Raw genomic sequence first — 72,089 nt, forward strand, 5'->3', positions numbered from 1 at the left:
GGGAGTTGTGGGCCTGCTTGATGTCGTGGAGGGAGGAGCGGATGAAGGTCAGGTATGCCTGGGATGACCATCTGCCTAGTAAGCGGACGGTGTGGTCCTGGAGGCCTCGGCTGGCAGCTGTGGAGGCGGCGCCGATGCGGAAGGAGTGGCCGGAAAAGTTTTCCGCGGGGTAGCCTGAGATGGTGAGGATTTGGCGGAGGTGGAGGAGGAACCAGCCGCGGGTGGCGACGGTTCCGTGTTCGTCGGTGAAGAGGGGGTCCGGGGGGAGAGCGTGCTGAGATTGTCTGAAGCGGACGTGGTTGGCCAGGGATTCGAAGGGACTGGTGGGAGAGTTGAGGCGGAAGAGGTAGATGGGAATTGGGCGATGCTGGGAGGTCTTGCTTCGTTTCAGGGTGAAGACCAGTGTGTCGTGGTCGTGGGAGGTTATGTCGGAGAGGCAGGGGTGGATTGCGGGGTCGAAGTTCCGGTTGGCGGCTGTGAACTCCGAGCAGCGGAGGAAGCCGTAGAAGGCGAGGAGGAACATGGATTCGAGGGTGGAGTTGAGGGTTTGGTTGGCGTAGCCGGATCTGATGGTGTGGATGCAGGAGGCCAGGATCTCTATGGTGAGGGGGAGGCGCCGTGGAGGGAGCCGTGGTTCACAGCGCTGTAATCCTTTGAGTTGGAGAAGGATTTGGGGGTGCTGAGTGAATGGATGGGGTGAACCGGTTAGGAGTTTGGTGAAGAAACTGATCCCGCAGAGGTAGACACGGATTGTGGAGGAACGGGTGGAGAGGGCAGAGGCGCAGTGGCTGATGTAGGCGGAGAGGGAAAGGAGATCAAGGGAAGGGAAGGGTAGGTTGTGGCGGAGGTGGAAGGACTGAAAGTTGTTCCATGCTGTCCGGTAGGATGAGAGGGTGGAGTCTGCTATGCTCAGCAGAATGGATTGCTGGGACTGGAGGATGAGGTGGTGGAGAGGGTGCTCTAAGGGAAGGTGATGTCGGAAAATGGAGGGACCGGGACCGGAAGGGGATCGGAGTGAGGGGCCAAGGTCTTGAATTTCTGAATGAGAAAGCGAGAAAGGGAGTCGGCAATGGCGTTGTGGTGGAGGAGAAACTGGTGGGTGACTGAGAGCCAGGTTAGGCGGCGCAGGAGGGACATGAAGGTGAGGCGGACGGCGAAAAGTAGGAGTCCTGCCAGAAAACCCCAAAAAAGTTTCAGCTGTCGGGGTGGAGGGGGAGGACTTTGAAGGCTGCGGTGATGTCGGCTTTGGCCAGCTGGGCGCCTTGGCCGGCGAGACGGATGAGACGGATGAGTATTTTCGGGTGGCGATGCCGAGGGGGCTGATGCGGTAGATGGGGAATGGTGGGGTGGAGAATGGGCCGATCATGAAACCGCTTGTGACTTCTTTTGCGAGCAGGGTGGTGACGGAGTCGGGGTCGGTGATGGCGGACTGGAGGTTTTGGCGGGTGTGGCTGTTGGTGGGGAGGATGATGAGGCCGGGGGAGAAGCCGAAGTTCAGCCTCCGAGGAGGAAGCAGGCGGTTGCGGGGTCTGGGTGGCGTGAAAGTGCGGCGGCCAGGGCTGGGATGTTGATGGGGGTGGAGAGGTGCCGGGATGGTCAGCTCTGTTTGGCAGGATTAGTGGGGTGTTGGGGGCAGGTGATGCGGGCATGGGCGCCCCCGCAGTGGGTGCAGACGTGGAGCATCTTGCAGGAAGAAACAGGGCATCCTTTGGAATTGAAGTTATTGCAGATGGCTTGTGTGCCGCAGTAGAGGACTGGGCGGCCCAACCTGTCGGTGGTTTGGTTGGAAGCTGGGTATTGGGGGGGTCGTTGCGGGGGCGGGCCGGCAGTGATGGCGAGGAGGGAGGGAACGCTGGAAGCTGGTCTGGTGGTGGGATTGGTGGTGGGTTTGGCGGCGGCGTGGACCTGCTGGCTGGCGGCTGAGTACTGGCTGGCGGCGGAGGTGCGTGGGGCTGCGTGGATGCACTGGCTGGCGGGGTGGGTGGGGTTGCCGCACAGATTGCAGGCGATGGCAAGCCTTCCTGCGAAAATACGGCAATAGAGTTCTAGGTCCAGTTGGCCCCAGTAGGTGGCGGTGTTAAGTTGATTGAGCCTTGCTGCGGCGGTGGCGGAGAATTGGCGGTGGTACTCTAGGAAGAGGGAGCCGCCGAACCTCACTGCAAGGTCGAAAATGATGGTGAGGTAGTCGTCCAGCTCCTGGCGCCGGGCTGGGTAGGTGGAACAAATTACGTCTCTGAAGAGGGAAAAAGCCAGGCCGAACTCGGCGACAGTGAGGATGGCGGAGCGTGAAGGGGTGGGGTTGCGGAGTTGGATGGCGATGTCTCCACATTCTATTATACGGGACTCGGAGTTGGTGGTGGAGGGGCGGAGGAGGGTGGCTAGGTCTATGTCGTTACCTAGAAGGATCTGGTTCCGGAGGGTGGTGCCGATGTTCTGGGGATTTCTTGCTGGGGCATTGGGCGGGATGGCTGCTGGGGTCGCTGTGGAGAGAGAGAAGTTGGGAGGACGGGGGGGGAGGGGGTAGGAGGGGTCGGAAAGGACGCTGGGAGGTATCAGCGTGGGGTGGTAGGTGGCCGGGAGGGGCGGGTAGGCGGGTGAGGCCTGTGGGAAGGCGAGAGAGGCCAGAGGAAGGGTGGGCGGAGCCTGGGGGAGGGTGGCCGGGAGGGGAGGGTAGGCGGTTGAGGCCTGTGGGATGGCGAGAGAGGCCAGAGGAAGGGTGGGCAGAGCCTGGGGAGGGGGGGCCGGGGAGGGCAGGTAGGCGGTTGAGGCCTGTGGGATGGCGAGAGAGGCCAGAGGAAGGGTGGGCAGAGCCTGGGGAGGGGGGGCCGGGGAGGGCGGGTAGGCGGTTGAGGCCTGTGGGAAGGCGAGAGAGGCCAGAGGGAGGTTGGGAGCCTCGGCGGAGGCCTGAATCAACGCAGCCACGAGAGCTGCGATGGATGGAGGGCTGGGAGGAATTTGAGTGGGGGGAGGGGGGGGGGATGGTGTGGCCTGCGCGGCGGCGGAGGTCAGGAGGGAAAGGAGGGACGTGAGGATGTGGGGGGCGGGCACAGGGGGGGTTTCACTGATTGGAGGAATTGTGATGGCGGGGGGGAGGGAGCTTGAGCTTGTTGGAATTGCGCCAACACTGGAGGTGGGGGGGGAGAGAGAGGTTGAGACGGCACGGGACCGCTTGGGCCGGCGGGTGACGTCATGGGTGGCGGCCGCGCTGGGAGCGCGCCTCGTGACGTCATCGGTGGGCGGGTTTGAGAGAGTTGAGGAAGTTGAGGGAGTTGTTGCGGTGTTGTTGTTGTCGTTGCTGTCCATGGTGCTGTCGCAGAAAAGTTTAAACAAGCCCGCCTTGTTGGTGGAGCGGATGAACGGGATGTTGAGCGTGCGTAGCTGTCTTTGGAGTCCTACGACGGTCCAGTCAGAGATGGAGGGTTGTGGCGGGCTTGGGTGGCTGGGTTGGTGCGAGGTGGCGGAGCTGCGAGCGGCGGTGTGTACGCGCCTGGAGCGCAGTGCCACCTGGGTGGGTGGAGGGAGGGTAGGTGCCGGTGGTTGGTGGCGAGACTCACGGCTCTTCCTTTTCTCGGAGCGGATTTTTCGGATTCGGTTCCGAATCCGGCTCCGGATCAGGCTGAGCCTGGATGGCTGGGAGGCGGCGGCCTCGGGAGCGGTGGTAGGACAGCTGTCATCGTTGCTGGATGAGGCAGTGTCGGGGATGGGCGTCGGATAGACCTCGGGGAGGTCGTCGTCCGAGGTGGAGTAGTCCATGGCAAGGTGAGCCGATGGTTGCTGGTTGCTGGTTTTGCTTGTTTGCTGTTTGCTTGTTCCTGCTTGTCTGTGTACGTGCGTTTTCGTGTGCGCGCATACGAGAAGCATAGAGGATGCTGGGTTGTCTGGGGCGGGTATAAGTAGGCTCAGGTAGATTGTCATGGAGGGCGGAGGATGGCGTGAAAGTATGGTCATGGTGTGTTAACTCCGCCTCCTGAACATCAGTTGTTCCAACTCCATTTAAAAATGCAAATTCATGTAAGAGTTGTCCTATCCAAAAAATAATTTCATATTTGAATTCTCCAGAAAAAAACACACAAAATAGACACCCAAGCATTTTGATTTTCAAAAATAAAAAAAGTATGACCCGCCCTAAGTGTGTGTATATATATATATATATATATATATATATATATACTTGATCAGGTTTATACCAATATGTTATGTAGAGTAGACAGCACTATAATTGCATTGTATGTAGTCATAGCACGTCATAGTACATATGTATAGTTTATATGTATAGTTTCATTATATAGATATTCCACTGTTACTTTTTTAGCTTACGCATGTTTCATGATAAATGCTTTTTATGTGATGTATTCCCATGATTTTTTGTTCTTGCTTAATGTAAATCGCTCTGGATTAAGAGCGTCTGTTAAATGCCTAAATTGTAATTGTAACATAGCCCAGGTGTACCCCCATCTAGGTCTCTCTGATCATGTTTCGCTCTTCCTGCACCCTTTGGTACACACCAAAAATCAGATCTAGTAGGCCCAAAGTCAGGTCTGTCAGGACGTGGCACCACAGACTGGGATATTTGTAGTGGCCCGGCAGCGCTGAGGCGTGAGTCTCTGAAATAATTTCACAGACTCAGTGCTGGATTATATACACTAGCCCTTACCCGTTGTGAGATATTTGCCCCCCCCCCCACGCGGGGGGTACTGCGCCCGGGTGCGTTTTTGCATTTTTAATTCACTAATGAATTCATTATTAATCATTAATGTGTCAAATTGAAAAAAGGGCTTCGTTAAGACCTCCATATTTATTATGGTCAATGCCTGTGTGAAAAGTCTGCCTGTATAGTCACAGGCCTGTGACATTGGGTTTCTTGGGAACAGGGACTTGTCGCTGCCTTGAGACGTGCGGGGACCCAGCATGAGCCCAGAGACAGTGCTAGTTCAGCTGCACAGTCCTTGAGCATGCACCCATCCCTGGATTCTGTCTGGACCCGTACATACAGTATGTACATGTATACATGTATACATGTATGTAATCAATGCCAGAGTGTAATTGGTTTTCGATGGTGACGTAATGATGATATGTTTTAGTGTCGGGAGGATTAAAGGTAATGCTCCTATGTATACATGTATGTAAGCAGAAGCAGCCTCAGTGGTGGTCTTTTGGTGACACTTGAGGGAAAATTAGAGGAACCAGGCCAGTTTCAGTTCCTCATTTAGGTATCATTTAGGCCCATGGGTTCCAATGTGTTAAGAGTATAAATCCAGTGGGCCTCTCTGCATAGCACTTTATTGATAATGTCTCCACCTCGTGAAGAGGCAGAGATCTTTTCTATACCCCAGAAGCGTAATGATGCTGGGGAGCCCTGGTTGGCTTGTATGTAGTAGCCATGGCATATTCTAGGTTACCAGTGCATATTGCTGTTTTGTGTTCCCCAATTCTGATTTCATGTGTAGAGTTACAATTGATGAAGGATTTAATTTTGCCAGTGCGGGGAATCGGGGATGTGTGATATATTTGGTGTTAGAGGTGTTGGAACATTGGGCGCAGTTCCCGCACTTGTAGAAACCCTGGGGGGGGGGGGGGGGGGTGAGGTCAGAGTGCACCAGACGGTCTCTCAGGCTGCGACTGCATCTGAAACAGAAAAGAGGGGGGTCAATACAGATATTGGACACTTGTGGATCACTTTGAAGGACATGCCAATGTTTTAAAATGATATTTTTAATAGAGCCTGCTGCTGGTGTATATTGAGTGGAGAAACAGAGTCTGTTAGATGACTTCTTAGGTTTCTTTTGTAAAAGGGTCTCACGGTCAGTGCGTATAGCTCTGTTATATGCCGAGTCAATGTCTGTTGTGGCATAACCTCTCTCTCTAGAAAACGATTAGTGAGCTCTGTGGCTTTGTTTACGAAGTCTGGAGTAGAGATAAAACTTTGGCCTACAGGGATGTTGCTTGTGAGCCGTTTAGGGTGGTTACTGTCGGCTATAAGGAGGGTGTTCCTACTGAGGGGTTTTCTATAGTTTTCCATCATCCCCTTTGAAGATGGTGAGGTCTAGAAATGTATTTTGATGGAGATCATGTTCCATAGTGAACGACAGGTAATCAGTGGTGGAATTGGCATATGTAAAGAAGATATTTAATTCATCTTGGCTACCTGTGTAGATCTGTGTTTGTAGATCTATGTCAGTTTTATTTCATATTTTTGAAAGTTTTAAATTATTATTAGGCTATAGAAGAATCTGTCACGCTTTGTGCATAGAGCGTGCCATGCCTGGGTCGCCTTCCTTTTCAGAGTTTTCCGCTTGGTTTTTCTGTCATGTTTCCCTTCCCCCCTGCTGTGTGTGAGAGCACATGTGACGTCATTTCTCATCCTACCCAGTTTAGTTTATTCTCTACTGCCTGCCATTCTAATGTGTCTCTATAATCTAGTATATGAGAAAGCACTTTGCTGGTGGCACTGGTAGCTATTATAACTACAAAAAGTACCAAGCAGTGTACAGTATGTGTCGTGTGTATCACACTGAGACAGCGAGAGTGAGCGTGCATGCAGTGCAGGGCTCTATACTGCTCTCTTCTCTCCGTTCTCACATGCACTCTGAAAAGTCTGACCACTGGCAAAGTTCTCTTGAACCCTGTTGGGACCTGTTGGGTAAGTAGTGTGTTATGGTGCTCAGCTGTGCCACGCATCAAATGCCAATTTGGAGTCAGCACAAACATATCATTCACAGCAGGGCAACCACATGGTCAGCAGCGTCCCTGAATGAGTGCATTTGGACTGGGGCTTGAGGGCTTCTGACACTTTGAATGTGCCAGGGCCTTTAGTGTTTCTTTTCATGGGGATTTGTTGTATGTCTATGTGCAACATTGTGGTTGTGTAGCATATCTCTGCTATCGGGGAAGAAACCACCTAACTCCAAAATGGTCATTTTTCAGGAAATTAAGAAAACCTTATATTTTGAACACAAAGCAATACTGCCTCATCGATGTTGGTTGTGTGGCTTTATATATTCCAAATGATGTGCATGAGAGGGGGAGAGGTGGTGGAGTTAGCTGTTTTCGCTCTTTACTGAGCCGAGACATGGAGTGAGACCAAATGAACTGTGCTGAACATACACACGTGCACGCACACACACACGCAAGCTCACTGCATGTGGAACACAACACACCACACCGATACTAATACTAAAAGTATACGGTCAGAAATGTGCTCTGTTGCTGTCTCATCACAAACCTGTTTAGAAAAAAATGTTTACTTTAAACCTGAAGAAAAAAACCCTAAAATAAACCGCACAGGGAGTGCTGATCGACGCAGTTACTGCCTCTGTGGTGTGTGTGCGTGTGTGTGTGTGTGTGTGTGTGTGTGTGTGTGTGTGTGTGTGTGTGTGTGTGTGTGTGTGTGTGTGTGTGCGTGCTCTCTACCAGTCTAATGGAAGGCGTGAAGCACTTATCTTGTCTTCTGATCTTCACAGCTCGAGCAGCGTGTGGTGGTCTCTTCATGCTCATCTGGGTTTGGCTGCATGCTTAGTGCAGGTAGTGACACTTTACTATAATGGAGACTGTATGAACACAAACAGTGGGGCATCTTGAAATAAGTCTGCTTAAAACTATATGAACACAACAAGAATGTAAAAGTCCTGCTAGGGACGTGCTGTTACTAACCCCAAATAACTTCTACATCATTTCAGTTACATTCTAAAAATCATTATACGAGAAAAGATGTAAAGACTAATGGTTGTACAAATACATTAGGAAATCAACATAGTTAACAATAAGAGACAAAAGTCACCAGGTCCTGCTCTCATGACATATAAGAGTGGAAAAATACATATAATATAAACCAAATTCACTCAACGAGGCAAGAAGTTCTGAATTAAAGTGCTTATATATTTTACGTATTAGTAAATAGCGTATAGAGGGACACATTTAGTAACAGTTCATCATTGAGCCCCTTTGGGTGAAGGGTATGGATCCAATATGCTTCACGTTGTTTGAGTAACAGGTCATGGTTTCCGCCTCTGTTGGGCAGGCGAACTTGTTCTATACCCATAAGACGAAAAGAAGAAATGTCATGTTTAGAGTCATTAAAATGGACAGCAATAGCGTAATCATGGTCGTTTCTCCGAATGGAGCTCTTATGTTCACGAATTCGTTGCTTGAGCGGTCTAGTGGTTTTGCCCACATAGGCCAATCCACATGGGCAACGGATCATATAGACCACATGGAAATACAAGTGATTATACTCTGAATTTTGAACTTCTTGCCTGTATGGGGATGAGTGAAAAAAGCAGCCTTAAAGGTATTGCTGCACTGAGCACAATTGCCACAGGGATAGTTTCCCCTAATAAGTGTCAATTTGGGGGTCCTTTCCTTGGCATGAACAAGTTTGGGAACTTTCTATAGTGAATGGTGGGAGACCCTGAAAAAGAAAAGTATAGGCCTATATGCAAAACAAAGTCATTTCAGAAAGAAACAGGAGGAAAAGGAACTGAGGGGAAAGCTATCAAGGGAAATTGAAAATGCTGGTAATAATATGAATTACAATGTTAAAACATATTTGAAAATAAAGCCTGCGTTAGATGAATATGAGAAAAACAAGTGTAGCCTATGCATGCAATTGTGAGGAGTAGGGCACAATATGCTGTAGAGTGTAGAGGGTGAAACATGTACTTCCTTCTTCCTATAGTGCTTGAACTAAGCAAAAGAGAAATTATATTCATTCAATAAAAATGGTGAAAAGGAAATATTATAAAATATATATTATATTCTATTCTAGAAACGGTAGAATCATTTTATAGGGACTTATTCGGGAAAAGTGACATTGACAATGAGTGTGTTGAGAATTGAGAATGCTTTGAACAAGGTGAAAATAAGTGAATCTGAGAAACAGCTACTGTATGTGAGAGCCCAGGGTCAGACTGGCTAACAGGGGACTTTTATAAAACCTTTTCAGAGGTGCTGGCACGGTGGCACCTAGGCTTTACAGGCATATGGAGGATGCAGCTGCTGTCACAATCCATGTCGACTGGTGTAATCACAATTTTGTATAAGAATAAGGGTAGAAAACTGAAAGTAGAGAACTACAGACCAATCAGTCTCTTGAACAATGACTTTATTGCTATAAGATTCTGGCAAATTAAAAAGGTATTGGGTAGCATTATATCTTCTACACAGGCATACAGAGATATAGAAGATATAATATGCACAATGTGAGATGTGATTCCCCATATGAATAATGATGGAGAAGGTGGTATAATCTTAAATATAAAATATAATATATTATATACTATAAAAGCACAAGCTGTGAAACAAGAACAAACAAATTCAATTCCAATTCAGCAATGCATTGATATAGAAAAATGTTATACCAATTATGAATTATTTGGTGATTTTTACTTTTCACCTGACTGGGCCTCACACTGCTGCAGCTGGAACAGAGCTCACTTATTAATTGAGATATATTAATGAATGCCTTTAAGACAACTGGATGGTGAATATTAGGTCATTCAGGTTGAAGGCTGGCCTGGTGGTGGTAGTGTGCTTCTGTGACGGAGGCTCACAGCGCGCCACAGAGAGACACTAAATCCTGATTGGACAGATCACATTTCTGAAAAAAGGTTAAACTATTCTCAACTTTTAAAAGAACTCTGCTCAGCCTGCAGGAAAAGTGCTCTGAGCAGTGTCTAACTGGTCAACTTTTGTTCATTTCTCAAAGGATTTAATGTTTAAATTACTATAATGTGGATGCTAAGTTTGTGTCACAGACTACATGACACCAAAGAGACATGAAAAAACCTCAGTACACTGACTAAACCTGCACTGCTTAAACAAATTAATGGACCTCAGTCAGTCTTTATAGACACTACAGCGGTGCCCGTTGGGCACTGGCCTACTTGGAACGATGCAAGTTGGAAATGGATGCCCCACCCATTATGTCTGCGTCCCTTTTCTGCCCAAATGTGGAGTCTTTGTGGCGGTTCTGGTCAACTGTGGGTAAGACCGACTCAAGGCCGGGTTTCGGTCGTTAGACCTTCATCAGGACGGAGTAAAGAGCAACATTTTTGTCACCAACTGTCACCAATTGGCCTTTAGATAAGATCTTCATTTATTTTTTAAGCCAATAGACTCATTCTAGATCAGAAGATAACATCTTCACTTTCAGGAAAACCCAAATGCTACACAGCAGATCTATGAGAAATGACGTCTCTAACTACATCCTGCGGTTGACAAGTTTCCATTTAAATGCTTTTCTCCAAGCATTATTTACTAATACTAACATTACTGTCAATCTCCAATGAATATAGCCTCGGGTTTGTCAAGACATTTGTTATTCAATCTTTTTTTCAGACTCTGGGTCCATATATCACAAACACAATGGCAATGATACAGTCCAGTCTACACTCTCTCTTCTGTAAAACACATCAGTGTCTATCCCTCTGTCCTCTTCCCTCAGTGTCAGACAGCCTGGCTGGTGTGCGTGCGTGCGTGCGTGTGTGTGTGTGCTGCGTGCCTGCGCGTGAATATGTGTGAATGTTTTTTTTTATTAATCAGATTTTAAGTCGACAAATAAAATATGTCAATCCATACCCATCATCTAGCGGCAGGGGATTTCAATCAAGCTGACTTAAAGACACTCTTTCCATCGTAATGTGAAATGTGCTACCAGAGGGAAGGCAGGCACACACACACACACACACACACACACACACACACACACACACACACACACACACACACACACCACTAACATGCACTATTGCTCATGTCTCATCAAAAACTTGTTTTCAAAAAGTGTTTACCTGAAAGGTTTAAACCACAGGATGTGCTTACAGTCTTTAAAAAAGATCCCATGCAGTCAAACCCCACTGTGCGCGCGTGCGTGCGCGCCAGTGGTCCTTGAAGGGGCTTCCAGGGGGTCCACACAGTTATTAACATGGCATCACAACCAGTATAACCACTTTGACCTCATGTTTTACTTGTTGTACATTTATACTTTTGTACAGCCATTTAAAAGTAAGCAATCATCAATACAAGCACAAGCTGTGAAATTAGAACAAAACTAATCTCAATTTCAATACAGCAATACATTGATATATAGGAAAAAGGTAGGCTATACCATTTTACTTTTCACCTGACTGGATTGTGAATTTGAAGTAATTCAGGTTGATAGTATTTTTGTGAGCCCAGTGGAGGTGGAGGGAGGCTGGCCTGGTGGTGGTACAGTGTGAGTGTGGCTGCTTCCGCTGACAGCACGGCACAGAGAGACACACCTGATTGGACAGATGATAAAAAAGCATTATATACGCATTATACTGAAAATGTTAAACTATTCTCAACTTTTAATAGAACTCTGATAAGAAAAAAGTGAAGATCCATGCAGGGGTGATCAGGTGTAATCAATTGGCTAATTTGGGCCCTGTCCAGAGCCTGCATAGGCGGCGGCCCTGTCCAGAGCCTGGGCAGAGCTAGCCTTTAGTGGCAGTTCTGGAAAACTGTGGGTCAGACCGACTCAAGGCCGGGCACTGCACTCCCCGTGGTGGAGTGGAGGAACGCGTGTGTCTAATTTGAAGCATTTATGGATAGATGGTCCACTTTTGACACATTGTTTGTTGCTCCTTATTAAGCGACGTTTCGCTCGTCAGACCTTCATCAGGACGGAGTAAAGAGCAACATTTCTGCCAAGTTTCCGAAAGTTTGCTTTTCTGCTTTTCAAAGATTCCCTAAATGCACTTTTGTCCTACGCAGTACACACCTGCAGTCAACAACCTTATGAGGTGTGCATTGGCCTTTATCTGTAGGATCCTATTTTTATTTTTAGGCCAACACACTCATTCTAAATCAGAAGATAACATCTTCACTTACAGGAAAACACAGCAGATCTATGAGAAATGACGTCTCTAACCACATCCTGCAGTTGACAAGTTTCCATTTTTCCAAAACTACTTTTTAGTTATTTACTAATACTAAGATTACTGTCAATCTCCAATGAACATAGCCTCGGGTTTGTCATTATAGGCAAGACATTTGTTATTCTATCTTTAGTACAGACTCAGGGTCCATATATCACACAATGGCGATACAGTCTAGTAGTCTACCCTCTCTCTTCTGTATAAGCCCTCTACTCAGTGTCTATCTCCCTCTCCTCTTCCCTCAGAGACAGCCTGGCCCCTCCCACTAATGTTACGAGTCAATTAAATGGTCACATCACCCCTGAGATCATGTGTAAGTATTTTGGTGGGGATTGAGCCCCCCAACGTATTGTTTTTTCAACAAACGGTGACATTTTTGGCATTTGTGGCGCCCCCATGGGTGAAAATGGAATTGCTTTTGGCGCTACATTGATTGAACCACTCTCGATATGTGATTGAAATTTTGTGTGGATTGAACGTTCCGTTAATTATTTGTGGCATTCTTTGTAAAATAGGCCCCTCCTACTAACTTCGGAAACCGATTACGGCCGAATGGTATGGACTATCAAACTTCTGCCAGTGTTCAAGTAATCGGATAGCGCCAGAGATGTTGTGTACCAATTTGTGTGAGATTAGGACAAAATCAGTTGGAGGTGGAGCAAATGTGGAGTCTATGTGGGGAGACCCGTCATGATCCAAGGAATCCATGGAAAAGGACATTTTGATTTTGTGGCTTACGGTTCAAGAGTTATAAGGAAAAACGTGAAGTGGGCTGTTATCACCTACAACATCCCACCGGAACATCCACCTCTCACAACAACAGGAGGCACTGGGCTGAAGGAAGTCAAGGACTTCAAGTACCTGGGCTCATGGGTCAACTCAACCGAGCAAGATCTGAAAGTGAGGAAGGCACTTGCATGGAGGGCCCTGAATGGCATGACCAGTGTATGGAACTCCAAACTCCCCCGACAAATCAAACTCAGCTTGTGGACTCAGTGGAGTCTGTTCTCCTATACGGCAGTGAATGCTGGACCCTGAAGCCAACCCTGCAGAAGTCCCTTGACGGCTGCTACACCAGAATGCTGCGTGCAGTACTTAACATCAGCAAGACTGTACATGTCACTAACAAGACTCTGTGTGAGGGATTACCAAGGGTGAGCCAGAAAATAGCAGCCAGGAGAATGAGACTAGCGGGACACTGCCAAAGAACTGCCAGCCAGCAAACTGGTGCTCTGGGAACCAACACACGGGCATCGATCACGAGGACGCCCCACGCTAACATACGTGGATGTACTCAAGAACGATGCAGAGTGCAAAGTACCAACGATCGAACTGGCCAGATGTATGGAGAATCGGGATGACTGGAAACGACGATGGAGGGCTCGTCTGAGGACGACCTAGAGAGAGATTATTATGAACCTCCCTCCTAAGGGCCGATTCATACTCCTGTTTCGGCGCTGTAGTGCCGAAATGATTTCGTCTCGTCAGAAAATTTCAGTAGCACCGAAGAGCCGACTTTAGGACGGTACCCGCCCCCCCGAACCTCAAATGACGTCAAATTGTAGGCTCTACAGCGCCGAATTCGGCTCTAAAATAGGAGTATGAATCGACCCTTAGTCTTGTAAATATGGCGCTTACCGTCTCCAAGGGAAAGAATACTTAAATTGGAGCCTTAATTACTCTTCGATCTTCCCATTATACGTCTATGGAGAACTAATTAATTAATATCAATTAAACTATACAACGGATCTCTTAGCAAAATGCAAGCACACCATTCCCCATGAAGCCGGTCGATTTGATATAGGGCCTATGGCTCGAGTGCGTGAGGCAGAAACTGTGGGAGGAGTAGCGAATCAAAGTATTCCAAAGTAGGGGAACAATAGTATGGTCGCCATAGGCAACCACACTAACTACAAAAAGTACCAAGCAGTGTACAGTATGTGGCGTGTGTATCACACTGAGACAGCGAGAGTGAGCGTGCATGCAGTGCAGGGCTCATTGCTCAATACTGCTCTCTTCTCTCCGTTCTCACATGCACTCTGAAAAGTCTGACCACTGGCAAAGTTCTCTTGAACCCTGTTGGGACCTGTTGGGTAAGTAGTGTGTTATGGTGCTCAGCTGTGCCACGCATCAAATGCCAATTGGCCTCAGCACAAACATATCATGCACAGTAGGGCAACCACATGGTCAGCAGCGTCCTTGAATGAGTGCATTTGGACTGGGGCTTGAGTGCTTCTGACACTTTGAATGTGCCAGGGCCTTTAGTGTTGCTTTTCATGGGGATTTGTTGTATGTCTATGTGCAACATTGTGGTTGTGTAGCATATCTCTGCTATCGGGGAAGAAACCACCTAACTCCAAAATGGTCATTTTTCAGGAAATTAAGAAAACCTTATATTTTGAAAACAAAGCAATACTGCCTCATCGATGTTGGTTGTGTGACTTTATATATTCTAAATGATGTGCATGAGAGGGGGAGAGGTGGTGGAGTTAGCTGTTTTCACTCTTTACTGAGCCGAGACATGGAGTGAGACAAAATGAACTGTGCTGAACATACACACGCGCGCGCACACACACACGCGCACGCACACACACACACACACACACACACACACACACACACACACACACACACACACACACACACACACGCAAGCTCACTGCATGTGGAACACAACACACAACACCGATACTAATACTAAAAGTATACGGTCAGAAATGTGCTCTGTTGCTGTCTCATCACAAACCTGTTTGGAAAAAAATGTTTACTTTAAACCTGAAGAAAAAAACCCTAAAATAAACCGCACAGGGAGTGCTGATCGACAGTTACTGCCTCTGTGGTGTGTGTGTGTGTGTGTGTGTGTGTGTGTGTGTGTGTGTGTGTGTGTGTGTGTGTGTGTGTGTGTGTGTGTGTGTGTGTGTGTGTGTGTGTGTGTGTGTGCTCTCTACCAGTCTAATGGAAGTCGTGAAGCACTTATCTTGTCTTCTGATCTTCACAGCTCGAGTAGCGTGTGGTCTCTTCATGCTCATCTGGATTTGGCTGGTTTGCCTGCACGGTTAGTGCAGGTAGTGACACTTTACTACAGTATATGGAGACTGTGCTACTGGCCTACCGGCGCCATTTTGACTGTGATGGCCTACATATAAATGCATCAAGTGTATAAAGTTGGTGTTTGAGTGTTTAGTCAGTGTACAGTGCTAGTGCTAGTTCAGTTCGCCAAAATGGGATTTATTAAGCCTACTTGAGTAGGCTACTTGTTGTGTGAAATACAATTAGTACGGAGTAAAGAGCAACATTTTTGTCACCAACTGTCACCAACCGTATGAGGTGTGCATTGGCCTTTATCTATAGGATCTTAATTTTATTTTTAAGCCAATACACTCATTGTAGATCAGAAGATAACATCTTCACTTTCAAGAAAACCCAAATGCTACACAGCAGATCTATGAGAAATGACGTCTCTATAACCACATCCTGCGGTTGACAAGTTTCCATTTAAATGCTTTTCTCCAAAACTACTTTTTAGTTATTTACTAATACTAACATTACTGTCAATCTCCAATGAATATAGCCTCGGGTTTGTCAAGACATTTGTTATTCAATATTTATTTCAGACTCGGGGTCCATATATCACACAACACAATGGCAATGATACAGTCCAGTCTACCCTCTCTCTTCTGTAAAACACCTCTATCAGTGTCTATCCCTCTGTCCTCTTCCCTCAGTGTCAGACAGCCTGGCTGGTGTGTGTGCGTGTTGTGGCGTCTCGGTCGAGGACCGCGCACCACGGGTTGGTAACCCCGGAGAGAGAGAGAGAGAGAGAGAGAGAGAGAGGGACGGCAGTCACGGCATGAGACGCTCCTTGCTGGGATTGGTGCAGGACGCGCGGCATCTCTTCAGTTATCATTATCAGACTAGCTGACACCTGCGTGCCGACACCCAGACAGCATAAAAGCCTCCTCTCTCCTCAGTCTAGTCGAGTCTCTCCCGGGGGACAAGCTGACCTACGGTGCTCGGTAAGACCAACCCATGTTCCCTCTCACCCTATTATGCCATGTATGATAGACACGATAGTAACTGTGATTCTCTCATCTCACAGGACTCTCCAGGCACCGAATGATACACCGTTGGGCTCGGAGGCTTGTGGCGAATCATTCCCCCTATCCCCTATACAAATGACTAAGTGTGACAGAGACTGTCACTATTGAATTGAGGACACGGCCCGCTATTCAGGAGCACCGTTTATTGGAACCCAGGGACGGAGAAGTCCCATAACCCCTAAGTTAACCGTTACTCACCTTTGTAGGGCTGGCTCCTCCTCCCGTCCTCTCCCTACACACCGTAGCATGAAAAGACTATGATATAATTTTGGGATGAATAAAACTGTGCCTAAATAGGCTTGATGTAACGCTGTCTCCTGTGTGTGTCCTTGACATGTAACCAGAGCCCCCACATGTGTGTGTATATAGCAACCTGATCAAGTATATATATATATATACTTGATCAGGTTTATACCAATATGTTATGTAGAGTAGACAGCACTATAATTGCATTGTATGTAGTCATAGCACGTCATAGTACATATGTATAGTTTATATGTATAGTTTCATTATATAGATATTCCACTGTTACTTTTTTAGCTTACGCATGTTTCATGATAAATGCTTTTTATGTGATGTATTCCCAGTGGTGGAAAAAGTACAAAAATATTTTACTTAAGTAGAAGTACTGATTCTCTACTTGAAAATTACTTAAGTAAAAGTACAAAGTACCCATTAAGAAAGTTACTTAAGTAAAAGTATAAAAGTACCTCAAATTAAATGTACTTAAGTACAAAAAGTACCCGGTGTAAAAATGTACTTAAGTATAAAAGTAAAAATTACAAAGTACAAGTAAAAAGTACAAGTAAAAAGTACAACATGCTTTTCAAAATGCCTACAAAGAAATGAAGTCCAAAAGTGGCTTTATTTCAACACTCGTCTCGAAACTGGCCATTCATTATCAATGGCATTTAATGTTTGTGTTGGAATAAACACTAGAAAAAGGCCATTCATTCATTATCAATGGCATTTAATGTTTGTGTTGGAATAAACACTATAAACTGGCCATTCATTCATTATCAATGGCATTTAATGTTTGTGTTGGGATAAACACTAGAAACTAAACTGGCCACTCATTATCATTACAAACATTACAAACAACTCAGGGTGCAAGCAAGCTCACACAAAAATATATTTCAGATTGGGGTCCACTTTAGGGGAGAATGGGGAGAGCCATTGCAATTTGCAAAACAGACATTATAATTATAATTAGCCCTTCACTAATTAAGCCCCACCCACTCCACTTTGCAGGGCAAACTGTCTCCCATTGAGATGCATGTAAATGATTTCTCCATAAAAATAATCGATCATTTCAGTAGCAAGAGCTTGAAAATGTCTTCTAAATAGAGTAAAAAAAGCCTACAGTAGGCTATAGGCCTATGCACAAATGTGGATTACATTAGGGATAAAGTTGAAACCGATATCAACTTTAACGACCATCCCGTTCGACGGACGTTTACATGCAATGCACGGTAAAGACTAGGCCTACAGTGATTATTATTGCAATCACCTGGTCCTGGATGGGTGAGTCGTGTAACGTTCCTGACGTTAAGATGTGTATGTGAGTCCCATACACATGCGCTGCATCTGCTGGTTATTGCAGTTCTGTTTTCGTCACATAATGTGACGAAAACAGAACTGCAATAACCAGCAGATGCAGCGCACGTCAGACACACACACACACACACACACACACACACACACACACACACACACACGCACACACACACAGCGCGGCTCGCTGTTATTTATTCACCGCACCAGAGAGAGACAGAGAGAGAGAGAGAGAGAGAGAGAGACGGGCGCTTCTTGTCCAGCTTCTGTGTGAATGTGAACGAATGAGTGAGGCGATGACTTTATAAACTTTATGTGGAAAATGCGGAGATTGCGCATATTGCGCGTGGAAATGCGTAGCGAGTAACGAAAGGTGTCCAATTTTAATGTAGCGGATTAAAAGTACGATTTTTTACTTGTAAATGTAACGAAGTAAAAGTAAAAATACAGAAAAATAAAAATAGTAAATAAAAGTACAAATTCTCAAAACGTGTACTTAAGTACAGTAACGAAGTAATTGTACTTCGTTTTTTTCCACCACTGTGTATTCCCATGATTTTTTGTTCTTGCTTAATGTAAATCGCTCTGGATTAAGAGCGTCTGTTAAATGCCTAAATTGTAATTGTAACATAGCCCAGGTGTACCCCCATCTAGGTCTCTCTGATCATGTTTCGCTCTTCCTGCACCCTTTGGTACACACCAAAAATCAGATCTAGTAGGCCCAAAGTCAGGTCTGTCAGGACGTGGCACCACAGACTGGGATATTTGTAGTGGCCCGGCAGCGCTGAGGCGTGAGTCTCTGAAATAATTTCACAGACTCAGTGCTGGATTATATACACTAGCCCTTACCCGTTGTGAGATATTTGCCCCCCCCCCACGCGGGGGGTACTGCGCCCGGGTGCGTTTTTGCATTTTTAATTCACTAATGAATTCATTATTAATCATTAATGTGTCAAATTGAAAAAAGGGCTTCGTTAAGACCTCCATATTTATTATGGTCAATGCCAGTAGCTAATGCCTGTGTGAAAAGTCTGCCTGTATAGTCACAGGCCTGTGACATTGGGTTTCTTGGGAACAGGGACTTGTCGCTGCCTTGAGACGTGCGGGGACCCAGCATGAGCCCAGAGACAGTGCTAGTTCAGCTGCACAGTCCTTGAGCATGCACCCATCCCTGGATTCTGTCTGGACCCGTACATACAGTATGTACATGTATACATGTATACATGTATGTAATCAATGCCAGAGTGTAATTGGTTTTCGATGGTGACGTAATGATGATATGTTTTAGTGTCGGGAGGATTAAAGGTAATGCTCCTACGTATGTATACATGTATGTAAGCAGAAGCAGCCTCAGTGGTGGTCTTTTGGTGACACTTGAGGGAAAATTAGAGGAACCAGGCCAGTTTCAGTTCCTCATTTAGGTATCATTTAGGCCCATGGGTTCCAATGTGTTAAGAGTATAAATCCAGTGGGCCTCTCTGCATAGCACTTTCTTGATAATGTCTCCACCTCGTGAAGAGGCAGAGATCTTTTCTATACCCCAGAAGCGTAATGATGCTGGGGAGCCCTGGTTGGCTTGTATGTAGTGCCTATAGCCATGGCATATTCTAGGTTACCAGTGCATATTGCTGTTTTGTGTTCCCCAATTCTGATTTCATGTGTAGAGTTACAATTGATGAAGGATTTAATTTTGCCAGTGCGGGGAATCGGGGATGTGTGATATATTTGGTGTTAGAGGAGTTGGAACATTGGGCGCAGTTCCCGCACTTGTAGAAACCCTGGGGGGGAGGGTTGAAAGCCAAGAGGGGGGGGGGGCTGGGGTGAGGTCAGAGTGCACCAGACGGTCTCTCAGGCTGCGACTGCATCTGAAACAGAAAAGAGGGGGGTCAATACAGATATTGGACACTTTGAAGGACATGCCAATGTTTTAAAATTATGTTTTTAATAGAGCCTGCTGCTGGTGTATATTGAGTGGAGAAACAGAGTCTATTAGATGACTTCTTAGGTTTATTTTGTAAAAGGGTCTCACGGTCAGTGCGTATATGCCGAGTCAATGTCTGTTGTGGCATAACCTCTCTCTCTAGAAAACGATTAGTGAGCTCTGTGGCTTTGTTTACAAAGTCTGGAGTAGAGCTACAGTTTCTCCTAAAACTTTGGCCTACAGGGAGGTTGCTTGTGAGCCGTTTAGGGTGGTTACTGTCGGCTATAAGGAGGGTATTCCTACTGAGGGGTTTTCCATCATCCCCTTTGAAGATGGTGAGGTCTAGAAATGTATTTTGATGGAGATCATGTTCCATAGTGAACGACAGGTAATCAGTGGTGGAATTGGCATATGTAAAGAAGATATTTAATTAATCTTGGCTACCTGTGTAGATCTGTGTTTGTATATCTATGTCAGTTTCATTTTATATTTTTGAAAGTTTTAAATTATTCTACAGTTCTGTTTCGGCCATGGCACGTCATATTTGTTTGTTTGTTTGTTTGTTTATAAAGCCCTGAATGGTCAGGCTCCTGCTTATATCTGTGATCTTTAAACTCCCTGTGAGCACTAGGCAGGGCCGGCCCTGACTAAAATACTGCCCCAGGCTAGATATTTCCTGATGCCCCCCCCCCCCCGCCGCCGCCGCCATGGTGCCATGATGCACTCTTCAAATTTTGACGCTTCAAATTCTTACCAGTTTGTTGACCTGACCTGAGACTCCTTAATGCAAGATCATGTAGAGTAATGTTAAAAATACATATTGTTTCTGTTGGGATGGCAACTAGGCTCTTCCCGACAGATTGATTGATTGAAATATTTATTAACAGTTTGCAGAATTACAGTACATTTCAAGCACAAACTCAATACAAAGACTGTTAACTGTGAGTGGACGACCCAAATAAGCATTACACTTGTTTACAACAGGGTCCACCTTGTTCAATTCATCAAAACATTTAGAGACATACAAATACACTTCTATATAGTAACAGCAGACATATGCAATGGACAAGTCAACATTAGACACAGACTAAAGCTTCTATATTGTTATCCATTAAAAACAGGTATTTTTTTAAATAATACAAATGTAATATGTACTGAACAGATTATAAATTGGTGGTAGTATTAAATAGGAGTGTTCCACAAAATGGTTCTCTATTGTGATCCTCTCTCAATTCTAAAAAATAATATCAGTATCATAGCATATCATTTTAATCACTGTAAAAAATATATATAATAATTAAACCAACCACCAAATGAACCCTTACAGGACTAATTTAAATTCAAAGTTACTAACTTTGAGTGTACAATTTGTTGAGATTGAAATTGAAACAATGGGCTGGCTTTGCTTACTGGCTAAAAGTAAACAAAACCATTTGCCCTCAGGGGGACAAATAAAGTTGGGCTCTTGGGAAATTATCAAATTAACTTATTTGACATTATATGCCCATATATTTACTCATTCTCAACTAAATAAGCTAGCTAATAGCTGCAAGTCTGACAAGTGACAATGACAACACAACATGCAGTAGCAGCTAGCTTGTTGCTACTTGTTTAGCTCAAATAACTAGACAGTTTATTCATGATTCACTGTTTAGCAATCACATTCATACCTTCATTCATACATTCATACCATTTTTTTCTTTCTTCCCTGATGACCAGAGGGTTGGTTTGGCCTCTTGGACATCACAACACCAACAAAAAAAACACCACGACGAGTGGACAACACAGTACTTTATTTGTTTATATTCCCCATCAGTGCACCATGCCGTTTGGCTGTAGGTTAGGCTGGGGGCGGGGGAGGGGGCATTCCACCGGCCACACCCCCCACCCCTGACTGGCTGGATTTAGTAGCAGGGGTGGGGGGGCAGGCAGCAGAGCAGAACAGCCACAGCCACAGCAACAGCGTCAGCTCAGCTGTTTTGCTGCGCGCAGCGCTTGAAAGCGAAAGTATCTGTGACTCGGCTCTGCTGCCCCCGTCCCCTCCTGATGCCCCAGGCTATTGCCTGACTTGCCTGATGGGAGGGCCGGCCCTGGCACTAGGCCGTTGCCTATAGCTGAGATCATCAAGAAAGGCTTTATTGACAGTTCCAAAATCTCGCCAACGCCATGTCACAAGGGCGATTTTGATGATGATGATGATGATGCCATTACAAAACATGGGCTACATGGAAGAAATGTGTTTAATAAAACAAAAGAGTCTCTGTCTCATGTTGTTCTTTCTTCATTTTACAGAGGATCGACTACTATACAACCAAATAAATATGTATGCAAGATCATTTCAGATTTCAGAGAGGGAGGGAAATACAAAAATAACTGTTAACTACATTGACACATTTTGTGGGGGAAAACTCAGTGTCCTCTTTTAAGTCTCTTCTAAAAACGCACAGCCTTTTTATAAACTCTTGCACTGTTTATACATTATTTTTGATTGTTACTGTATATTTTATTGTTTTTATTGTTACTGTGAAGCACTTTGTAAACTTGTTTTTGAAAAGGTGCGAAAAGGTTATTATTATATTGATGATTTGCACCAGTCATTGTTCACTTATGTGTGCATACCGTAGGCCTATATTTAAGTTATCTATAAAGCTTTTTGATTAAATAGGCTAAATGAGCAAACAGAAACATGATTTAGATGTTTATGAATTGTATTCCATGCCAAAAAACACAATCAAATCATTAATCTAAATGATAACAATCGTCAACCAAAATCTCACGACAGACGTAATGGTTCCAGTGTGTGTGTGTGTGTGTGTGTGTGTGTGTGTGTGTGTGTGTGTGTGTGTGTTCGCTAACAGCGTACTTAGGGGCTGTCCTAAAAGTGCAAACTGTGCACTTTCAAATACAGATAACCGTTTCTGAGCCTGCAAGTCAGAAACCAAGTGTGACCAATGTCCCCCACCCACTCATGAATGAATGAATGAATGCCATGAACGAACAAATTAATAATTTAAAAAAAATAAACAAATAAATTAATGATTCATTCATGAATACATGAAGAATGGATGCACCATTATTGTAGGCATTGTATTGATGACAAATCTCCTTTGCTGAGTTCCCGATATAACAGTGGTTTTGGGGTCCCCCGATGATTCGCCTAATGTGCAACATTGTTTTCTCACTCAACAGTAAACAAACCAACATATAGGCTATAGCAGAATTTGTCACGCTTTGTGCATATAGAGCGTGTCATGCCTGGGTCGCCTTCCTTTTCAGAGTTTTCCCCTTGGTTGTTCTGTCATGTTTCCCTTCCCCCCTGCTGTGTGTGTGTGAGCACATGTGACGTCATTTCTCATCCTACCCAGTTTAGTTTATTCTCTACTGCCTGCCATTCTAATGTGTCTCTATAATCTAGTATGTGAGAAAGCACTTTGCTGGTGGCACTGGTAGCTATTATAACTACAAAAAGTACCAAGCAGTGTACAGTATGTGGCGTGTGTATCACACTGAGACAGCGAGAGTGAGCGTGCATGCAGTGCAGGGCTCTATACTGCTCTCTTCTCTCCGTTCTCACATGCACTCTGAAAAGTCTGACCACTGGCAAAGTTCTCTTGAACCCTGTTGGGACCTGTTGGGTAAGTAGTGTGTTATGGTGCTCAGCTGTGCCACGCATCAAATGCCAATTTGGCCTCAGCACAAACATATCATGCGCAGCAGGGCAACCGCATGGTCAGCAGCGTCCCTGAATGACTAGTGCATTTGGACTGGCTTGGGGCTTTAGTGTTGCTTTTCATGGGGATTTGTATGTATGTGTTGTATGTCTATGTGCAACATTGTGGTTGTGTAGCATATCTCTGCTGTCGGGAAGAAACCATGCACCTAACTCCAAAATGGTAATTTTTCAGTAAGTGAAATATATATAAAATTTTCAGGAAAACCTTATATTTTGAAAACAAAGCAATACTGCCTCATCGATGTTGGTGGTGTGACTTTATATATTCTCAATTACTTGCATGAGAGGGGGAGAGGTGGTGGAGTTAGCTGTTTGAGTGTGAAGCAGTCTTTATTGAGCCGAGACAGTGAGACCAAATGAACTGTGTTGAACATACACGCGCGCGCGCACACACACACACACACACACACACACGCGCAAGCTCACTGCATGTGGAACACAACACACCACACCGATACTAATACTAAAAGTATACGGTCAGAAATGTTCTCTGTTGCTGTCTCATCACAAACCTCTTTAGAAATGTTTTTTTACTTTAAACCTGAAGAAAAAAAAAACCTAAAATAAAAAGTGCTGACAGTTACTGCCTCTGCAGTGGTGTGTGCGTGTGTGTGTCTGTGTGTGTGTGCGTGCGTGTGTGTGTGTGTGTCTATGGAAGGCATGAAGCACTTATCTTGTCTTCTGATCTTCACAGCTCGAGCAGCGTGTGGTCTCTTCATGCTCATCTGGATTTGGCTGGTTTGGCTGCACGGTTAGTGCAGGTAGTGACACTTTACTATATGGAGACTGTATGAACACAAACAGTGGAGCATCTTGAAATAAGTCTGCTTAACCCATTTAGACCTGAGATCGATTGACAGTTTTCTGAAAAACCCATGTTTCTATATCGGTGGTTCTCAAACATTTTCATGTCAAGGACCTCAAAGATTAGCCTGATGAAGGCCGCATAGGCCGAAACGTTGCTGTTTCCCTATTAAAGTTGGTTCACTGCATTTGAAGACAGTGTGCGGGTGTTTGTTCCTTTTTCATTGTCGGGCACCGTACCCTCTCCTACGCACATGTAGGTTTATGTCAAGGACCCCCAACAAATATATGTAATAGGGAATGCAAGCCTGATGTCACGGTATAGCCTTACTGGCCTACCGGCGCCATTTTGACTGTGATGGCCTACATATTTGATCTGCATCAAGTGTATAAAGTTGGTGTTTGAGTGTTTAGTGTACAGTGCTAGTGCTAGTTCAGTTCGCCAAAATGGGATTTATTAAGCTTGTTGTGTGAAATACAATTAGTACGGAGTAAAGAGCAACATTTTTGTTACCAACTGTCACCAACCGTATGATGTGTGCATTGGCCTTTATCTGTAGGATCTTAATTTTTATTTTTAAGCCAATACACTCATTGTAGATCAGAAGATAACATCTTCACTTTCAGGAAAACCCAAATGCTACACAGCAGATCTATGAGAAATGACGTCTCTAACCACATCCTGCGGTTGACAAGTTTCCATTTAAATGCTTTTCTCCAAATCTACTTTTTAGTTATTTACTAATACTAACATTACTGTCAATCTCCAATGAATATAGCCTCTGGTTTGTCAAGACATTTGTTATTCAACATTTATTTCAGACTCGGGGTCCATATATCACAAACACAATGGCAATGATACAGTCCAGTCTCCCTCTCTCTTCTGTAAAACACCTCTATCAGTGTCTATCCCTCTGTCCTCTTCCCTCAGTGTCAGACAGCCTGGCTGGTGTGTGTGCGCGTGTGTGTGTATATATATATACTTGATCAGGTTTATACCAACATGTTATGTAGAGTAGACAGCACTATAATTGCATTGTATGTAGTCATAGCACGTCATAGTACATATGTATAACATAGTAGTATAATGTATAGTTTATATGTATAGTTTCATTATATAGATATTCCACTGTTACTTTCTTAGCTTACTCATGTTTCATGATAAATGCTTTTTATGTGATGTATTCCCATGCTTTTTTGTTCTTGCTTAATGTAAATCGCTCTGGATTAAGAGCGTCTGTTAAATGCCTAAATTGTAATTGTAACATAGCCCATGAGCCCAGGTGTACCCCCATCTAGGTCCCTCTGATCACGTTTCACTCCTCCTGCACCCTTTGGTACACACCAAAAATCAGATCTAGTAGGCCCAAAGTCAGGTCTGTCAGGACGTGGCACCACAGACTGGGATATTTGTAGTGGCCCGGCAGCGCTGAGGCGTGAGTCTCTGAAATAATGTCACAGACTCAGTGCTGGATTATATACACTAGCCCTTACCCGTTGTGAGATATTCACCCCCCCCCCCCCCCCCTCCCTCAAAATAGCTCAAAATAGCTTGTAAAACTCTATTTAATGCTCTCAGACTAAGAGGATACACTAGAGCGTGTGGAGGTGACCTCTGGGATCCATGTGTGTTTGTGGCCTGACAGAAGTATTGTCCAGCGTCTGCAGGAGACACATTGTCCTTCACCAGCTGAGGACCAGTGGAGATAAAGGCGATTCCTCCGTCTCTGTACCAGGTGTAGGTGTGTACGGGTGGCTTGGCTTCACTGCTGCAGGTCAGAGTCACCGTGCTGCCCTCAACAACGTCTCCTGGTGGACTCGCTGATACTGAGGTCTTTTCTGGAGGGTCTGTGGAGTTCACATCCTCCACATTCACTGTCACAGTGGCAGTGGCCGTGGGCAGCCTTGTGGCGAAGGCTTCGTCATTCTCAACAGCAACCAACAGTGTGTACTTGTTGTTTAACTCAAAGTCCAAGGCCTTGATGGATAGGTGGAGAGAAGCACAACAATGCCACAGATATGTTTATTATTACCAGCAACAAATGCTGTCACTAACACACTGGTTAAAAAAAAACCCAAGAAATTATCTAGGAGTTCTAATCTACTGTGGTGCATCCGGCTTGGCTTAACCATATATCTATACGAACACAACTGGTCATTTTAGGAATATGTGCAGCAAGCGACAAATGCCGTCCTCCCCACCTGGCTTTCCGTCCCCCATTTCCTAGGGGCTGGGGCAACACTTGTTCAACGGGAGGACAGAATACCAGAACACTCACCTCAACACTCTACTTGGTATTCCTAAACGTAACCTAGGTAAACTATGCCTATACGGTTAAACCTAACCTCAGCCTCAGTAAAATGGTGCCAAAAGCCTAAGCCTATTCATAAACTTAACCTCAGTATTCATTTTGACGTGATCGACGACAACAAGGACTTCAAAGTAAAAAAAAAAGTGGTTAGCTTTCTACCTTAGCTGTCTTGATGATTCCTTCCTGTTTGTTAACGGGGGGATGTTTCCACAGAGAACAGCCCAGTGGGGTCACCGTCAACAATTGTGAACTTTGCATTCCAGGCCGGGGAATGGGGCTCGTCGCCATCCGTCACAGGCGTCACAGTCATCTTGACGACCACAGCTCCCGCTTTGTTCTCTGGGACAGTCGCCTCATACTAGGAAGAGAGCACAGGCACATCATGTCAACTTGTCGAGCGAGAGTGTGAGTCAGTGTAGATAGAAGTAGAAGTAATACACTAGCATACAGTATGCGTCACATGTCAAGCAATGCTTTAAAACGGTTGCCATTTCATCAACCACTTTTCTGTTACTATAGTGTGCTCGTGTGTTGTTGAACACATGCAGTACAGCATTTATGTCTCCTTTACATTAATCATATTTGCACTATACAGTAGGCCTACTTACCATTTTCTTCTGAAAAGCGGGAGCATTGTCGTTGCTATCTGTGACTGTAAGGATAACTTTGGTTCTTCCGCTCAATCCTTCTCCCCTCATATCTGCTGCTTGTACTTCCAGAGTGTACTTTGGGAATTGCTGCACACACACACACACACACACACACACACACACACACACACACACACACACACACACACACACACACACACACACACACACACAGTTTAGGGCTCTAGCCATTTTACATTAGTACACATTTGCAGATTCCCCCCCTAAAAGTCTCAGGAAAAGCAAGTATCCTCTTGAAAGACATTAAAACAGTGAACCAACACCAAATGACCATATGTAGTTTGAGTTGACGATATTTTTATTACAATATGTAACTGTAACGGCTCTAGAGCCGTTAGTGATGCCAACTTGCCTCACCTATATATACACTGTAGTAGATTGAGAAGAAGTCTACAAAAAGACTGACTAAGGGCCCCTACACACTGCAAGATATTTGCTCCGATTATGTGGTCGTGGAGATTCTTTGGTGCTCGCCGACCCCCCAAAAGAACCCAATCTGATGCAAGATCGGGCTTTGATCAGCAAGGTTTTTTGAGTGAAGGCTCTGTGAGAAAAGTGCTTCATCGCCGACTGGACATCACACTGTATGAACGGGGTTGCAACTGCACAGAGAGAATGTCCATAGTACAGCCAATGAAAGACTTGAATTATGTTGACGTAATCTATGCAACAGCACAAATGTTATGGGGAAAAAAAGAACAAACAGAAAGGTAGGAGCGCACACCAGTCGTGTGGAGGTGCTGACCGCAGGAGATAAAACTATGACTGAAGAAGGCAACTTGCTGCCGAAAAATGTGATGGCATCGTGACTACGTCATGGAAAGAAATTGCTCATGTGGGCTGTGTGTGTGTGTGTCACACACGGAGAGAGATGTACTGTAAGAGAGACAGAACACTGAATCTTGATGTTCATTAAATAATTCTGTCTCGCTCTAGTGCACGTGCACCTGTCACGGTCTGTCTGTCCACAGACCGTTCCCACTTCAGCCACTCCCACATTCCATTCCTTCTCTCAGTCCTTGTCTCACACTCCCTCATCAGCCCAACAGTGCCATGCCCCTTTCACACCTGAGAACATTTCCCCAATCAACCCACCTCCTATAAGACTGGACTCATTTCACACACTCACTGTCAGGTTATACCTTGTCACCCTTGTGTTTGGTCTTGCTTGTTCTTGAACTTCCTGCTTTACTGCCCGCATTTCTACACTAGTAAGCCTGCATTCTGCTCTGTAGATTAGCATGTTTAAACTTTGGACTACTGTTCTCCTGCCTGGTTGTTACTGTAAGATTTGCCTATTTTCTGTTATTAAATTCTTAAATCTACTCTGTCTACTGTGGCTTTGCATCCTGGGTTCAATCTAAACCTCACACCTGACAGTGCACCTACTTTCCGCCCTGTATATATGCATTCACTCACTCACAGTGTCCTGTCTCGCTCTAGCGCACCTACCTACTCACATACTTTTCACAATGTGTATTCCTGTGTGCAGCAGGTGTGAGAGATGGTATATGCGTACAGAGAGAGATGTAAGAGAGAAGAGACAGAATTATTTAATGAAAATCAATATTTGGTGTCCTGTCTCGATCTAGCAAAAAGCGCACTTTTCGCCCGGTGTCCCTGCTGAAAAATCCAGCAAAAACCAGCTGATGATGGTTGCTGGTTTTAGGTGGTTTTAGCTGGTTTTACCTGGTCTTAGGCTGGTTTAGATGGTATACCAGGCTGGACATGCTGGTCAGCTGGTCTGGCTCATTTGTCAGTGTATTTGGTTAGCTGGTCGAAGGCTGGATTCTGCTGGTCTTTGCTGGTGAGCCAGCTGGCTGGCCAGATGACCAGCAAAGCCAAGCTGGTAGATGGTCAAATGGTGGACTGACCAACAAAAACCAGCTTACCATCTGGACTTAGCTGGTCTAATGACTGGACAGACCAGCAAAGCCAAGCTGGTAGCTAGTGTAATGAGTGTACTGGCTTTTGATGAGGTCAGATCAACATATGGAATGTCAGAACAGGTCAGCTCCATTTATGGAGCGTGATGATCTATTCTAGGTGATGATCCAGTCTTCTCCCTCATTGACAGTGTCGTATGGACACGGCCATACTGTATATAGGCGTGACGGACTGACGGCCATATATGGTGGTGCGACGGAGTCACTGACTGACATGTTTCTCAGGTTTTCATAGTAATCTGTGGCCTATGGTTGCACCTATACCAGTAAGACGCCTGAGGTCGAGGTCGTGTGCACTGGCCTTATATGGAGCGTGTCTTGAGTGTACATGGTTTGATGAGGTCAGATCAACATATGGAATGTTAGAACTTAGAACAGGTCAGCTCCATATATGGAGATCTAAGGGTGGCAGCGGGGGCAGTGTCTTGAGTGTACAGGGTTTGAGGGTCCGGGTAGGGCCGAAACTTAATTTTCAGGCCTGTTGAGAACTCTTAATTGTTTTCGCCGGCTGCCGGGCTAACAAGTCTGGAAGTCCCTCGGAGCCCAGGAGGCTGCACTTATAACTTTGGGGCAGGCCCGTCTAGAGTTTAAATGGACAGGTATCAGTCATAAGGGAGACATCGAAGAGGAAGGACGGATGGGGAACGATCAACATATGGAATGTCAGGTTCTGACATACATCCATATACTAATATTGATGACATCAGGATCTCCATAGCAGGTCGCATTTACTATAGGGGAGGGGAGAGGGGGGGTTTAAGGGGCAGCAAGAGAGAGAGAGAGGGGGGAGAGGGGGGGTTAAGGAGGGGGCAAGAGAGAGAGAGAGAGAGAGAGAGAGAGAGAGAGAGATAGAGAGAGGGGGGGGGTAAGGAGGGAGCGAGAGAGAGAGAGAGAGAGGGAGCTCTATTTGGAAATAGCAGATCTACAAGCTCAGAGTGCATCGCAATGTGACACGCTGTGAGCTTGTAGATCAGCTTTTTGAGGGGCGTTAGCGCCTCCTATACCCAGCTTTCCGGGTAACACAAACATGCTTTACATAATATTACACTCTCACACACACACACACACACACACACACACACACACACACACACACACACACACACACACACACACAATGTAAAGAGGGGAATAATATAGACGGTAAACATACATTCCAAACAAACTGTAAACAATACACAACCCAGCCCAGGTAATGCTATAAATAACAGAAGACAGCCTAAATAGCGTCATGTCCATATTGCAGATCAGCACATGAGCACACTGACCGGGTCATACATAAATGACAGAAAGAAAGTTACACTCAGGAATAAGTCAAACATCACAGCAAGCAACGTGTAACACAACTCACCACTGTTCAAAGACGCACACTGAGGTAAAGGAAATAAAGGAGTATGAACAGGAATGTCCGTGGTGAGTTTGTGAGCAGATACAAACAATGTGAGGCACAAACAATGGTCACGCAGCGCCCTTCTGTGGAGCACTGATGAAACTGCAACATCTGTTGCATTTGTGTGATTGTTCTTTCACTAGTCTTTACTATTAGTTTGTAATTGTAACCTTTAGAGTATAACTATATATATATAATACTCTAAGGTTGTAACAGAGTATTTCTACATTACAGCATTGATACCAAGCAAAACATGCGAGTATAAACATTGTACTGTATAAACATTATAAAATCGACAAAACTAAAAACATGAACGTATTTTCCCAGCCTGTCTGTCTGTTGTTTTGCCGTCGCTTCTGGGTGACGTCATCTGAACAGGACGGACCTGTAGTCCAACAGCAACGACAACATGGCCGGACAGTGAGCTAACGCTGCTAGCACAGAGTGGCTAAACTGCACTGATACATCCTCCGTGTTGTTCTGTCGTTCATTTATCTGCATTCATTCATAACTTAAAGAGTGTGTGAGAACCATGTCAGTGAACTATGCCGCCGGACTGTCTCCCTACGCCGACAAAGGAGTGTGTGGACTCCCAGAGGTGAGCTGCAATACAGCTATAGATGCTAACACAGTAACACACACACACACACACACACACACACACACAGCCAATCTACAAGCTCATAGCGCGTCGCACGTACCGTATGGTTTATTATTGTATTGCATGATGAGTTAATGCATCACAATTCACAATGCACTCTCTACTGTACAATTAAATGTGGACAGTTGGAACAACGTGTAGTTCAGTGTGTGTGTGTGTGTGTGTGTGTGTGTGTGTGTGAGAGTGTGTGTGTGTGAGTGAGTGAGTAAGTGCACAATCAGAGAGAGAGAGTGTGTGTGAATGGGAGAAACGGAGAATGTAACATGTGAGTGTGAGTGAATGGGTGATAGTCGGGGATCCAGTCACCGGAAATTTGAGAGGACCTGTGATGTCATGCTATACTTTTTTTTTGTGTTTTTTCTATTAATTTGGTCATTAAGGTCCATAGAATAAGAGGGCTGCTCTGCCGGAAACATCGCGAAAAAAAGTTATGGCCATTTTAGTATAATGAAGCCTTAATTTTTTTGCCCATTTTCGCCTATTGTAAAAAACTAGGTTTCTTTTCTTAAAGTGCTCAGTAGGTTGTGTAGGCTGTCAATAAATGATTCCCAGATACACAGAACACATATGTGAACAACACCAAGTCCAGAAATACACTCACAAAGCCTTTCCAAATGATTTATAGCCATTTTTGGTACCAAAATTCATCCGTTTTTTGCATTTTTCCCAATACTTTCATCTTTACTTCAATAGTAATCAACTTTGCCATGGGTTATGACATCAGCCAATGCGTCATTCTTTTCATCAATTTTTATAGTCATTCCACAATTTTTTGAATTAAAATCAACCCTAAATTAAAGGAACTGTGGTGACTTTATTACCCTTATGCTCAAAATTCCCAGAGCCTTTTTTTTTCTTGAAAACACCTGTACCCCCACAAAATAAAAGTGTAACACAACAAATTCAAAACAACACAAGTATTTTTTTATTATAAAATAAACAGATGTGCACAGCTGATTCTTTGTTAGTTGAAATATCACACCTAGTGTGAAGTGAGCTGTGCTATTTATGATAGCAGGAGCACAGCTCAAAAAAGGAAATTAAACATTGTCTGAATAAAATAAAGATTATGTCTAATATCACGAAAATGAAAATGATCAGGAAAATGAAAACAACTAATCAACTAACAACTAACTAATCAACTCACTCACTGTCACTGTCTTCGAGTGTGAGTTCAACTCGTGAACATCTTTTGGGGTCCCCAGTGCAGAGACAGGCAATGACATACTTGACACCGGCTCTTGCACAGGAGCATCCTCTGGCACACTTGCTTTTCTTGCAGTGGCAATATTTGGTGCGCTTGTATTGTGCAGGTTTTGCATCCTTCAGCATCATTGTTGCCACCAGCTTACCATTGACAAGCTCTCTGCCAAAGTTGATTGCCACAGGGTAGGTTGGCTGAGACATGTGTGCCCTCTTACATACAACCAACTGATGCAGGGCTCTGAAAAGGTGTAATTTGAAGGCATCTTCAGTAGGTGGAAGGCAACGCAGGTCTCCTTTGATGTTGCCAAAAAGATGGGCTCGCAGTGCATCCAAGTTACCACTGAAGTCACTCCTCTCATACAGTGAAGCCATGTATCGTCTAGCCGCTGTCACGACATCTTGTGTAACATCCAGACTTTCCCCAGAGTCACCGTATTGGCACAGAGGCAGAAGGTCTTTCAGGTGATCAACGGCAGCTTTGTAGGCACGTCTTTTTCCTCTTCTGTAAAGATAGCCCACTGTGTCACATCCAGTCAGTATGTAGGTGCTGAGGAGTATGGATGAAAGATCGGAAGCTTCAACATCATACTTCACTGCCAGGGCATCCACAATTGCATGAGCAGGTAGGTAGATATCCATCTTCTTTACCCATAGCTCTTGTAGGCCATCCATGTGTGTGATGTAATATATGCACATCATGATCACATCTGTGTCAGTAGCCACAACTACAGCCCGTTCGTGGTGCAGATGTTCTACTGAGTATGCAATGTGGGCAAACATCCTGGTATCTGCCTCCTCATGCTTCTCACAGGACAGTTCTGGAAGCTCAACCTGACAATCTGCTGATAACAGAACAGTGCGACTAGGATCATGGAAAAGTCCACCCAGAATAAGTGTGCATCCAGCAGGAAGTGATTTGTGCTGAGCAGCCCATGCTTCTCCCATATAGTTCAACAGGTTTGCTTTATTCAGTGGATTTTGAACAAAGCCTTTCCATTCAGGTAAGGCAAGACTATCATGTGGCTTGTACTCCTTCATCTTGCTGGAGACATCATATCGATCACCAACAAAGTGGATGCAGTCACAGTTGTCTGGGATACCACTAAGGAGCTGCTTCAGGTATTTTTCTTGCAGTTCATGGAAGGTGCTGCAACCAAGATGTTGTTGACGCTGGATGAATGCCATGGCATCAACCACCATTACAACAGGCTTGTCGAATGGTGGCAATCTGTCCACTTCACACCATGAACTGCCAAGGGATGTCTTGATTGCAGCCAAGTAGTCAGCCTTATTCCCTTTTCGCATGGCATAACCTTGGTCAAGGGATGGATCTGGCTCCGTGATCCTAGTCGCACTGTTCTGTTATCAGCAGATTGCCAGGTTGAGCTTCCAGAACTTCCAGAACTGTGAGAAGCATGAGGAGGCAGATACTAGGATGTTTGCCCACATTGCATACTCAGTAGAACATCTGCACCACGAACGGGCTGTAGTTGTGGCTACTGACACAGATGAGATCATGATGTGCATATTACATCACACACATGGATGGCCTACAGGAGCTATGGGTAAAGAAGATGGATATCTACCTACCTGCTCATGCAATTGTGGATGCCCTGGCAGTGAAGTATGATGTTGAAGCTTCCGATCTTTCATCCATACTCCTCAGCACCTACATACTGACTGGATGTGACACAGTGGGCTATCTTTACAGAAGAGGAAAAAGACGTGCCTACAAAGCTGCCGTAGATCACCTGAAAGATCTTCTGCCTCTGTGCCAAAATGGTGACTCTGGGGAAAGTCTGGATGTTACACAAGATGTCGGGACAGCGGCTAGATCAGTGGTAACCAACCTTTTCAAGCCCAAGAGCCCATTTTATTCCCAATTGTAAGCCAAGATCTACCACTAAAACGTGTTAGAAAAAACACTTGTTTTTTTGCTATTTCTGACAGGCTCAATGCATGTGCACACATCCACACAAAGACTAAAGCTTAAATTAGAATAAATACTTATAGTAAGTTATATTATCAATGTCAAATAATATTAAGACAAATTAGAAATAATTAGTATTAGAAATATTTTGTTTCTCATTTCAATGAATATTCACATTGGCAGATGTTCAAATGACATAGGCATAACATGACCATATATATTTGCACAGATATGGTGACATACTCTCAGGGTCAGCCCACCTTTAATGAGACTGCTGTGACTGCACTTTATCTGCAAGCGTTTTGAAATCTGGTTCATATTTAGTGATTGCCAGTCTGAGGGTGTCATTAAGATGTGAGTCAGTCATACGAGTTCTAAACTTGGATTTTATTATTTTCATTTGTGAAAAGGCCATTTCACATAAGTACGTGCAACCAAAGTAGGCATGCAGCTTCAGTGCACACGACACAATCAGGGGATACTTCTCTGCTCACAAGAGACCAAAATTCCTTCTCTTTAGCTCTGACCTGCAGGTGACAGTCACTTACTAATCCAATAATCTCCATTTAAATATCTGAAGTTAATGCAAACACATCCTGCATTTTATCGGACAGCAGTTCAATGACAGTAGGCTCAGTAAAGAGGAAAGGGTTTGATACAAAAGCAGCTACTTGACTCATGCGTTGTACTTCAACAAGTTTTCATATTTCATATTTATCATATTTTTTGCTCTATGTGTGCATGTGTACAGAATTCAAACTGTAGCATTGATTATTGTCACGGACGGAAGTCATTCTTTCCCTTTGCATATGCCCTGGAGTGCACTCGCCTATTAGTTTGCATTGCAGACTGGTATATTCAGTATATTTTTCTCATTTTTATATTTTTGTTGTTGCTACGCACAGTGCGCAGCAGTTGAGGAGAACGCAACTATGCATTCCTTTAAGCAACACAACTTCTGCAGCTGCATCCATATGTTTAGAATTTGCATCAATGATCAAATCCCAATAATAAAAAATATTATAACAACGAACAACGAAAACTGAAGGAGCAGCGGCGCTATCTATCTATCTGTGTCTGCAGCCTGTCACGAGCCCCGTAATGAACGCACGTTGTTCCGTATTTTAATGTCGGGTCGGAGAATAAATACAGTATGAATGACGGCGGGATTTATTTGACAACTCTGTCCTGCTTTCTTCACGAGAAGAGAAGAGCGCTCACAGCTGCTAATATGGTACCTGTCAGTTCGCTTTACGGCTTGTGTAGTGTAGTATGTGAACCTGGGTCTGGGAAGCTCAGAGCTGCAGCCATTGGCTCATGATACGAGCACACGACCAATGGGACAGGTCATTCAGTGTTGCTAAGATACCACCCCTCCCACCACACACGCACACACACCCTTGGACGATGGGGTCTATTCTCAAACTCAGAGCCACAGCGCTCTGCTCAAAATTAATTTGCATGTGACGAGCGGCACTGACATTATTCCAATGGGTCTAACACTTCGCGATCGACTGGAAACGTTCCCGCGATCGACTGGTAGATCGCGAACCCCGGGTTGGTTACCCCTGGGCTAGATGATACATGGCTTCACTGTATGAGAGGAGTGACTTCAGTGGTAACTTGGATACACTGCGAGCCCATCTTTTTGGCAACATCAAAGGAGACCTGCGTTGCCTTCCACCTACTGAAGATGCCTTCAAATTACACCTTCTCAGAGCCCTGCATCAGTTGGTTGTATGTAAGAGGGCACACATGTCTCAGCCAACCTACCCTGTGGCAACCAACTTTGGCAGAGAGCTTGTCAATGGTAAGCTGGTGGCAACAATGATGCTGAAGGATGCAAAACCTGCACAATACAAGCGCACCAAATATTGCCACTGCAAGAAAAGCAAGTGTGCCAGAGGATGCTCCTGTGCAAGAGCCGGTGTCAAGTATGTCATTGCCTGTCTCTGCACTGGGGACCCCAAAAGATGTTCACGAGTTGAACTCACACTCGAAGACAGTGACAGTGAGTGAGTTGATTAGTTAGTCGTTTTCATTTTCCTGATCATTTTCATTTTCGTGATATCAGACATTATTTTATTCAGACAATGTTTAATTTCCTTTTTTGAGCTGTGCTTCTGGAAGGAGTATAGCTCCAAGTGTCATGGGACGTTTAGCATGTATATGTACGCCAATCAAGATCAAGGATAGCAATTTCATCACTATGATCACAACAGAGACAATATATATTAGTATTCATAAATGGCACAGCTCACTTCACACTAGGTGTGATATTTCAACTAACATAAAGAATCAGCTGTGCACATCTGTTTATTTTATAATAATAATAAAAATACTTGTGTTGTTTTGAATTTGTTGTGTTACACTTTTATTTTGTGGGGGTACAGTTGTTTTCAAGAAAAAAAAGGCTCTGGGAATTTTGAGCATTAGGGTAATAAAGTCACCACAGTTCCTTTAATTTAGGGTTGATTTTAATTAAAAAAAATGTGGAATGACTATAAAGATTGATGAAAAGAATGAGACATTGGCTGATGTCATAACCCATGGCAAAGTTGATTACTATTGAAGTAAAGATGAAAGTATTGGGAAAAATGCAAAAAACGGATGAATTTTTGGTACCAAAAATGGCTATAAATCATTTGGAAAGGCTTTGTGAGTGTATTTCTGGACTTGGTGTTGTTCACATATGTGTTCTGTGTATCTGGGAATCATTTATTGACAGCCTACACAACCTACTGAGCACTTTAAGAAAAGAAACCTAGTTTTTTACAATAGGCGAAAATGGGCAAAAAAATAAAGGCTTCATTATACTAAAATGGCCATAACTTTTTTTCGCGATGTTTCCGGCAGAGCAGCCCTCTTATTCTATGTACCTTAATGACCAAATTAATAGAAAAAACACCAAAAAAAAGTATAGCATGACATCACAGGTTCAACCCATTTTCAAGAGCTTTTGGGCCTGTGGATCCCCGACTATGAACTGCACACAATCTGAGAGAGAGAGAGAGAGAGAGAGAGAGAGAATGTAATGCACAACCCATGTAAAGGTGTTTGTGTGTAAAGGCAAGCACCTTGGATAAAGGTGCTATGTAAAATTTGTAAATGCACCATTTAGCATTTTCACAGTTTCACTGTTTGTTTTGGTAGCCCCCAAAACATCCCCTCTACAGTCAGTGCCAAAACATTAGTTTTGTTTTGATAATGGGATGAATCTAGAGTTGCGATGCCCTTCATTGGCGTCCCATTCATCCAAATAGAAATGTCCAATCTACTTGTATTAATAATAACATTGAATTGTATTGTGCTCTCGTGTCAGGTGTTCGACGGCCCTGAGTCTGTGAAGGAGAAGGCGGAGCGTCTCGCCCAGTTGATCAGAGAGTCTCAGTACCTAGTGGTTCATTCTGGAGCGGGAATCAGCACGGCAGCGGGCATCCCTGATTTCAGGTGGGTTCAGCATCCCTGATTTCAGGTGGGTTTAGTGGGCATCCCTGATTTCAGGTGGGTTCAGCGGGCATCCCTGATTTCAGGTGGGTTCAGCGGGCATCCCTGATTTCAGGTGGGTTCAACGGTCATCCCTGATTTCAGGTGGGTTCAGCGGGCATCCCTGATTTCAGGTGGGTTCAACGGTCATCCCTGATTTCAGGTGGGTTCAGCGGGCATCCCTGATTTCAGGTGGGTTCAGCGGGCATCCCTGATTTCAGGTGGGTTCAGCGGTCATCCCTGATTTCAGGTGGGTTCAGCATCCCTGACTTCAGGTGGGTTCAGCATCCCTGACTTCAGGTGGGTTCAGAAGGCATCCCTGACAGTACGTTGTAACAGCGGGAGACCAACGGCGAGTGTATGTAGTTATCGCCCACTATCGCCCAAAAGATTAATTATTTGTATCTTTTCGGCCGACGTTCCTCCGCCCACTTTTCGACCATCGCCTGTTCGCCTGCTATCGCCTCTATCGCCGGTAGTTGCCTGTAGGGTCCCATAGACAGTAGGGTCCCATAGACAGTAGGGTCCCATTGACAGATAACGCACTCCCGGAAAATGTGTCTGGCTGTCGCCCGCTGGGCGGGAACCCCTTTTGGTGTATTTTTGAAAAATCGTGAAAATATTTATTTCAGAAAACTGGAGGATTCAGAAGATTTATTTATTTATTTCGACGTCGGGCCTTAATGGGTTAAAACGTGCTGTGACTTCAGGTGGGTTCAGCGGGCATCAGCACCTCGGCTGCAGTGTTGTTTTTAGCTGCCAAGTTCTATTTTAGTTTAAGTCATAGTCGCTTTAATTTAGTTTTAGTCACATTTTAGTCACCCGGAATGTTTTAGTGTTTAATATCATAATAATAATAATAAAACTTTATTTGTATAGCACCTTTCATGACAGCTCAAAGTGCTTTACAGAGCAATGGAGAAAGAAAGACAATTTTTCTAAAAGAGAAAACCAGCACTCACGGAACTCATGTTTTAATGCACTCTTAATTTATTTAATTGTTGACATGGTATGCTGCAGAGCAGCAAGAAAGAAAAGAAAAGCAAGGCATAAACATTAAAAAACAAGAGCAGTAATGCAATACGGTGAGGACATGAATAACAAAAAAATTAAAGATCAATTAAAAGCAAGGGTGTAGAAGTGGGTCTTGAGCTGTGCTTTAAAAATGTCTCCAGAAGCTGCCTGTCGAAGGTACAGTGGGAGTTTGTTCCACGCTGTCGGCCCGTAGAAGCAAAAAGCTGCTTCCCCGTATTTTTTTGTTGCCATTTTTTTAGGCAAAGCGAGCAGGCCAGCAGTGAAAGACCTTAGGGGGCGGTTTGGGACATATTTAGGCAGGCAGTCATGTAGTTAGGTGCGAGACCATTGAGAGCTTTATAAACAAGTGAAATAATTTTAAAATCAATCCTAAAAACAACCGGAAGCATTGGCTTTTAGTTCAAGTTTTAGTTAAAACTCTGGCTGCTGCATTTTGAACAAGTTGTAATCTGTCAGTTGTTTTAGGCAGTCCAGAAAAAAGTGCATTGCAGTAATCGAGCCGAGAAAAAACAAAGGCGTGGATTAGCGTTCTTGCATCGTCCAATGACAAATAGGCTCTGATCAGTGCAATATTTCTAAGGTGAAAAAATAATCAATAATGACCCCCAAGTTATTTACTGTACTTTCTACAGTCAGGTTGCCAAGTCTGCTTATTATTGTCGACTAAATCTACAGGTGATTTGGTCAACTAAAATGTGTTTTGGCGGGCCTTGATGCCGTCGTAATGGCTGATTTTATACGCTCAGCGCGACGCGTTGTGAGCTTGTAGATCTGCTATTTTCAGCATGCAAACAAAGTGTAAAATTACTTATCCTGGATCTCTTGTCCACTAGTCCCCTTCCTAACATTTTAGTCTAGTTTTTTGTTGTTGATTAAATCGACAGTATATTTAGTCATAGTTTTAGTCATCATAGCCTGACTTCAGGTGACTTCAGGTGAGTTCAGTTGCATCGATTTCATCGACTTAAACTATGGCAAAAAATGTTCGTCAACTACCTTTTTTCACTGACGGAAACTAAATGACTAAAACTAAGTCTAAATATATTAACAATTTCGTCAACAAATAAAAACTAGACTAAAATGTTAGGAAGGGACTAGTGGATCAAACAAATCAAGTCATTTTACACTTGGTTGCATGCTGAAAATAGCCGATCTACAAGCTCATAAGCTTGTAGATCGGCTTTTTTCAGCAAGTGTAAAATCAATCATAAGACGTCATCAAGGCCCGCCAAAATAAATTTTAGTCGATGTAGATTAGGTCGACTTAAATCTTATGATATTTAGTTGACTAAAACTAGACTAACACTAAAACATTCCAGGTGACTAAAATATGACTAAAACTAAATTAAGTTTCATTCCAAAGACTATATGACTAAAACTAAAATAGAAATTTCCATCTATGTAAAGGTGTGTGTGTGTGTGTGTGTGTGTGTGTGTGTGTGTGTGTGTGAATTTTGATGCCAAGACTTTTGTACTTCTACTCAAGTACATTTTGATTGAATTCCAGACTTGTACTTTTAACAGAGTATTTCTACCATTACAGTGTTGATACTTTTACATAAGTAAAAAACGATAAGTCGGTAATGTTTCCACCTCTGCCCTCTCACTGTAAGTCACTCCAGAATACATGAAGTCACTCACTGCTCAATCTGAGAATCCCATCGTCAAATATTCGGGAAAACAGCGCCTCCCCTGTTGTTCCTCGAAATTAGACTCTGGGGGCAAGGTCTGTTTAGAATTTCTATCAACCGGAAAAGGCCCTTGCTTTTCCGCCGAGTTCCACTACTACCGCTGTGCCGCACTGTTTTCATTCCTACTTTCAACCATTCCTTTGCGGAACAAAACATGGATGTAACGGAGGAGGATTTTTTTGCAAACAAGAGTTGCTGTTCTACACAATGTTGAACATATCAAACCGCTTCAGCACATTTGTTTGAAATATTTAATCGATCGACGAGATGTTTTATTATGTTTACCTACTGGTTTTGGAAAAAGCCTCGTATATCAAGCTTGGCCAACTTTCAGAACGATGTTTTTCGGGAGAGATTAATTGGAGTGGCTGTAGACGAGGCCCATACTGTTGTGCAGTGGTAAGTGTTAATTTATTAATCTCTCCCCATTGTAATTGTACGGTTTTACTAAACTGACCACCTCAATTCAGCAACTCCAACCGCAAAGGGGTTATTAACGGATGATTTGTGAATGTGTGTGTATTTCACATACACACAACAACTCAGATATGCTAGGTTTTCAGTTTCGTAAACACGTACAGTAATGTTCCTCTTCCTTGCTGGCTATCAACTTTACTCGTTCTTTCTAAAGTAGCGTACCATCCCCCATACAGTTGAGTACTAAATGCTATCGCTAATCGTTTGTTAACAGACATTTTTGATTACAGCTGGATTAACATACTATTTTTCAGAACCTGGAATGTATAAACTATACCAGCAAACTAACATGTTAAGATGTAGACAAGTGCTAGGTTTCATTGTTGACTTGGCATCGCCCTGTCTTTATATATTTTCATAACAATTATTCTACATTCTCTAATTGTGTAGACTTCTTATAAATTAAGCAATGCAAATGTTTAACAATACTTGAACTCTGGAGAGCGTAAAATTAAACCAAATGGCCCCTTAAGGGTCCATTTGATTTCATTTTACACTCAAGAGTTAAAGTTCTAATGAGGGTAGGGTTACCAACTCTCCATCATTTAGCTGGGGACCACCTGGACCCCCTCAAGTGGTTCTAGATTTGTTTACCTTGTTTACTGTTAGTTCTGAGTCTGGATGAAGAGTGCCTGCTAAAGGCCTACGTGTGTGTGTGTGTGTGTGTGTGTGAGAGAGTGAGATCATGCTGTATCATGTAGAATTGTAGATCAAGTTGTATATGTAAACAAGTATTGATAATCTACTTATTTTAACATTTTGTTTTCTAGGGGTGAGGGGCAAGACACTGTTGCACCATTCCGCAAGTGGTGTGGATTAGTTGGAGAGCTGCGTGGCATCCTTCGAGTGGCTGTGCCTGTCCTGGCTTTGACTGCCACTGCATCCTTGAAAACAAGAAAGCAAGTCCTTGTGTCCTTGTGCAATTTCACTAATAAAGAAATCTTAAATTTGTTTTATGTCACATTGTCATTCTCTTGCAAAGACGATTATAATCTTTTACTTTAGAGTTGATTTTACAGATGAAAATAAACATTTGGTATGCAGTGTCTCAGACTTTGACACAATGGGGTGCAAATGATAATGTGAATGACTGTCCATTGACTGGCACTTCATGTCCTTCATGGTAGCTTCATTTGTTATACTTTTCAGAAATTCAGATAATGAAAAACAAAAAGTTTGTATTTCTCCAGAGTTTCATTTTTTATTAAGACCCCAAAGAATAATTATACAGGCAATTTCATCAAGCTTGGGAGAGAAGACGGAGGGCTCCATCTTGCGCCACCCGTATCCCTAAACTTATTTGCCATTTTTTTATGTTTGAAAATCATTTTAAAATAGTTAAACTAGCCGATCTACGTCTACACGTGAGCTTGTAGATCAGCAATTTGAACTATTTGAAAAGTTTTTTTTTAAATAGTGCAAAATGGCAAATAGGTTTAGGGATAAGGGTTGGCAAGGGGGGGTGGCACAAAATATAGCCCAGAGTACTCTAACTCTGGGCTGTAATGCAATAGATTATGAATATAATGTAAACATGCTGTAAACGAAAATGTGATATGGTGTCTTATGAACCCACGAGGTTGGGAATTTCGTGTGCCAGACACGAAAATAAATCAATCAACCAAAATATACAACAAAGCTGTTCTGTAAGCATTAGAATAATCGCATACCTGGTATAAGAATAAACTCAATTCAATTCAAAGGAGCTTTATTGGCATGAGAAAACAAACATTTACATTGCCAAAGCAAGTGTCACAATACAATAAAAACAGTTGAAAATGGGGAAAGTATATACAGTTGGAGAGGGTACAGCATTTTGTAAACAGCTATGTCACATTGCATTGTTATGTACATGTTATAACCGGGTATAAATCTTTTTTTAAATCAAGCAGCACTTTCACTGGGACAAATGGCAGCATTTTTGTCAGGACAAGGCTGAGATGTTGCCAATGGAATCTTTGGCCGGACTTGTTGTTCTATGATGGTTGGCATCACTGCAGATGAAGTGGTGGCTTCTTTACTCTGAAAACATGCCGTTTATTAACATTTAATCATAATAATGCTAGAAAATACAATTTAACCATGTGTACTACTACTTATGCATGTTGCATCATGGCATGCAGAAAAACAGCCAGCTTTAAACTCACGAGTCACAATGCATCTCAGTGCTAGTATTGTGACCTTATAGATCACCCATTTTGATCAAGTGCTGAGTATTTAAGGGATTAGTGTCTAAAATAAAATACACTGAATGTACTTTTAGTACTGTCAAACGATCATATGGACCCAACCATCCATTAAATCAAGTTTATTATAAATATATGCAACACAATTTGAAATTTAGACAATAAATGTAGCTAATGTAAGAGTATTTATATTCATTGATTACACTAGATAATGGGTCCTTGTTGACCTGTAAAACGTAATGGACCCCTTCTCAAAGTTTAAAGCAAAAATATAGATAATACCACGTCTGAAAGGCTTTGTATCCTAATTTGATTTGTGAAACAGTGTGAAAAGGAGCCCCCGCGGTTTCCAAATCAATTCACTTTCAGATTGAACACTAAACCAAAGCTTTTATAACTTTAATTTGTACTGCAAAATATATTTGTTTTACGTCCGTTATATTTGTACGTCACGGACTGTTCTGAAGTTGCTTAAATAAAGGGGTCATTTAGGGAAACGTAAATATTAGCACACCCCACCACAACACAATTAACGCGTATGATTGAAGTTACACTTAATCATAACCAACGCTTTTATTCATACTTTGTACTGTACACAGTTTACATTACATTTAGTTTGACGGAGTTTACACTTATTTGTTCAACATAGGACAACATTAGATAGCACTTACCCGTTTTTTTGTGGGGTGAGATGGAGATGTCGACGCAGTTGCACAACGCTTATGTCTAGCATTGTTTCGGTCATACAGTTCTTTGACCGAATCGCCAACCTTTTCCAATTTTTTTTTGCAGCTTAAGCAAATCGATTTCAGTGGATCGTCTGCAACAACAGGTTCTTCGGTTATAGCTTCCAAACTAGTCTCCAATCCTTGATTTGTGAATAAATTAAATACTTGTCCTTTTACTCCATACTTTAAATAATCTCCACAAACTCTACATACATTCGCAATAGGTTTCTTTGGTGTTGTTTGTTGACCAGAGGAAGCCATGTTCAATAATAATAATGGAAGGATGTAGGTTTGCTTCCAGTGGGACGAAAATTCCGAGCTGCACACACATGTAAATCCCGCCCACTAAATGTGATTGGGTGATTGCGCGGCTGACTTCTTTCTACTGCTTGCCGACAGACTAGTTGACGCGAGGCAACAGTCTGTCTTGAGAGACTACTCACTGCTAAATGCCTACACACACTTTGCAGTGTCATGTGGCTCCTTGTCCACTGGAGGGCAGTGTCCACCCTGTGTTGCAGTGCAGTTGAAGGCAATGTTTGACAGACACACATGTTATTAACCCATTTTGACCTGAGATCAGATTAAAAAAATGTCTTCTACATCCTGACTGTTTTCTGAAAAACCCTGTGTTTCTTTGTCAGTGGTTCTCAAACTATTTCATGTCAAGGACCACACAAATTATATGTAATTGGCCGCCGAACCCCATCTCAAAATGTGTTATTCCAGGGACCCTCCCCCAGAAGCAAAGATTTTAGTTAAAACGTTCGCTGTGAAATAATATAGATATTCAAAGATCTGCGCCACATTTTCACGATTTTTCAAAAATAGCAGACCTACAAGCCTGTAGCGCGGCACCAAGTACCGCGCTATACGAGCTTGTAGATCTGCTTTTTTTCAACAGCTAAAGTATAACATAATGCTTAAAACACCAAAAGGCGTCTTGTGTCTTGAGTCTTGTGTTTGTTCAACTATTAACGAACCCTCGCATGGTCTGGAATTCTGACAGTGTGTTTTACTGTATTTTAGTGCATTAGCACGGTTGTTTCTAACCAGGGGTCCTTGAGGGGGCTACAGGTGGTCCTTGAGGGGGCTACAGGTGGTCCTTGAGGGGGCTAAAGGATGGAGAGTTGGTAACCATATGGATCTTTAACTCTTCAGAGCACAAAATGAAACCAAATGGACTGGTTACGCTTACGGGTTCATTTGAGTTAAATTGTTGTTAAACATTCTGCATTTCTTCTACACAATTAGAGAATGTATAGAATAATCAAAGTTATTTTGATTAGCGTTTGCCGGCTGTTAGCTCTCCTAATGGTGGATACAGTATGTTAGCTGTTAGCTCTCCTAATGGTGAATACAGTATGTTAGCTGTTAGCTCTCCTAATGGTGAATACAGTATGTTAGCTGTTAGCTCTCCTAATGGTGAATACAGCATGTTAGCTGTTAGCTCTCCTAATGGTGAATACAGTATGTTAGCTGTTAGCTCTCCTAATGGTGAATACAGTATGTTAGCTGTTAGCTCTCCTAATGGTGAATACAGCATGTTAGCTGTTAGCTCTCCTAATGGTGAATACAGTATGTTAGCTGTTAGCTCTCCTAATGGTGAATACAGTATGTTAGCTGTTAGCTCTCCTAATGGTGAATACAGTATGTTAGCTGTTAGCTCTCCTAATGGTGAATACAGCATGTTAGCTGTTAGCTCTCCTAATGGTGAATACAGTATGTTAGCTGTTAGCTCTCCTAATGGTGAATACAGTATGTTAGCTGTTAGCTCTCCTAATGGTGAATACAGTATGTTAGCTGTTAGCTCTCCTAATGGTGAATACAGCATGGCATTGTGGCCACAATCTTATCCAACGACAACAGACTTGACGTTTTCTTTCATTCCCCTCCCTCACCACCAGGGGGCCCAAGGGCGTGTGGACGCTGGAGCAGAAAGGAGAGATGCCTCACTTTGACACCACGTTCGAGGAGGCTCGGCCGAGCCTGACCCACATGGCCCTGCTGGGCCTGCAGAGGGCCGGATACCTCAAGTACCTGGTCAGCCAGAACGTGGACGGCCTGCACGTCCGCTCCGGCTTCCCCAGGTAGGTCAATAAGTACCTGGTCAGTGTGTTCCCTAGGTAGGTCAATGAGTACCTGGTCAGTTGGTTCCCTAGGTAGGTCAATAAGTACCTGGTCAGTGGGTTCCCCAGGTAGGTCAATAAGTACCTGGTCAGTGGGTTCCCTAGGTAGGTCAGTAAGTACCTGGTCAGTAGGTTCCCTAGATAGGTCAATTTATTTTATTTTATTAGGCATTTTCTGCAACAAACAGACCACACCAACGCAACTCTTTGCAACAAACAAACCACAGACATCATGAAAAAGTGTCCGCTACGGTCATTAATCATTATCAGAGGTAGTGTATTGTGTACATGTAGTTCAGGAGCTTTTTAATCACCTGCCAAAAAAGCATAAGGTGTAAAGTGAAGAGTTTGCTCACACTACTGAGTTGAAATAGCAGGTGATTAATCTCTCTCTCAGCTCAGACCCCGGCCTGACGTATAGGGCATTCATTTACATAAAGTAAACCCCCAGAAAGGTTAGAATATGGAGATGAGAGGACATTAGAATATTCCCATGCATAACCTGTTTAGGGCGGGAACCCCTTTTGGTGTTAGCATTATGTTTTGCTTTAGCTATTGAAAAATAGCAGGCCTACAAGCTCATAGCGCGCGCTATACGAGCTTGTAGGTCTGCTGTTTTTGAAAAATCGAAGAACGACTGACATGGAGACATAGCTTTTTCAGAAAACTGTCAGGATGTAGAAGACATTTTTAGAACCTGATCTCGGGTCAGAAGGGGATAAAGATGAGAGCTCTCGGCTGCATTCCATCGCTCCAGCCCCGAGGTCCCAGGTCTGCATGCACGCGTCGACGCCATTATCGCCCTGACCCCGTTGACCCCCATCTCCCCCTGTGCCGTCGCTCATCAACATTCTGTGCTTCAACTTATGTGTTATATTTTATTTATTTTACCGTTAAAAAACAAATAAGACCTCCCCCCTGGGTACACAGTGGTGGCACAGACGGTAGTGTTGTCGCCTGACAGCTAGAAGGTCCTGGGTTCGATTCCCGCCGTGGGCGCTAATATGCCACTCTGGAGTGAGGTCCACTCACTCCAGAGGGCCACTATAGTTCCACAGTGACACTCACTCCAGAGGGCCACTATAGTTCCACACTCACTCCAGAGGGCCACTATAGTTCCACAGTGACACTCACTCCAGAGGGCCACTATAGTTCCACACTCACTCCAGAGGGCCACTATAGTTCCACAGTGACACTCACTCCAGAGAGCCACTATAGTTCCACACTCACTCCAGAGGGCCACTATAGTTCCACACTCACTCCAGAGGGCCACTATAGTTCCACACTCACTCCAGAGGGCTACTATAGTTCCACACTCACTCCAGAGAGCCACTATTGTCCCACATTCACTCCAGAGGGCCACTACAGTTCCACACTCACTCCAGAGGGCCACTATAGTTCCACACTCACTCCAGAGGGGCCACGTTGCATATTACTGTCGTAGCAAAAATAGCTGTCGCACCGCGAAAGAATCCTCAAAAGAATTTGACCGTTTTTATGAACTAAATCCAAACACATTGGACATACAAAAGCGGGTCATGTTTGCATGTCTGGAATTGTAAACAGCTGAAATCAATAATATCTCAGTATTCTGATATTAAGCTGAGGGCCACAGTAAGTGAAGGTGTGGCCCTCGGGACGGCCAGTTATATAGTCTATAACTATGCCTACATTGTACATAGTAACCCCCCCCCCCCCCCCTCCCCTCCCCTCCCTCCCGTGTTGTGTTTCTCTGCCCTCTAGGGACCTGCTCGCGGAGCTCCATGGAAACATGTTCATAGAAGAGTGTGAGAAATGTGGCAGGTATGTACCGTACATACTGTACGCTAGTGGAATGTGAGAAACGTGCCTGCTATTGCTCGTATGTAATTGTACGTGTACGCACAAAGAGACACTGTGCCTCCAGGGGGCGTCATTTGGGGCACCTGCAGGGCTTGGACAATGGGCTCCATGCACACACACACACACACACCACGCCATTTTAGAAAGAACCTTGGGCCCCTTTCCCTACTTCCTTCGACAGGTGTTACAGATGATGCTAACGAAGGCTCTGTTCCATTATGCTCCAACAGAGTCGGTGTTAATGATGCTAATGGCGGCTCTGTTCCATTCTGGTCAAACAGAGTCAGTGTTAATGATGCTAATGAAGGCTCTGTTCCATTCTGGTCAAACAGAGTCAGTGTTAATGAAGGCTCTGTTCCATTCTGGTCAAACAGAGTAAGATTTCCTCAACAAAAATAAAAAGTAGACTAAAAGGTTAGGAAGGGACTAGTGGACAAGAGATCCAGTATAATTCATTTAGACACTTGGTTGCATGCTGAAAACAGCAGATCTACAAGCTCACAACGCTGTGAGCTTGTAGATCTGCTATTTTCAACAAGTGAAAAACAGTCATTACGACGGCACCAAGGCCCGACAAAGCACATTCTGTTCGACTAAATCAACTGCAGATTTAATCGAGTAAATTGATTCATTATTATACTCTAATGGCCCTTGGCATAAAGGAGTTCTTAAGTCTTATCTGTGCTGCATGTCTGGGATAAAAAAAAACCTGTTACTGAAATAACAGTTTTGTGTTTCCTCCAGGCAGTATGTGAGGGACACGGTGATCGGGGTGATGGGGCTGAAACCGACCGGGCGCCACTGTGACGTGGTGCGTTCCAGAGGCCTGCGGACCTGCAGGTAAAACATGTTAAAGGTGTAGTGAAACGGAAATGGTGAACAACATGAAAATGGTGTTTCAACATGAAACGCCGGTCTGAAGTTTCTGAACCAATCAGAGTGTAGCATCCCTTCAGGCGATGGGACGGTAGCTAGGGGCGGTAGCTATGCTATGCGCAACAGCGTGGTGTTGTTTGTTTATAAATCAGACGGTCAGACAGCACAACCAGTTTACTGTTATGTGGCTTATTTCTACCCTATAATGTTTTCAGAAACATATTTTAGCGTGATGATTAAGTTGAAACCGAGTAATACACTGTCTGGATGTCATCTTTAATGGAAATAAAAACGGAGTAATCTGTAATCAGAAGCAGCTGTGTTGGACGATTGCGCAGATATGGGGAATTAAACGGGTGAGCTTCATTTTTATTATTTTCGTTTTAATAAATAAATAATACAATCGTTTTTATGGACGTTTGATATAAAAACACACAGAAATGAGAATTTTCCCATTTTTTTGGCATCCATTGTTAGGTATGCCCATATGATGACCACGGATATGGTCTAAAAGTGTGAAAAACTTATTTTTCATTTCACTACGCCTTTAATAATACATCTTATGGTCTGAAACCGCCACTGTGGCGTGGTGCGTTCCAGAGGCCTGCGGACCTGCAGGTAAAACATATTAATAACACGTCTCATGGTCTGAAACCATCCGGACGCCACTGTGACGTGGTGCGTTCCAGAGGCCTGCGGACCTGCAGGTAAACATGTTAACATGTCTTATGGTCTGAAACCATCCGGACGCCACTGTGACGTGGTGCGGACCTGCAGGTAAACATGTTAACATGTCTTATGGTCTGAAACTGCCACTGTGACGTGGTGCGTTCCAGAGGCCTCCGGACCTGCAGGTAAACATGTTAAAACACAATCGGCGCCAGGATTGCTTTCAAAATAGGAGCTCGGGGTGCCGTTTTTTCCAGTTTTTACCACGTAGAACACCTTTATTTCACAGACTAAAACTAAACTACTGTATGATGACTAAAACTAAGACTATTGATTGATTGATTTAATGCTTTTATTAGTCAGACATCTAAGCAGTACAGTGAAACACTTTGTCTAAAAGGATATCACTGATCTTGTTTCATCTGAGGTCCAGGGTATTCAATTAATAATCATGAAAATTTTCATATCAAGAAAATATATAAATATACACGTACTAAATATAATGATGATTTCATCGACATATGAAAACTAGACTAAAATGTCAGGGAGGGACTAGTGGAGAAGAGATCCAGTAGAACTAAATGTCAGGGAGGGACTAGTGGAGAAGAGATCCAGTAGAACTAAATGTCAGGGAGGGACTAGTGGAGAAGAGATCCAGTAGAACTAAATGTCAGGGAGGGACTAGTGGAGAAGAGATCCAGTAGAACTAAATGTCAGGAAGGGACTAGTGGAGAAGAGATCCAGTAGAACTGAATGTCAGGGAGGGACTAGTGGAGAAGAGATCCAGTAGAACTAAATGTCAGGAAGGGACTAGTGGAGAAGAGATCCAGTAGAACTGAATGTCAGGGAGGGACTAGTGGAGAAGAGATCCAGTAGAACTAAATGTCAGGGAGGGACTAGTGGAGAAGAGATCCAGTAGAACTAAATGTCAGGGAGGGACTAGTGGAGAAGAGATCCAGTAGAACTAAATGTCAGGGAGGGACTAGTGGAGAAGAGATCCAGTAGAACTAAATGTCAGGGAGGGACTAGTGGAGAAGAGATCCAGTAGAACTGAAAGTCAGCAGATCTACGAGCTTGTAGATCTGCTATTTTAGAAAAATCGTTAACTCAAATCTTTGCTTCCGGGGAGTCCCTGGAACAGCATATTTTCAGATGGGGGTCGGTGGCCAAATGCATATAATTTCTGTGGCTCCTTGACATTAAACCACTGACACAGAAACAGAAAAGAGAAAATGAAGTCAAACGGAGACCTCGGATACAACGAGAGAATGAAACAACACATCGATATGCATCGGCTAATCAATGACGCGGTCAAACAGCGTTGACGGCTAGCCATAAAAAGTATGTTGTAAATAATTAATGTTGACAGTGTTCTGGCACGGACGGATGCACGCACGCACGCACACACGCACACATGCACGCACGCCACACACACGTTGAATGGTTTAACACATTTTGGGCGGGAACCCCTTTTGGTGTTTCAAGCATTCTGTTTAGCTATTGAAAAATAGCAGATCTACAAGCTCATTGCGCGCCACCGAGTGGCGCGCTATGAACTTGTAGGCCTGCTATTTTTGAAAAATCGTTAAAAAAAATGCGGCACAAATCTTTGAATAGGTATAATATTCTTTCAGAGCGAACCTTTTTCTTTTATTTCGACGTCATCAGGGCCTAAATGGTTTAAATATGACTCACGCAGAGAGCAAAAGCTCCACAATAACAAGGCATTTGATTTGCATACATAGTGACACGTATTGACGCGCGTTGTGTCAAGTGTCGCGTCTTAAAAGCCTGTGAGGAATCACGTTCTGGACCGGAGAATGGATCCACATCATTTGGCACCGAGGTGGACTGATCCATGACCCGAAAAGGATTTAACTCATTAAGACATGAACACATCTGTGTCACCTCAGAGCTTCTACTGTAACCACGTTAACCATTGTTTTAAACTTTAGCCGTTGAAAAAAATTCACACCCGTGTGAACTGAGTGGTGCAACTACGCATTTATTGTTATAGTTACTGTACTGTAGACTTTTTTTTTTAAGCACACACACACACACACACACACACACACACACACACACACACACACACACACACACACACACACACACACACACACACAGTATTGGCAACAAATTACAGTACAGTTGAAAATAGCAGATCTACCAGCACACAATGCATAATCATGTAACATATTTTGGCACACACACACACACACACACACACACACACACACACACACACACAGAGAGAATTTACATAAAAATGTACTTACAGTTGAAAATAGCAGATCTCCAAGCTCATGATGCAGCAACACAAACGTCCAAATCCTTGAATTTGTATTCTTTCACAGCGAACATTTTTTACTCGTATCTTTGCTTGTCCTGTCCCTGGAACAACATATTTTCACCCCAGATAATAATCTGGGGGTCCTTGACATGAAATGGTTTGAGAACCACTGACATGGAAACATATGGTTTTTTTTTTTCAGTATACTGTCAGGATTTAGAAGACTTTTTTTGTAGAATCGGGTCGCATGTGTCAATGGGTTAATAGTGTGTGTGTGTGTGTGTGTGTGTGTGTGTGTGTGTGTGTGTGTGTGTGTGTGTGTGTGTGTGTGTGTGTGTGTGTGTGTGTCGTTTGTGCGTGCGTGTGTGTGTGTCATCATGCGTGTGTGTGTGTCGTGCGTGCGTGCATGCTGTTCCATCAGAGGGAAGCTGATCAGCTCCATCCTGGACTGGGAGGATCCTCTACCTGACAAGGAGCTGAGCCGCTCTGAAGAGGCCAGCAGGTGAACCTCACTCACTGCCTAGATGCTCATCCATGCTAAAGCCCTTATCCACCCCCTGGTCACTCTGTGCTAAAGCCCTTATCCACCCCCTGGTCACTCTGTGCTAAAGCCCTTATCCACCCCCTGGTCACTCTGTGCTAAAGCCCTTATCCACCCCTGGTCACTCTGATGGGGTTTAGTCATGTGTTAATGTTCATCCATGCTAAAGCCCTTATCCCTAAACTATTTAGCCTTTTTGTTTACCTATTTGAAAAAAATATATATACTTTTCAATAGTTAAAATAGCCAATCTACAAGCTCACAACGGGTCGATGTCGATCGGCTAGTTGGACTATTCAAAAAACATTTGAGGGATAAGGGCTTTAGCATGGATGGAAATTGAGACCATAGTTTTTTTTTAAGCTGCAGACACCGCTAGTATATATATATATATATATATATATATACTATACAGTGCTATGTTTACATAAAATGCTATAAGTCTACATAAAAATGCCATGTAAGATACATAAGTTGAGCCTTTTCATCCGCCTGTAGGAGGTCGAGGCGTCACCACTCAAGTGTCTTTTAGCGGTTTCAGGTCAAGGATGCCCTGAATGAGAGAGAGAGATATTAAGCAGGGACCCTCCCCCTCCCCACGCACACACACACACACGCACACACACACACACACACACACACTAGATATTGTAGTATTGAAGAGGCCTGATTTGTACGTGGTTGTGGTCACGCGGGAGCCCCATGGTGACCATGTAATGATGTCCTTTGGCGCAACGCCAAAGGACAGGCGGTCGAGGTCGAGGTCAGGCCTAAATGGGTTAATCGTATGTTTCTGTTGCCTTTTGGTCGACACAAAAGCAGCTCCGCCTGCAGAACACACACCTCTCCTTGTCCATAAATGTGCCATTTATGTAATTATTTCCCCCCGTTTGTTGTGATAAAGGAGGGCTGTGTTATTTCATCTGTCAGGCCTCGTTTCAACCTCGTCTGTCTCCTGGCGGAACGTTCCGCGCAGCACGGCATAATACTGTGGATTTAGGTTTACTTCTGTTTGAACTGTTTCCATGTCAACGGTGCATTTATATAGCGCCCTTTAGCCAAGGCGCTTTACAGAGATTGTGCATTACATTCACCCATTAACGGCGGTGGCTCAGGGGGTAGAGTGGCTGGGATGGTAACAGTAAGGTCGCCAGTTCGATCCCTGTGGGCTCCCCCAGAGTTAGTGTCCAAGTGTCCTCGAGCAAGACTCTGAACCCCTAATTGCTCCCGATGTGCAGGTTTCTGGCTTACATTGACAGCAGCTAAAGTTACTTCAGCACCATATACAGCAGCTAAAGGTGTTTCAGCACCATGGACAGCAGCGAAAGTTACTTCAGCACCATGGACAGCAGCCACAGTTACTTCAGCTCCATAGACAGCAGCCACAGTTAATTCAGCACCATAGACAGCAGCTAAAGGTGTTTCAGCACCATGGACAGCAGCTAAAGTTACTTCGGCACCATGGACAGCAGCTAAAGTTACTTCGGCACCATGGACAGCAGCTAAAGTTACTTCAGCACCATGGACAGCAGCTAAAGTTACTTCAGCACCATGGACAGCAGCTACAGTTACTATAGAACCATGGACAGCTACATTTACTATTAGGCATGTGGAAATTAATCAATATGAATGGGTGAATAATGCACAATCTATGTAAATCGCCTTGCATAAAGGCGCTGTATAAATGCACCATTTACCATTCACACACACATTCATACACTGATGGCGGAGGAAACCATGCAAGGCACCGACCTGCACATCGGGAGCAATTAGGGGTTCAGAGTCTTGCTCAAGGACACTTGGACACTAACTCTGGGGGAGCCCACAGGGATCGAACCGGGAACCTTGCGGTTTCCATCCGGTCACTCTATCCCTGAGCCACCTGGCATTATTAACCATGTGTTGTCTGTATTAACCCTGTGTTGTCTATTAACCCCGTGGTGTCTGTATTAACCCTGTGTTGTCTATATTAACCCTGTGGTGTCTGTATTAACCCTGTGATGTCTGTATTAACCCCGTGGTGTCTGTATTAACCCTGTGTTGTCTGTATTAACCCCGTGGTGTCTGCATTAACCCTGTGTTGTCTGCATTAACCCTGTGTTGTCTGTATTAACCCCGTGGTGTCTGTATTAACCCCGTGGTGTCTGCATTAACCCCGTGGTGTCTGTATTAACCTTGTGGTGTCTGTATTAACCCCGTGGTGTCTGCATTAACCCTGTGGTGTCCGTATTAACCCTGTGTTGTCTATATTAACCCTGTGGTGTCTGTATTAACCCTGTGTTGTCTGCATTAACCCTGTGGTGTCTGCATTAACCCTGTGTTGTCTGTATTAACCCTGTGTTGTCTGCATTAACCCTGTGGTGTCTGCATTAACCCCGTGGTGTCTGCATTAACCCTGTGGTGTCTGTATTAACCCTGTGGTGTCTGCATTAACCCTGCGGTGTCTGTGTTCCAGGAGGGCGGACCTGGCTCTGACTCTAGGCACGTCGCTGCAGATCCGACCGGCCGGAAACCTCCCCCTGCTGACCAAGAAGAACGGAGGCAAGGTGGCCATCGTTAACCTGCAGGCCACCAAGCATGTGAGGTCCACACACAAACACACACACACACTAGGGCATTCATCAAAACATCGATTTATCGACTTCATTAACACGAGTCGATTCAGATTATGAGAAGTCGAAAGTAAAAAAAAAAAAAAAAAAAGGTTTTCCCCATATCATATTTTTGCTCTATGTGTGCGTGTGTACATAATTCAAACTGTAGCATTGATTATTGTCACGGACAGAAGTCATTCTTTGCCTTTGCATATATGCACCAGAGCGCACTCGCCTATTAGTTTGCATTGCATTCAGAACGCGCTCTTAATTAAAAAACAACTGCAGCATACATGTGGATCTCAGCGCACGGTGTCCCACTATTGACTGGCTGAATTAGAAGTTTGTACTGCGCTGTGTCAGAGAAGTAACAGATGTAAGCGCGCAAACTTTATCCCCAAACGATACCCCCCCTCACCTCCGTGCTGGATATAAAACGTCTTCGTTTCCGAGGCTACTTCCGTGCTGACTGCAATGACTAGCACACGAACCTCTCCGTCTCCGGTCAGTGCGGGTTGTTTATTTACATGGCTCAGAAAATAAGTAACAAACTAACATGAGAACGTTATCGAGTTGTTGGAGAAGGAGGAGGAGGAGGAGGAGGAGGAGGAGGAGGAGGAGGAGGAGGAGGAGGAGAAGGTTCACGTGGAAGGTAATGCAGATTGTATTCTGATGATGTGCCAAACTGCTGCTGTGATGATAATAATAGACCTATGTGTTCTATATTGTCCTAACGCGATCGTGACAAAGTAGCCTACAGCTGCTGCTGCTGCCCGCAGAGCATACATGAACGGTAGCCCCATATGTGCCCTCTCCCTACGCTCATTCTGTATCTCAGAGCTACATAATGAGCGTATAGGGAGAGGGCACATATGGGGCTAACATGAACGGTAAAGATTGGACAGTGCTGCGCAACATGGAAGTAACACTGACTCGAAGCCGTTTATAAATCAGTCAGTGAATAACGGACGAGTCAACTTTTCACATGGTGTACACCATGTGTACACCCAATTTTGGGTGTACGCCGCGTTGATAAATAAGGGCCTATATCTCAGCCATCACTCCAGTCTTCAGATAAGCACCTTCTGAAGATCCAGGCCACCAATCATGTCACACACACACACACACACACGCGCGCGCTGCACTTCACTGGTTGCCCATTAAATCCTGAATCTATTTCGACATTATTTTAACCTAAGGGTGACCGTGAGGGCTTTTGCAGTGTTTCAATGGAGGTGAATAAATCGATCGTCATTGTATTCCCGTGTGTGTGCGTGTGCATGTGCGTTTGCGTGTGCGCGTGTGCACCAGGACAAACACGCCCACCTGCGTATCCACGCCTACATAGACGAGGTCATGACCCACGTGATGTCACTGCTGGGGCTGGACATCCCCGAGTGGGCGGGGCCGACGGTCTGCGAGCACGCCCACGCCAACGGGGTCTCCGCCCACGGCGACGCCAAACCGCCACCCGCCAAGGGGGAGGCGGCCAAACGCCAGAGGAAGAGGCGGAGCAAAGCACCGGCGGGGGAAGGGGAGGAGGAGGTGAAAGAGGAGGAGGAGGAGGAGGAGGAGGTCGCCGAGGGAGACGCCAAACCACCCGTGAAGGAGGAGGCGGCCAAACGCCAGAGGAAGAGGCGGAGCAAACCACCGGTGAGGGGAGGGGGGGAGGAGGAGGAGGAGCAGGAGAAGGTCGCTGTGAAGAGGGAGAAGTCCGAAGACTCCCCCCTCCCCCGGTAGAGATGGGCCGACCCAAATAGCCCCTCCCCCCCCCCCCCCCCGGGGGATCCTTTACTTAAAGGCGGGGTCCCTGATGCAGCATAGAAGCACAACTACTCATTATAAATGTTTATACTTACTGATGCGTAACAGCTTTTAACTAGAGATGTCCCGATACTGGATCGTATCGGAAACGTATCGGTATCGGCCCTTATTTGTCATATCGGTATCGGCGAATATGCCAGTCTAACCAGCGATCCCACACAGGGGTAAGGAAGGGGTTGACACTATATGGCAGGTAAATATAATGTTGGGACATGTGGAGTTTGCTTTGGAGTTGCCCAAACTGCCCAAAGTGCACCTTTGAGTGAGGAGTCTGCTATAAACACAACACGAGATATATATAGCTATAAACACAACACAATATATATATAGCTATAAACACAACACGATATATATATATATATATATATATATATATATATATATATATATATATATATATATGCCATAACACAGATTCGGATCGGAAGCGACGGAACATCCCTATACTTTTAACAAAGTTGTGTTACTGATTAGGTTAATGGCAGTTATAATGTGCTGTGCCTCTGAGCTTATAATTAATGACCAGCACTTAGCATTTATCAGACACTCTTTAATCCAGACCTATTTACAGTAAGCAAGAACAACACATGGTAATACAGCAAATACATAGAAATAGTCTTCATGGATCATAAGTAAGCTAAGTTAGAACCTAACATCCGTCTAACGTAACAGTATAATAGAATGTCCGTCTACATAAAATGCAATCTAAATTACATAATTCTAGCCTTTCCATTATGCAAAGCATCATCGATGCTCCACTTAGTGCTACGGGTTAAGATGCGTGTCTGAAGAGTTCTATAGTCAAGAGTCTGCAGCTCTGATTGCAATGAGAAGGCAGAAGAGTCTGGGACATGTGTAGCGTTGTCCAGGGTGTTTTAGAGAGGGGAGAGGAGTCTGGGACGTGTTGAGTGTTGTCCATCCGTAGTCGGGTCGCAGGGGCAACAGCTCCACCAGAGTGCTCCAGACTTCCCTCTCCAGAGCAACATTAGTGACTTCCTCCTGGGGGATTCCGAGACGTTCCAATGCCAGTGATTCAATGTGTTTCCTCCAACTGCGCCTTGGTCTGCCCCGGGGTCTCCTCCCAATCGGACGTGCGTCCTTTCCAGGCGAAGGAGCAGCGGTCCTACTCCGAGTCTCTCTCGTGTGACCGAACTTCTCACCCTATCTCTAAGAGAGACGCCAGCCACCCGGTCGAAGAAAACTCATTTAGGCCGCTTGTATCCGCGACCTTATTCTTTCGGAGTGTGGAGCGTTGTCCATGGTGTTTTAGAGAAGGCAGAGGAGTCTGGGACGTGTGGAGCGTTGTCCATGGATTTTTAGAGAAGGGAGAGGAGTCTGGGACGTGTGGAGCGTTGTCCATGGTGTTTTAGAGAAGGCAGAGGAGTCTGGGACGTGTGGAGCGTTGTCCATGGTGTTTTAGAGAAGGGAGAGGAGTCTGGGACGTGTGGAGCGTTGTCCATGGTGTTTTAGAGAAGGGAGAGGAGTCTGGGACGTGTGGAGCGTTGTCCATGGTGTTTTAGAGAAGGTTCTCCCAGCCTAGGGTACTTAAAAAATCTGGTTGTTATACGTAATTATAAACATTTATACAACGACCGCCGTGAAGCCACCTTTGTATGTCGTAGAATGTGCTTCTATGTGACACATCACAAGGTAGACCCTAACGAGTAGACCCTAGCTTTAAGTGAAGTGTCGCCACACTTTTGAAGAACTTCACAGAAGCAGTGACCCCTCTCCTCCCAGAGGTCAAAGGTCAGAACTACACTAAAGCAGTGACACCCTCTCCTCCCCGAGGTCAGAACGACAAAACCGAACCTCAGCGGTGGACCGCACGGGACGCGGCGGGCGGTTCAAATCCCTTCTGGAGCAAAGACTACTAGAAAGAAACTATCGTTTTTTATTTTATTTTATTTTATTACTTACTTCTACACCTTTCCACTGTCGACCACACTGCCTCCCTGTGATGGCCTCTGTCTCTGCATCGTAGAGAATGGATCGAAGAGCATTTTTGTACAGTAGTGGGGGTGTCTGGGTGATGGGGTGTGTGTGTGTGTTAAGGCTGTACCCTAGACCTTTTTTTAGGACTCGAACTTCGGCAGGAATTCTCGAGTGAACATCCGGACCATTTGTTTCTAATTAATTAAAAAAATAACCATTGAGATATCCGTCTCGATCAGAGCGCAGTGCGTCTCCCCCGCTCTTTATCAATCTCTCTCGTCCCAACACACACACCACGAAAACAGCTGATTTGCGCTGACAGCATAGCTTGCTCGTTAATTTGTTCCACCTGTGTATGAATGCAGCTTCAGAAGCGCATTGAAGTGGGCACAGGGAAAAAGCAGATCCTCCGTGACCGTTTTGCTTTGCTTAACAATGATCAGAGTTCACTCCTTTTTGGCTATGTGATGCTAATATATTATGGCTGCTAGTAAGAACAGTTCCCCCTATCAGCGATCGCGTGTGTGTGTGTGTGTGTGTGTGTGTGTGTGTGTGTGTGTGTGTGTGTGTGAGAGAGAGAGAGAGAGAGAGAGACGCGTCAGTCTCCAATCACCAAATTAATGTGCACAGCAGAACAAGGAGAGATTTCTTTAAAAAAATCATAACTTCTGACAGGAATGCACTAGAAACCTTTTTTTTACATGCCCAAGATATATTTTCAAGTTAATAAAAATATTATTTTTAGTGCCAACCCGAACGAGCGAACATTCAAACCTTGAATGTTTGGGGACAGCCTTAGTGTGTGTGTGTGTGTGTGACTGTGTGTGCGACTGTGTGTGTGAAATGGAGAACGGTTACATTTCCCCAGTTTAATGTCAAGCCTGTCATTGATTGACTGAGTAGATATTATACTGTACATAATTTTTTAATTGTATATTTTCTGCAGGTGAAGTTAGTGCTGTAGTCAAATATATGTGGTGTTAACTTTTTTTTTTTTTACAGATACTTTTGGCAATAAACGGTGCATTGATAACAGTGCCTTGTGGTCATTCAGAAATCCCGGAGAAGGAAAGGAAAGGAAAATACTCAACCCAATAAAAGTGGGATTGGCTCTGTAGAGCCTACAGTGTGACGTCATTTGAGGTTCGGGGGGGGTCCTCAGGTTTAGACCTGAGGACCATTCTACAAATGCCTTCTAAATGCTGACAGTTCTCTGAAAACCTATGTTTCTATATCAGTGGTTCTCAAACTATTTCATGTCAAGGACCCCAAAAATGTAAATGTAATCTGCCGCCGACCCCCATCTGAAAATGTGTTGTGACAGGCCGTGGTACCTGTCTATGCACTGCAACCAATACAAGGGAGGCATACTTTGGTCCGACGGAACATTGGTCCGACTCGGGGTTAGGTTTAGGTGTGCTGCCCCGTGCTCGCGGTTATGGTTATAGGGTGAGGGTTTGGGGTTAGGTTTAGGTGTGCTGCTCCGTGCTCGCGGTTATGGTTATAGGGTGAGGGTTTGGGGTTAGGTTTAGGTGTGCTGCCCCGTGCTCGCGGTTATGGTTAGGGTGAGGGTTTGGGGTTAGGTTTAGGTGTGCTGCCCCGTGCTCGCGGTTATGGTTAGGGTGAGGGTTTGGGGTTAGGTTTAGGTGTGCTGCCCCGTGCTCGCGGTTATGGTTAGGGTGAGGGTTTGGGGTTAGGTTTAGGTGTGCTGCCCCGTGCTCGCGGTTATGGTTAGGGTGAGGGTTTGGGGTTAGGTTTAGGTGTGCTGCCCCGTGCTCGCGGTTATGGTTAGGGTGAGGGTTTGGGGTTAGGTTTAGGTGTGCTGCCCCGTGCTCGCGGTTATGGTTATTGGGTGAGGGTTTGGGGTTAGGTTTAGGTGTGCTGCCCTGTTCTGTTCTCAATGTGTGTGGAGGGTACACAAATAAACAGACAGCTAACACTTGCCTTGAGAGATGGTCAGAGGCAGAGTAAAGTTTTGAAGGGCTTTTACTTCTTCTCCAAAACCATGATGAAGCCAAAATTGTAAAACTGAAACATACAGAAAGAAGCACTAATTAAATAATGCCTAATTGTACAAACATTCAAAGAAATAATAAACAGCATAAAACATACAGCTACAATGTCTACAAGCATTATGCATTACAGAGACAGTAGACTATCACTTTTAAATGATATGAAAGGACTATAGAAAATGTAAATAGCTTGTAGATATATGTAAATAGTTTTTAACCTGTTTTTACAACACTACCCATTACTGTGAAATTAATTACAATAATACAATATTACTGTCCATAAGAATTGAACCATGAAATATAAACGGCATTAGAATTGTTATGAACTGTATCATAAAATGTAATCATTAAATGCTGTACTGCAATGTATGAATTGACAAGAAGTCAGAAAGGCTCCCTAGAGCTTGCACAAAGCTACTAAAGCTGACAAAACAGTGAAACTGTCACATCATAGCAATGCACGGAGAAACACCGAAACCAGTATAAGCTTAGCAAACAACCTGGATGCTAGCGATAGCTTAGCATGATCAAACAACGTGGGCTCAGTACCAAACACAACTTGCAAAGAAGAAATGAAGATAAACCAAATGGCTACAAAATCACCAAACATGTCAGAAATGGTTACAATCAAGTTACTCACAGACGATTCTTTCCAAGACATGAACAGAAAGTTAGAAGGAATACTGTAGAGCAGCAGTTGCACAGTGACCGAAGGGTCTGACATTAGCTTGAGAATGAATTAGTTTGCCAGTGAACCCAATGTTAAGTAGTGTCCAGCAGAGGGCGCAAAAACACAGAAAAGTTCGGTATGTTCTGGAATAGAACATGACATGCCCGTGCTCGCGGTTATGGTTAGGGTGAGGGTTTGGGGTTAGGTTTAGGTGTGCTGCCCCGTGCTCGCGGTTATGGTTATAGGGTGAGGGTTTGGGGTGGGTAGTCATTGGGACCAATGGATCGGACCTATGCCCCGTCGGGCAAAAGGCATGCACTCCCAATACAACACTTGTATTGGTGACTGTTGCATAACGCCGCACTGGGAAAGGCCTGTAACCAAAAGAAGAAACCTGGAAGAAAAGTTTCAGGTTTCTCAAATCAGTGTTGTCGGGGTCGTCTCGGGCCAGCAGGGCTTTGTCTATGAGAGGGAAGGAGTTGGAAAAGAACATTAACCCATTTTGGACTGATGTTGATTAAATAAAAGGCTTCTAAGTCCTAATAGTTTTCTGAAAATATGTTTTCTATGTCAGTGGTGCTCAACCTTTTTCATGTCAAGGACCCGCATAATTATCTCTATTGTTGGGCCACGCAAATATTTTAGTTAAAAATGTTAGCTCTGAAATATATATTCAAATATTTGCGCCACATTTTCACCACTTTTCAAAAATAGCAGACCTACATGCTCGTATGAGCTTGTAGATCTGCTATTTTTCAATAGCTAAAGAATAACATAATGCTTAAAACACCAAAAGGGAACTTAAAAGGACCACTTCACCACTTTTAAACCTATCTTCATATAATAGGTCCTCACTAATAATCATGAAAGAATGGCGCAATCTTTTTCTACTCGGTCTGTGTCTCATAGGAGGGCTGTGGGCAGTTCAGAAACCGTCTTCCAGTGACATCATCGATGGGGAATCCAAGCTAATAGAAACTGCAGGATTTCTAGTCCTGAAAAGTTGCAATGCGAAAATGGAAGCCATCGTTCTCACGATAATGAAAATGTAAAAAAAAAAATGTAAAAAAAAATGTGTTTAAAAAGAAATCTGCCTAATGATGATGTCACTGCAAGACGGTTTCTAAACTGCCCACAGCCCTGCTATGAGACACAGACTGAGTAGAAAATAATTGTGCCATTTTATCATGATTATTAGTAAGGACCTAGCCTCGATACCCAGGCTTTCATTTCGTCTGCGCGAAAAATGAAAGCCTGGAGGAACGCATTGGCTGCCTTGGTCTAGAAGTGGGAGTCAACGCTTCCGGGTGGGTGTCGCTCCAAATTATGTGACGTAGCGCTTCAGGTGGGAGAGGAGTGGCCAGGGCTGACGGACAGATCGGTGAGATCCAATCAGGGCGTGCGCAAATCTCAGCCGCGACCCACCCCTATAGACCAGAAACTTAACACGTTAGCTCAGGCTAGTAAGGACCTATTATATGAAGATAGGTTGAAAAGTGGTGAAGTGGTCCTTTAATAGGACACACTGTCTGCAAGCAGCAGCTCTCCTGGATGACTGACTGTGGACCTTTGCAATATTTGTTTTAACCATAGACTGTAAAAAATATGGACAAAGCGTTCCGCGGGTCTAACGTGAACGTAAAATGAAGCCTGTCAGTCCTTGCAATGGAAGTCGCCATCTTTCTAGATCCGTTTTGGCCCAGTTCAGGCCAGCTGGCCCATTGGCTGGCCCAGACAATGAGGCGGGACTTCCCCCTTCTTCTTCGTTGGTTTTTATTTTGACTCGAGTGGGTGGGGGATCCCGTTCATAGACTGTAACGGTAGCCACGCCCCTCAGAACATGCGCGACTTTATGGTCATTTTTTAAATAAATGGGACCATAATTTTCCAAAAAGAATATTATGACATTAGAAATGAGACTTTAAACTAGTGACTGGAAGCAAAAAGTATTCATGACCATGTTTATTAAGATAATACAGTCTAGGTGAAGTTGGGCCCAAATACATGGACTTCTAATGGGCTATGGGTTTTTTTGAGCCCAATGACAGCGCCACAACAGGCCATTATATGAACTTTCATTTCCTTAGTGGCTTCACAAAATATCCGTCTGACTGCCCCCCTGGTTTTAACCCATTTTAGACCTGAGAACTGATTCTACAAAATGTCTTCTAACAGTTCAGAAAAACCTATGTTTCTATATGTCAGTGGTGCTCAACCTTTTTCATGTAAAGGACCGCCAGATTATCTGTATTTGGCCACATCAGACCCCCAACTGAAAACATTATGTAACTTACAGGGATTTCCACATTTTCACGATTTTTCAAAAATAGCTAAAGTATAACATAATGCTTTAAAACACCAAAAGGGGTTCCCGTCCAGACCTCTGATCCTATAACATGACTATTCAGTAGCGTGGCTGTGTAAAAATGAGAAAAAGGCCACGACGCTGTGTATTTATTATCGTCCAACGTTTCCACCTTTCGGCCTTCTTCAGGGAATAAACCAGCCATAGGACAAACACACACTTATAGAGCACCGAAGTCTGACGTCAATATCGGTAGAGGGCACAAATCCACAGGTTCATGTTTTTTCTATTTGCATTATAATCCCTTAACCCATTCTGACCTGAGATCAGATTCATACGAGGTTTCCACTGGACACACACTGGTCTGATTGACCCATTCTGACCTGAGATCAGATTCTAAAAATGTCAGTCGTTCTTCGATTTTTCAAAAATAGCAGACCTACAAGCTCGTAGCGCGCCACTCGGTGGCGCGCTGTGAGCTTGTAGATCTGCTATTTTTCAATAGCTATAGCATAACATGATGCTAACACCAAAATGGGTTCCCGTTCAGAATGGGCTAAAGGAGAATTCCATACTAAAAGGCTTTCTTCCCTTTCTTTGTAGTTGTTATGTCACCACCAAAGAGGTCCAGGTGTTATTTTTTGCCAAAGCTCCTTATTGGCTATTTCCCCTACCATAAGCCCTAAATGAATTGTATTGAATTGAATGGGGCTATGGGGTGTTGTGCTAATTTGCTTATTTCCATCGCTCAAAATAATAATTTCTTTGTATATATCCTCTCTTCATAATGTAAATAAGATCCCAAGCGGCACCCTTTACTACTTCTTTCGATGGAAATAAGCGAACTAGCATAACACCCCATAGCCCCATTCAATTCCCATTCAATGCAATGCAATTAATTGAGGGCTTATGGTAGGGAAAATAGACAATAAGGAGTTTTTGCACAAAAAAACACCTGGACCACTTTGGTGGGGACGTAACAACTACAAAGAAAGGTAAGAAAGATAAGAAATCATTCTAGCATGGAATTCTCCTTTTAATTTTAGATTTTAGTTCTCCTATAAGAACTGTGTTTGAAAAATAAACATGTCACCCCAGCCATTTCACTCATATGGATATGAAGAATCAACTGACTGAGAGAAAACGCTAATGTTACTGCTACTGAATTAGTTACATTTTCGCTGGAAGCAGACTGTATCATATATGAGTGACTGTTGCAAACGATACAGAGACACCTCCCTGACAGCCGAGACAGCTTGTTTATGTTTGGGCCACAACACTTATATGAAACGATTTTATGATGAGCCCATGTTATTCTCCATAGAGAAGCGCAGGCCCGCCCCCTTTCAGAACGACGAGTGGCCCAGGAAATGATTCTCCATTCATTTTCTCCATAGGCTTTTCAAAAAGTATTCATATAAAGACGGTTACGTCGGATCGTGACAAATCATGACAACAAACACAATATTTTGTGCCGATCCAATAATTTGAAAGAAGAAATTAAAGGCAGGATACAACACTATTTGTTTTGTTATTCTTCTTACTAACTATTTTGATCGGCCCCAAAACATTGTAATTATTGTCACGATTTGTCACGATCCGAGTTGGCTTTGTCCGCGGCGTAACCGTCTTCAAATAAATACTTTTTGAAAAGCCAATGGAGAATCATTTCCTGCGCCACTCGTCGTTCTGAAAGGGGGCGGGACTGCGGCGCTCTATTGGAGCAGCTATTCTGCGGCTCTTATTGGAGCAGCCATTCTGCGGCGCTCTATTGGAGCAGCCATTCTGCGGCTCTTATTGGAGCAGCCATTCTGCGGCGCATCGTATAACCAACCAACCAGGCCCTCTGCCTGGCTCCCCGACTATATACATACATACATGCGGTCTAGTCTAACTTGGACTATAGGGGGATGGACGCCTCTGCCTTGCATAGTCCCCAGTGAATAGGCAGGTTGCCCCTTCACTGGTAACCCTGTTTTGTAATTATTTTTAAATATACGTATGAAGGTATTGTGGGCTGGGATTTTACAAAAAAGCCCCCCCTTTTAAATACATACATACATTATATAAGTGCTATGTGTGTGTGTGTGTGTGTGTGTGTGTGTGTGTGTGTGTGTGTGTGTGTGTATGTATGTACAGCTCAAAAGGTGACAGTAGGTGACAGTATTTGCATGTATGTATGTACAGTTCAAAAGGTGATGAAGGCTGGACAGTCTATTGATGATGAAGAATGAAACAACTGAAATGCATTTACCATTTATTCTACTGTACAGTGCAGAAGCTGCGCACATGCTTCTTAATTATGTCCGCAGCTTCTTTTGGCTTTGCTCCTAGGTGTGGTTTATGAGAGCCCTTCTTTTGGCTTTGCTCCGTCCTAGGTGTGGCGTATGAGAGCCCTTCTTTTGGCTTTGCTCCGTCCTAGGTGTGGCGTATGAGAGCCCTTCTTTTGGCTTTGCTCCGTCCTAGGTGTGGCGTATGAGAGCCCTTCTTTTGGCTTTGCACCGTCCTAGGTGTGGCGTATGAGAGCCCTTCTTTTGGCTTTGCACCGTCCTAGGTGTGGCGTATGAGAGCCCTTCTTTTGGCTTTGCACCGTCCTAGGTGTGGCGTATGAGAGCCCTTCTTTTGGCATTGCTCCTAGGTGTGGCATATGAGAGCCCTTCTTTTGGCTTTGCACCGTCCTAGTTGTGGCGTATGAGAGCCCTTCTTTTGGCATTGCTCCTAGGTGTGGCGTATGAGAGCCCTTCTTTTGGCATTGCTCCTAGGTGTGGCGTATGAGAGCCCTTCTTTTGGCATTGCTCCTAGGTGTGGTGTATGAGAGCCCTTCTTTTGGCTTTGCACCGTCCTAGGTGTGGCGTATGAGAGCCCTTCTTTTGGCATTGCTCCTAGGTGTGGCGTATGAGAGCCCTTCTTTTGGCATTGCTCCTAGGTGTGGCGTATGAGAGCCCTTCTTTTGGCATTGCTCCTAGGTGTGGTGTATGAGAGCCCTTTTGGCTTTGCACCGTCCTAGGTGTGGCGTATGAGAGCCCTTTGTGTGTCAGCCTGTTCTCTGTGTACGCTGAGAGTGCACCGATGGAACCACATGTCATGATGACATCCTGCATCCTCATTCATTGGAGAGTTAATTATAACTCACACACACGCACAGACACACACACACGCACGCACGCACAGACACCCACACACACACACACACACACACACACACTGGGGTGCAATGTGCAGGGCGAAAGGTGACTTGACAGGCGCATGCATCATGCATGTGCTCCACTGTTCCCTCACGTCCACTTTAGCTGTGATGTCTTTGCCATGTGTGGCTTTTGTCTTCCCACCTTCCTTGTGTCTCAGTCGTTGCCATGACTACAGTAGCCTATAGGGGGCGGCAGTCAGGTCCGTGCAGAGTGTTCGAGAGAGGCAGGGGCTGAAATCCCGTAAAAGGGCACTTGATAGCGGAAAAAGCTGATCTACAAGCTCGTAGCGTGTGGATCTACAAGCTCGTAGCTTGTGGATCTACAAGCTCGTAGCTTGTAGATGGAGATGCAGGTGTAACGACATGGATCTCTAAACATATTTGTTCAACGCAAAAATACTGTGTTAAAGGTTCAGGAGACTTTGGAGAAGAAAAAATGCAATTCTCCTGAATGCTGCCCTTCCCGCATGGCATGGCATGGAAAGGAGAGGAGTAGCATTTGCATTTCTTTCACCATGTAGTAAATGCTGCATTCGTGGTCTGGAAAGGGCAGTTGTTTCACAGACGGGTAAAAGGGCAGGGGCTGAAGCCCCCTTTGATGTCTATGTGTGCACGTCCTTGGTGGCAGTGGCTCAGATCAGTGGCTTGGATCCGATTGGCCGCTTTGGGAACCATGAGGTTCCCGGTTCCATCCCTGTGGGCTTCCTCAGAGTTAGAGTAAAAGTGTCCTCGAGCAAGACTCTGAACCCCTAATTGCTCCTGATGTGCAGGTTGGTGCCTTGCATGGTTTCCGCTGTCATCGGTGCGTGAATGGGTGAATGTAATGCACAATCTATGTAAAGCGCCTTGGTTAATATATAATAATATAAATGGCACATGGCACTATATAAATGTACCATTTACCATTTATATTACTTTACAAATTACACTTTATTATTTAGAAGAATAGTTCAAAATGATGTCCAAAACAGAAACAAAAAAAAGAGCCCGTCTCATCCCTTGCTCGGTAAAGGAAAAATAACCTCATTTCCAGCCGTACAAAAAGATAATAATAATTTGTGAGCATCACACAGTAGCTCTTCCTCCTCTGATTGTTAAAAAAATCAATGTGTATTGTTCTCAGCTGCTGTGAGACAGGAGATATATGGCCATTAACCAGTGTTGCCATGTCCGCTTGTTATAAGCGACTTCGGGCTTGTTCAAAGCTGCTGGTTTGCATTTTGTTTCCAAAGTGTATTTGCTTATTTGGCCAAGTGTAGTTGTTTATTTATTTAATTTGGTCTTAATTGTTTCTAAAGTGAAGTCGATCATTTGGTCTTGTTTCTAAAGTGTAGTTGTTTATTTGGGCTTATTTCTAAAGTGTAGTTGATAATTTGGGCTTGTTTCTAAAGTGTAGTTGATTATTTGGGCTTATTTCTAAAGTAGTTGTTTATTTGGGCTTGTTTCTAAAGTGTAGTTGTTTATTTGGGCTTGTTTCTAAAGTTTAGTTGATAATTTGGGCTTGTTTCTAAAGTGTAGTTGTTTATTTGGGCTTGTTTCTAATGTGTAGTTGTTTATTTGGGCATGTTTCTAAAGTGTATTTGATAATTTGGGCTGTTTTCTAAAGTTTAGTTGATCATGGGCTTGTTTCTAAGTTGTTTATTTGGGCTCGTTTCTGAAGTGTATTTGATCATTTGGGCTCGTTTCTAAAGTGTAGTTTTTTTATTTGGGCTTGTTTCTAAACTAGTTGCTTATTTGGGCTTGTTTCTAAAGTGTAGTTGTTTATTTGGGCTTGTTTCTATTGTGTAGTTGTTTATTTGGGCTCGTTTCTAAAGTGTATTTGATCATTTGGACTCGTTTCTAAAGTGTAGTTTTTTATTTGGGCTTGTTTCTAAACTAGTTGCTTATTTGGGCTTGTTTCTAAAGTGTAGTTGTTTATTTCGGCTTGTTTCTATTGTGTAGTTGTTTATTTGGGCTTGTTTCTAAAACAATACATACGCAAACATATGGAGTCTTTGAGTGAAGACATCGACTTTTTGGTTAATTGTGAGAGAAATACGAGCACCACCAAATGTACACAGTTGGAACAACAAGGAGAGCTGATAAATGGCCTACTCTGTCCCGGTCGAATGAATCATTCTGGAAATGTATTTTCTGCTTATTAAAATCCTGGAGAGATGTTACTGAACAAACAATGAATAAAATATCATCACAACTGGAAACCAGATGGCAGTGGTTTTCAACCCTTTCCATATATAAGTGCTGCCGCCTCACAGCCAGAAGGTCCTGGGTTCGATTCCCGCTGGGGACGCTGTGGGCACTTGGACTCCTCATGCATAGAAGGAAGCATGAGGTCAGTCCGTCACCCACCAGTTTTGGAGATATAGAGTAATGTCTTGCAGAAACAAGAACCAGGTGGACCCTCTTGTAAACAAGTGTAGTGCTTTTTATGGGGTCGCGTCCACTCACAGTTAATAGTTTATGTATTGAGTTGTGCTTGAAATGTACTGTAATTCTGCAAACTGTCATTCAATCAATCAATCAATCAATCAATCAATCAAAAACAGCATGTTGAGAAAACAGGCCTGAAAGGTTCACTTCTGTGGTCTCTAATATTACACCTAGCTTCATGTTTAAGCATTTATTTAATATTTACATGTATTCTGTGGTCTCTAACATTACACCTATAGCTACATGTTTAAGCATTTATTTCATATGTACATGTATTCTGTGGTCTCTAACATTACACCTAGCTACATGTTTAGAGATTCATTTCAGACATGCTCTAGTATGTGAAGAATCTGCCTGCATGTGCTATTAACTCATTTTGCATAAAAAAAAGAAATAAAAACTGTTTTTCTCCTCTGGTGAACATTTAGTCTTGCCACCATGACTGTCTCTGTATCAAAAAGAGTCACATTTAAGGTCATTACACACTGGCGAATTGGCGACGCGATATATTCGTGCGAATAATTTGCATTTAAAAAAAAAAACAATTGAAGTCCATGCAAGCTTCCGTCAGTGGCGAAAATGCGACCGTTATCGCTCTTTATTTGTTCGCTCTGGTGTCGTATTTTGCAGAGATTCGCAGGCGAACTGCAACATGCAATATTTCGCATTTTCAGATCGCTTATTCGCATCGCGTCGCTAATTTGCCAGTGTGTAATGACCTTAATTCTGCATTTGGGCCACTGAACACCATTTGATGACTTTTCTTTTTTTTTTAATATATTTTTTATCCCACGATTTTGTAACCCATTTTTGGCACAGGGGTGAAAAATGGGTTACAAAATCCCCAGGTTGGTGGAGGGTGTGTAGAGCCCAGGATCACAGTAGATTGTGCCAACTGTGCCACCGTGCCCCTTTGCATACTAACTGCATACTAACTGCATACTATACATAGTATATCTTCCGAAACCATGAATTATAGTATGTCGTGTTTTCATGATAAATCAATCGTCCTCGAACGATTTAAATCGTTCAACAATTTAAATTGTCTTTTAAAAATCCTCCAAAATCGTGAACAACGACATACTATAGCTCTCAGAAGCAAACCTTTTCATATTTCCGTTGTCTTTGGATAAGTGTCCGCAATTCCATGCTGTATTGATCTCGGTATATATATACCATTAGGAGAGACAACAGGAAAAAGAATAATTCTACTACGTTTTCTAATCGTATAGACCTTGTAAATTAATTCATAATAATGAATTAGCACAAGAGGAGAGACGAGGAGAAGAGAGAGAGAGTGTGTGTGTGTGTGTGTGTGTGTGTGTGTGTGTGTGTGTGTGTGTGTGTGTGTGTGTGTGTGTGTGTGTGTGTGTGTGTGTGTGTGTGTGTGTGTGTGTGTGTGTGTGTGTGTGTGTGTGTGTACGCGTGTGCACCCGTGTGTGCGTTCTATTCTGCTACATTTTCAAAAAAGCCTCGTTTTCACTTTTTCTTTTCTTGAAACAAAGATGGCTGTCGAGGCACTTTATCACCACCGGGTGCAGCGCGACCCAGCCTTCTGCTCCTCCATTATAATCTAAATGAGCATCAGTTTATAACATTAGAACACGGGCGAGTTCAGTCAGGTCTGCACTGCATGCTGACTCTTGTTTAAATAAAAGATTGCAAAGGTACACAGTCAGTCATCCAGGAGAGCTGCTTCTTGCAGACAGCATGTCCTATTAAGTTCAGCTGTAATTGAAGAGCCAGAGGACGGGAGAGAGAGACACGTACTGCCCCAACGCTGCTACCTTAATGTCCTTTTCCAACTCCTTCACTCTCATAGATAAAGCCCTGCTGGCCCCAGACCACCCCGACAACACTCATCTCAGAAACCTGAAACTTTTCTTCTAGGTCTTACCAATCTTTTGGTTGCAGGCCTTCCAGTGGTGTTATGCAACAGTCACCACAGCTGAATTATGGCTTGTGCCAAATGTGCACGTGCACAGGGGCCCTGAGCTAATGGGGGGTCCTTAATGGATTCAGGATTCAGACTTTCCGTTCCGGAAATAATGGCCAAAACATCGGGCGAGTTTTGGCCATTGTCGCCCATTTTCCTTTTAGTAACACATCCTAGGAAGGTCGGACAGTGACAAACTAGATCCCGGAGTATAAAGTTCAATTTGAGCTTCGTCCAACACGTCTATAGCGTATATACGGGAACCAACCAGTCATTTGTTCATGCATGTACAGGTTGTAACGCCCGGAATTCGAACTCGGGTCTCCTGCGTGAGAGTTCAATATCTTAAAGGTGTAGTGAGCACTTAGAGCATATATCCGTGGTCATCATAATGGGCATACCTAATGGATGCCAAATAAAAAGGGAAAATTCTCACGTGTGTGTGTTTTTAAAACCATAAAAATATTTTTTTGATTACTTCCTTAAAACGGAAATGTGCTGCGTGGTGACGTGTAGAGATACACATCAATACAATCCGGGACGGGCTTAGCAAGGCGCTGCCTAGCAACGGCACTGTAAAATAAAAATAAACTGATTTTAGCGATCCTGTTTTATATGGATAAAAATGTTCACACGTCTTTAGCACCGCACGGTTGTAGTTGAGAAGACGTGTGTGGACGTCCTAGGCATCATACGTGTTTTTAATAAATGTGAGTATAGTCTGTAGACTATACTTGGTCTGTTGTTTTTTCCCCTCTTTCTACACCAAACGTATCCACCTCCACCGAATATAATAAGAATGTGATGCCTTGTGTGAGCTTGTAGATCTGATATTTACAGGTGGATGATACCACAATTTACAATGTAGGCTATTACCAGACGCTCTTTAGTCCAGAGTGACTTACAGTAAGCAGGGATAGTTCGTCCCCCTCCCTTCGGGCAGGAGGCTGCGCAGTATTAAGACCATTTTGGTGTCAGCATTATGTTATGCTTTAGCTATTGAAAAATAGCAGATCTACAAGCTCATAGCGCGCCGGCGCGCTATACGAGCTTGTAGATCTGCTATTTTTGAAAAATCGACTGACATGGAAACATAGCTTTTTTCAGAAAACTGTCAG

General features: G+C 44.0%; 1 protein-coding gene across 1 annotated transcript; it reads left to right on the forward strand.

Moving 5' to 3' along the window:
- Nucleotides 1-30,732: 30,732 nt before the first annotated feature.
- sirt6 (sirtuin 6) lies at nt 30,733-56,412 on the forward strand (the record flags this gene model as incomplete). Its single annotated transcript, XM_080777867.1, has 8 exons — nt 30,733-30,926; nt 37,448-37,575; nt 45,636-45,818; nt 47,601-47,660; nt 48,444-48,539; nt 51,959-52,039; nt 54,534-54,657; nt 55,984-56,412. The coding sequence occupies exons 1-8, from the start codon at nt 30,861-30,863 to the stop codon at nt 56,410-56,412; spliced, it is 1,167 nt and encodes a 388-aa protein (XP_080633993.1). The 5' UTR covers nt 30,733-30,860.
- Between the last annotated feature and the right edge of the window lie 15,677 nt (nt 56,413-72,089).

This window comes from Protomyctophum bolini, assembly GCF_963924005.1.
Source record: "Protomyctophum bolini genome assembly, chromosome: 12".
NCBI classification, from domain to species: Eukaryota; Metazoa; Chordata; class Actinopteri; order Myctophiformes; family Myctophidae; genus Protomyctophum; species Protomyctophum bolini.